This window comes from Bos taurus, chromosome 29, assembly GCF_002263795.3.
Source record: "Bos taurus isolate L1 Dominette 01449 registration number 42190680 breed Hereford chromosome 29, ARS-UCD2.0, whole genome shotgun sequence".
NCBI lineage: Eukaryota > Metazoa > Chordata > Mammalia > Artiodactyla > Bovidae > Bos > Bos taurus.
The window spans coordinates 28327933-28397357 of record NC_037356.1 but is presented as its reverse complement, the minus strand read 5'-3'; the positions used below and the strand labels follow the sequence as shown (position 1 = coordinate 28397357).

Genomic DNA, 69425 nt, shown 5'->3' with positions numbered 1-69425 from the left:
GGCTGGGGGAGGGCATGGAATGGTTTTCAGTCTGGGAACAGGCAGGGCCAGGAGGCGTTGGAGCAAAACTGGAGGCAAGATAGGAAAGGAAGCCTGTATCCATTTGGTAGAACCACAAACTGGATGACTTCAACAACAGAAGCGTTGTGTTTCACAGTTCCAGAGGGTAAAATTTCAAGATCAAGGTGGCGGGAAGGCTGTACGCCCTCCGAAGGTGCTAGGCAGGGTTCTACTCTAGGCCTCTCTGCTGTCTTTGGATAGTTCCTTGGCTGTGACAGGTTAACTTTAATCTTTACATGGCATTCTCCCTGTGCTTGTGTGTATATACGTATTTCTTCTTTTTATAAGAACGCCAGTCATCTTGGATTGGGCTTCCCTGGTAGCTCAGACAGTAAAGAATCTGCCTGCAGTGCAGGAGACCTGGGTTCAATCCCTGGGTCGGGAAGATCTCTTAGAGAAGGAAATGGCCTTCCACTCCAGTATTCTTGCCTGGAAAATTCCATTGACAGAGGAGCCTGATGAACTACAGTCCATGGGGTTGCAAAGAGTCAGACACAACTTTCGCTTTCATCTTAGATTGGGGGCCCACTCCCTCCAGTATTAGCTTGTTACCTTGACAATGACCCCAGTGCCAAATAAGGTCACATTCTGAGATAGGGCTTCCCAAGTGGCTCAGTGGTAAAGAATTCACTTGCCAATGCAGAAGACATAAGAGATGTTGGTTTGATCCCTGAGTCGGGAAGATCCCCTGGAGCAGAAAATGGCAACCCACTCCAGTATTCTTGCCTGAAGAATCCCATGGACAGAGCAGCCTGGCAGGCTACAGTCCACAGGGTCGCAAAGAGTCAGAAACATTTGAAGTGACTGAGCACACACACACTGAAATACTTGGGATTAGGACTTCAAGACATAAATTATAGGGGGCACAAGTCAACCCATAACGAGGCTACTGCAATAGTTCAGGAGAGAAATGAACCAGGCTGGAATTAGAATAAAGAGGGAGGGAGGGAAGGATATTGAGATAATATTTTGGAGGGAAAATCAGGACCTAGTAATTGATAGGAAGTTAAAGAATCTAGGGAAGGAGGTAGGGTTTCTGTGTGAAACATTAAGTTAAAAAATGGGGCAAGATTGGGAGATATAATGATTAGTGTTACTCATGTTGAGGTTGAAATGGCTGTAAGACATTTGTGGGGAAATGTTGAACCTAAAACTGGCGGGTTAGGAAGAGGTATTTGGAAGCTGTCAGCTAAGAGGTGAGACTTAAAACAGTGAGAATAAAGAAATAAATGAGCTGAAAATGGAACACTGAGGAACCCCAAGACTTTTTTTAAAACCAATGAAAACTTTTTAAAATTTTTTACCTTTTTGTGTTGGAGTATACCCAGTTAACAATGTTGTGATAGCTTTCAGTGAAGGGATTCAGCCATACATATACATGTATCCATTCTCCCACAAACTCCCCTTCCGTCCAGGCTACCACATATCATTGAGCAGAATTTCCTGTGCTATGCAGTAGATCCTTGTTGGTTACCCATTTTGAATATAGCAGTGTGTACATGTCAATCAAACTCCCTAACTATCCCTTCCCCCCAGCAAGCATAAGTTCATTCTCTAAGTCTGTGTGAATCTGAGGAATCCCAAGATTTGCAGAGGAAAACAGAGAACAAAAGCCCATTGAGGAGGTGCATAACAATCAGAGAGACAGAGGGAGATCTTGAAGACTGTGGTGTCCAGAAAGTGAAGGGAGCTGGGCTATTCTCAGAGAGTCGACATCAAAGGTATCAAGGAACCTGGTGTAATAAGGACCTAAAAGAGCCCATCTGATGTGGCCATAAAGAAGTTACCATTAGCCTTAGTGACAGCAGTGTCAGTGGAAATTACAATGAATGGAGGAAATGAGAGCTAGCGGTATGGAGGCAGCGAACCGGGACTAGGAAATGTACAATGACATGTAGAAATCAGGGGTGTCCCTAAGCTCTTTCAGGTCATATATGGTAAAGAAAAAATTATGGAAGGATCTTGTCAGTCACTGTGATTAGGTAGAAACAAAAGGAACTTCTGTGAGAGACAATGGAACTGAGTATTATTTAACAAGGGGCTTCCCTGGTGGTTCAATGGTTAAGACTCCGTGCTTCTGCTGCAGGGGGCACAGGTTCAATCCCAGGTCCACAAACTAAAATCCCACATGCTGCATGGTCAAAAAAAAAAAAGTATAACAAAAAATTCTAAATATAAACTATGCTAATATTAGTTACAAACTAAGATAGGTAAGAGGTAAGTGTGGGGTCAGGCCATTGGACTGCTGTGGATTCAAAAGCAATAAAGGCTGAGATTCTATGAGGAATTTCCGCCATCCTCAATCTATTAGGAAAATGTCAGCTTCTGTGACAAATAAATTCCAACATTTAAGTTCTCCTGGCATTAACCCTGGAGTAGTCAGTACCATTTCAAGCAAGGCCTGATATGAACAAAGACTGCTCCATGAGGTTTTCCATAGACCAAGCTCATGGAGCGCTATCAACTTTCACATGTGTTTCCAATGGTCAGCCTGAGATTTATCTGTTTCTTTTAGGTAGAGGATTAAGGAGGGAAAAAAAAGGAAGGAGTACACCAGCCTATAAGTGGAATCTACCACTTTTACTAGTACTATTGGGTAGAAATCAGTAGTGACACAGCCATAATTAACTGCAAGGGAGGCTGGGAGATATAGCTTTAAGGCTGGCACTAAAAGGGTGGCCTAGACCATATGACTCTGGCTCCCAGAGATCTGCCTTAATCCCTTGCCATTAAGGAAATCAATCCTAAATATTCATAGGAAGGACTGATGCTGAAGTTGAAACTCCGATACTTTGCCTGATGCAAAGAGCCAACTCATTGGAAAAGACCCTGATGCTGGGAAAAATCGAGAGCAGGATAAGGGGGGCAACAGAGGATGGGATGGTTGGACAGCATCATCAATTCAGTGGACATGAGTTTGAGCAAGCTCCAAGAGTTGGTGATGGACAGGGAAGCCTGGCCTGCTGCAGACCATGGGGTCGCAGAGAGTCTGACAAGACTGAGCGACTGAACAGCAACAATACTCCCGTGTGGCAGCAGCCACCTTACTTGCCTCAGACAAGTAGCACTTAGTCCTTGGTGCTCTGACCTAATATGAGCTAAAGAGGCTTCCCTAAATCCATCACAGCCCTATTCCTGGAACATTCAAACACAGCTTTTCTAGAGGCTAGGATACTAATTTACAATCATAAACACAACATGCCATACATCTAGATAATCTGATGTGCAAGATGTTACTCTCTGGGATCCTAGAGCCAGTCTGTCCTCTACACTCCCATTAGGAAGAAGTCCCTTGGCTAGGTTCCACCCTCTGAGTTCTAAGATCACCTTCCATATTGTAGGTGCTGTATTTTTTTTAAATTGCAATTGAAAATTATATACAGGAACATGCAATTTTGCATAAGGATACAGTTTTATGGAACCTTAAAAAGTGAATAAATCCATTTAATTATCCCCCAAGGTCATGGAAAAGAATATTTCAGTACTGAGAAGCAATATAGTACCTCCACACTATATTGTTATTATTGCCTTCCCCCCAGGGTCACAGTGGTGTACTAATTTCTAATACAGATTAATTTTGTGTGTCTTTGAACTTCATAAAAGTGGAATTGTATCTATGCATTCTTTTAAGCCTGGTTTCTTTCACAGAACACCAAATTTGTAAGATTCATGCATGTTGTTGTTGAAATTGTAACTTGTTTGATCTCAGTGCTATATAGTATTCCATCATATAAATATACCAAAATTTGTTTACCTATTCAATTTTGATAGACACTTTGGTTGTTAACAGTTTGGGCCTTTATGAACAGAGTTGTTAAAAACATTCTAGTAGATGTCTTTTGATGAACAGATATACCCAGGAGTAGAATTTGTCAAGTTATATATATGCGCTTAGGCTTAGTAGATATAGCCAGAGTTTTTAGAAGTGGTTGTATCAAGCTACATTCCCACCAGCCCTGACTGAGAGTCCCAGATGTTCGTTCCATATATTCACCAATAACTGAATCTTCTCTTTTTTCATTTTAGCTATCCTAGTATGAGGTGGCATTAAATTATGGTTTTAAATTGCAAATCTATGGTGATGAATGCAGTTGTGTCTTTTTCATATACTTATTAGCTATTTGAAAATCCTTTTATGTGAAATACCTGATCCAAATCTTTTGCCTATTTTCTTTTGAGTTTCCTGGATTTTTTTTTAAAGTGGTAATTTGTAGGAGTTTAAAATAGATATATCAGATACGAGTCACTTATAGGAGATATGTATTACAACTATCTCCCACTGTGCGTGTGTGTGTGTGCCAAATCGCTTCAGTCATGTCAACTCTGTGCGACCCTATGGACTGTAGCCCACCAATCTCCTCTGTCCATGGGATTCTCCAGGCAAGAACACTGAACTGGGTTGCTATACCCTCCTCCAGGGGATCTTCCCGACCCAGGGATCAAACCCATATCTCTTTTGTCTCCTGCACTGGCGGGCAGATTCTTTACAGCTAGCGCCACCTGGGAAGGCCATCTCCCACTGTACGGCTTGCCTTTCACTCTCTTAATGGTGTCTCTTGATGAACAGAAGCTCGTAATTTTATTGTCCGCTGTATCATTTTCATCTTTTACGGGTACCACCTTTGTGTCCTCAAGTCACAAAGATATTCTTCTATGTTTTCTTTTTAAAACCTTGTTTTACCTTTCACATTTAGATCTACAATCTACCTAGAATTGGTATTTGTGTGAGATGTGAGGTAAGGACCAAAATTCATTTTTATTCCAACGTGGTCCAGCACTATCTATTTAAAAAAATCCTTTCTGTACTTGACTGCATGTCACCTGTGGTTCAGTGGTTAGGACTCCAGGTTTCCACTGCAGGTATCATGGGTTCAGTCTCCGGTTGGGGAACTAAGATCTCAACCCTCACACCAAAAATAAAAAGTCAGGCTATCATGTTTAAGTCTGTTTTTGGACTCTTCATTCTGTTCTGTTGATAACACTTGTCTATTGTAGTGCCAAGGATAAATCTCTTGGGATTTTGATCAGTATTGTATTAAATTTATAAGCCAGCTTTGGAGAATTGACAGCTTAACATTAATGATTACTCCTATCCAAAGCACAGTGTATCTCTGTGTGCTATCTTTATACTTTTTAGCTAGATACACGTTACTGAACATTTGCTTTCTTTACAGGGTAGGAAGAAAGCTACCCTTCTCTTCCTGGATCCCAAGGGCCTTCTTCACAATTTCTGTGTCCTGATTTTGCCTTATATTCCTGAGTGATTGACACTTAAAATGAGTTCACACTCTTGTAGGCCTCAATGTAGTAACAAGAGAAAACTCTTAACACAGTCACCCCAACAGTGAAGCTCCTCTACAATAGGGCCAGAGGAGGGGTGCTATTTTCTCAGAGCATTTAATATTCATTATTATTAATTCATTCAGAATAATAAAAATGAAGAGCAGAAAGTAATATTTTTTGCTTTTAGAAAACTATGGCACATAGGACTTTCCCCAGCAGTCCAGTGGTTAAGACTCTGCCTTCCAATGCAGGGGATGTGGATTCAGTTCCTGGCTGGGGAACTAAGGCCCCATGTACTGTGGAGTGCAGCCAAAAAGAAAAAGAAAACCATGCTGTGTGCTGCCTTTGGGTTATTGTATGCAGTTCTGGTCACCACACCTCAAAAAAGAAATAATAGAATTGGAGAAAGCCCAAATAAGGGTATCTATGCTAGCCCAAGGGAAGGAGGGACTTCCTATAGAGACAGATCCAAACAAAACAAAAAGCCTTTCAGTTAAAAAGGGACATACCTGCAGTCCGGGGTATCAGAGTGTGTGGATTATGTGTAATATGTTTCACAGTATCTCATGAATGCTTTTGAGATGGTTAGACAGCATCACTGACTCAATGGACATGAGTCTGAGTAAACTCTGGGAGATAGTGAAGGGCAGGGAAGGACACGGACTGGCTTGCAGCAGTCCATGGGGTCACAAAGAGTCGGACACAACTTGGTGACTGAACAACATTTGGCTGCACATGAAATCTTTAGTTGCCACCTGCAGACTCTTAGCTGTGACATGCGAACTCTTCGTTGCATGCAAACTCTTAGCTGTGGCGTGGGACCTAGTTCCCTGTGCTGTGCTTAGTCGCTAAGTCATGTCTGACTCTTTGCAACTGTAGCCCGCCAGGCTCCTTTGTCCATGGGATTCTCCAGGCAAGGATACTGGAGTGGGTTACCATGCCTTCCTCCAGGCGATCTTCCTGACCCAGGGATCAAAGCCAGGCCCCCTGTATTGGGAGAGAGGAGTCCTAGCCACTGGACCACCAGGGCAACCCCTCTCACTGATATGTTTAAAAGGTAAATTTAAGGCAAATACTGGTAATAGAAAACCTTTGCCAACCAAAAAGGGCACATAAAAATGAACAGATGATGGTTTAAGAAAGTGGCTATTAAGGGTCCCCAAGGCTTTTGGCAGGTACATTCTTATACATTAAAGCTTGACATTGTTTGATGTCACAGTAGTTTAAATCCTAGTTGACGAGGGCCACCTCCCTGATCCAGTGTGACCATTTCAGTTGGCAGGGACATCTTGCAGCGAGGTCAATTTCCTTCTGTTCAGCCTCCAGCAGGAACGGAGACTTTTCTACCTAACGATGCTTTCGAGACTTGAGGACGATGATTAAGTTAATCGTTCCTCAAGGTTGAAGAGTTTTAGTTCCTTTTATTTGCACCATTAGCCATTTCCTCGCTTCTATGTCCTTCCTTGGCTCCTGTCCTAGTTCTCCGTGTCCCTTGAAAGTTGTGGGACCCTGTCCTTAAAATCAACTCCAATCTTGGCTAGATTTTGGGAAACAGTGTTTGCTCAGCAGAAAATGCTCTTTGTCAGCTTCTGGGAAAGACTGCTCCCTCCACTTCTGAACATGCCTACATACACCCCTATGACTCAGGGGCACGACTCGTGCACAGACACGGGGAAGGCACCCACCAAGAGGAGGGTGAGGCCCAGGGTGATCCACATGCAGTAACTTCTCCAATGGTTTTATCCAGAAGAATCAAGTTTATTTTTTGTTTTTTAAATATTTATTTATTTCACTGTGCCAGATCTTAGTTGGCAGGCAGGATCTAGTTCCTCGACCAGGGCTGGAACCCAGGCCTCCTGCATTGGGAGTGGGAGATCTTAGCCCCTGGACCACCAGGGAAGTCCCCAGAAGGACCAAATTTACACTGGTAGAAAGAGGGACTTCCCTGGCAGTTCAGGGTTGGGACTCCGTGCTTCCACTGCAGCGGACCCTGGTTCGATCCCTGGTCAGGGAACTAAGATCCCACATGTTGCATGATGCAGCAAAAATAAATAAACAAATTGGTAGAAAGAGCAAACTTGAAGGGAGCAAGACATCCCAAAAGCACTACCAGGACCTTATATGTGATAAGACAGAGTAGACACAGGGGAAACTCAAGGGAGAGTCCAAGAAGAGAGAAGCAGGGAGGGGAATCCATTCCACTTTTCCTTGGGGCTGGGACTGTCATAGACCAGCCTCCTGGAAAGAAGAAATGAGAACCAAGGAGCTTGGGGTTGCTAAACCCCAGGGTGGCTCTGCATACATCACCCTCATGTGCTGACCCCACTGCTTCAGACTGGGTCCTGAGAAGGGGAGTAGATGTTCCCATCCTGGCCCTTAGTGAAGCTCACTGATTTTTTTCAGAGCCACTTCAAGTCACCTACACCAAACCCTGTTTGCCTGTTCAGGGAAGTATGAAAGCTTGTGTTTCTAAGTCAAACCAAGCCTGGGACCTAGCACCTTTAGGCAGGAAATCCCATCTATATAATCCCAGAAACCACGAGCTGGAGGAATCTTAAGGATCATGAGGTCAATCAGATTTCAGTCTGATGCACAGAGCCATAGAAGATTCACTAGCAGCACCCCGAGATCCTGGAAAGGACAGGACTCAGGTCCCCACCACCTCTTTGACTAAATCAAGTGAGCTAGAACTAAATTTCATTCCTTTTCAATTTATATAGGGTTTTGTGGGAACAAAAATACCTTTAATAAGAAAATTTGAAAATACTTGGTTTTGTCCATTCTAACTCCCCCCACTGTTGAGACTCCCCTCAATGACAAGTATATAAAGTCATGAATATGGTGGCTTTCATCATTGCAATAGTGTCTTCTACACCTAAGGTTTTTTTTATTATAACATTCTTGACAGATGATGATAGAATGTCAGGATTGAAATGTCAGGTTGCAGATTATCTGGTCCTGCTACTGCTGCTGCTGCTAAGTCGCTTCAGTCGTGTCCGACTCTGTGCGACCCCATAGACGGCAGCCCACTAGGCTCCTCTGTCCCTGGGATTCTCCAGGCAAGAATACTGGAGTGGGTTGCCATTTCCTTCTCCAATGCATGAAACTGAAAAGTGAAAGTGAAGTCACTCAGTTGTGCCCAACTCTTAGCGACCCCATGGACTGCAGCCCACCAGGCTCCTCTGTCCATGGGATACCTCATTATTCAGAGGAGAAAACGAAAGCACAGGGAGGGGAATGAACATTCAATTGGCCTTTCCTTGATTACTTCTAAAGACGAGGAGCTCACTACGTAACAAAGCACTTGTTCCCAAAATGGGTTGGATATGTTTAATAAATTAAATTTGCTTCCATCTGCACAACTAACATTTTAGTTTCATTGCCTTTTGGCTTGGAAAAAGGAAGAACTGTTAGGAAGTGAAGAGCCCAGAGTGGTGAGGCATGGAGAGACCAGAGGACTCAGAAATGAGAATGGAGTAAGAAGCCAGGGCCTGACATTGCCCTCTCTCTGTGGGCTTCTGTTCACAGAGCCCCTGGAAGGCGTGAACATCACCAGCCCGGTGCGCCTGATCCATGGCACGGTGGGGAAGGCCGCCCTGCTCTCCGTGCAGTATAGCAGCACCAGCAGTGACAAGCCCGTGGTCAAGTGGCAGCTGAAACGGGACAAGCCAGTGACCGTGGTTCAGTCCATCGGCACAGAGGTCATTGGCACCCTGCGGCCTGACTATCGAGACCGCATCCGCCTCTTCGAAAACGGCTCCCTGCTTCTCAGCGACCTGCAACTGGCCGACGAGGGCACCTACGAGGTCGAGATTTCCATCACTGATGACACTTTCACCGGGGAGAAGACCATCAACCTCACTGTAGATGGTAAGGTCTCGGGCAGGGAAGGAGAGGGGGTACCAGCAGCTGGGCTGGGGGGCAAGGTCCACCCAGTAGCCTAGCTAGACCCAGGAAAACCCATACAAGAGCCACTGGGGAGCAGAGAGTGAGCCAACTGGACCTTAGAGACTGGCAGATAGACCACAGCTAACATGTGGTTACTATGAGCCAGAAATGATTGTAAGTTTTTGCCTATATTGACTCATTTAATGCTTATAATAATCTAGGGATAGTTAACATCATTGGCCCTGTTTCAAGAGATGAGAAAACTGAGGCACAATGAGGTTGAATAATTTGACCAACTCTACTCAACTAGTAAGTGAGAGTCAATATCGGAACCTATTTGGGGCTTCCCCTGTGTCTCAGCAGTAAAGGATCCACCTGCAATGCAGGAGCCTCAGGAGACCTGGGTTCAATCCCTGGGTCAGGAAGATCTCTTGGAGAAGGAAATGGCAACCCACTCCAGTACTCTTGCCTGGAGAATCCCACGGAGAGAGGAGCCTGGCAGGCTAGAGTCCATGGGGTTGCAAGGAGTCAGACACAACTTAGCAACTTAGAATGCACAGACCTGAACCTAGCCCATTGAAAATATTTTCCAGGCTGATCAGCTTAAGACATCTCAGAAAGGTATTTGGGAAGAAAGGAAGGGAAGGTCCAGAAGGGCAGGGACCATGGCTGTCTTGTTCTGCATTGTACCCCCTGTGCTCAATTAGGTCCTCAATAAATAGTGGGTAAATAAATGAATAAATGGATGGATGGATGTATAGGTGGGTGGGTGGGTGGTGGTAAAGAGCTATACTGAGACCTCTGAAGACCACAGATCAGCTGGAAGGTGGGCAGTTAAGGGGAGGGGAGATGCTTTTTGGCCCCTGGCTCACAGGCTCCCCCACCCCCGGGCTCAGTGCCCATTTCAAGGCCGCAGGTGTTAGTAGCATCAACCACGGTGCTGGAGCTCAGCGAGGCCTTCACCCTGAACTGCTCGCACGAGAACGGCACCAAACCCAGCTACACCTGGCTGAAGGACGGCAAGCCCCTCCTCAACGACTCTCGGATGCTCCTGTCTCCAGACCAAAAGGTGCTCACCATCACGCGCGTGCTCATGGAGGACGACGACCTGTACAGCTGTGTGGTGGAAAACCCCATCAGCCAGGGCCGCAGCCCGCCCGTCAAGATCACCGTGTACCGTGAGTCTCCCGCCACCCTCCCTTGGGACTCACAACCCTGAAAGGCAGGTGTCCACGAGAGGCTGAGGACATCCCAGACAGAGTGCCACTGGAGTGGGAGAGAGGCGGACTGGGCCAGGTCTCCCTGGAGGACAGCCATCGGTGGGAGTGAGCTCCAGGGAAAGTCCACCACTGGCCAGCCCTGCTGCCTGGGGCTCCTTTTGTCTTCTTTTGGCCCCAGGGAGCTCTCTCCCCACACCCACTGCTCACCTTGAAGTCTCTCCCACCTCTCTGCCTCCCTCTCTCCCTAGGAAGAAGCTCCCTCTACATCATCTTGTCCACAGGAGGCATCTTCCTCCTTGTGACCTTGGTGACTGTCTGCGCCTGCTGGAAACCCTCCAAAAAGTCTGGGTAACTCTCCAAGGTCCCCCCTCCCTGAGTATCCGAATCCTTCCACCCACCCCAGCCCCGAGCTCCGTTCTTTCCTTAGTCTCTCTCTCTCTTTTTAAAATTATTTATTTTTGGCTGTGCTGGGTCTTCATTGCTGCACATGGGCTTTCCCTAGTTGCAGTGAGTCGGGGGATACTCTCCAGTTTCAGTGGGTGGGCTTCTCTTTGTGGTGGCTTCTCTTTGTGCTCTGCTTGCAGAGCATGGGCTCTAGGGTGCAGGGGCTTCGGTAGTTGCAGCACATTGACTCAGTAGTTGTGGCACACGGGCTTAGTTGCCCCAAGGCATGTGGGATCTTCCCAGACCAGGGTTCGAAATCGTGTCCCCCGCATTGCAAGGAGGATTCTTAACCATTTACTGGACCATCACTAAGCTCCTCTTGGTCTCTTTATTTATTTAAAAACAAAAAAAAAAAACTTTTTTTTTTAATGTGAACCATTTTTAAAGTCTTTTTTGAACTTGTTACAATATTGCTTCTGTTTTATGTTTTGGTTTTTTGGCTGTAAGGCATGTGGGATCTTAGCTCTCCGACCAGGGATCAAACCTACACCCTCTGCATTGGAAGGCAAAGTCTTAGCCATCAGACCACCAAGGAAGTCCCCTCTTCTTAGTCTCTTTAAATGCCTTTCCTCCCAGGCCAAAGCTCTTCCCAGGAGATCCATTTTACCATTGCATGCGTTGTATATGGAATTACATCCTGTGCTCAAAACCCCAACAATCCCAGCATTGTTAATAATAGTTTCACTTGCACATCACCTGTGAGCCAGGCACTGTGTTTGTGGTTAGCACACTACCTTTCAGTGTGATTATCTTAGTGTGATTCTCTGCAGTTTACAGATACTGACTCGGGACTCAGATGAGTTAAATGACTTGCCAGGGCCAGACTCAGGCTGCAAACCTAGATGGGATATACCCCATCCCACCACACCCAGCCCGTCTTCCTATTACACAGCCTCATTTATGGCCATCAGATACTGCCCCACTGTGTCCCCACGCCCAGAACTTCTGCTCACACTCAGCAGCTGTGTTCACCAGGTGCTGGGTTGATTTGCAGGAAGAAGAGGAAGCTGGAGAAGCAAAACTCCATGGAGTATATGGATCAGAGTGATGATCGCCTGAAACCAGAAGGTGAGCTCCCAGCCGCCCACTCACCCATCCCATCGTCACTCAGAGCAGTGGGCTGCTGGGAAAAGGCAGATCTGGGCGACAAGGAAGCCAGCTCTGCAGGGCCCCTTCCTCCACCAACTGCACGAAGACTGCAGAGCAGGGAGAGGAGCAGCCAAGGTAGGACCCCAGGGGATGACGGATCCTTTGGTAGAGGTTGTGGCGGGACCCTGACTGGCCGCTGGGAAGCAAGGAGTATAGTTGCTGGCTGGTGGAGAGGGTTCTGGACCTGCGCCAGCCGCCCCCTTCTTTGCCCCGTGCAGCAGACACCCTCCCCCGAAGCGGAGAGCAGGAACGGAAGAACCCCATGGCACTCTACATCCTGAAAGACAAGGTAAGCAGCTCCGGGCTAAGTGCCCCACGAACACCTCATCAGTCCCTGCCACATTCTGGTGCTACCGTAGCCCCGCTATGCTGACATCCCTTTCTAGGACTCAGAATAATCCTGAGAAATATTTCTGTCATCCCCACTTTAGAGATGAGAAAAATAGGGTAAAAATCATTTTACCTTATTTTATTATTTTCGTCTAATAAAACAGGGTAAAATGACTTGTTCAGAATCAAACAAGTGAATCGGTGGCAGTGTCTGTCTGTGTGTTAGTTGCTCAGTTGTGTTCTTTGCAACTTTATGGACTGTAGCCTGCCAGGCTCCTCTGTCCATGGAATTCTCCAGGCAAGAATACTGGAGTGGGTTACCATTTCCTTCTCCAATTGGTGGCAGTACCCAGATCTCTGGACATGGGCTTTGGGTGACTTTCCAGCTATTCAACAACCAACTCTGTCCCACACTGTCCAAGCCAGGTGGAAAGCAGAAAATAAGTGGTCAAAGCCCTCAGTTTAATGCATTTCAACGTTTAATGAGCACCTATTATGTGCCAGGCACCATGCTAAGTGTCCTTCAGTTCAGTTCAGTCACTCAGTCATGCCTGACTCTTTGCAACCCCATGGACTGCAGCACGCCAGGCTTCCCTGGCCATCACCAACTCCTGGAGCTTGCTCAATCTCATGTCCATCGAGTCGATGATGCCATCCAACCATCTCATCCTCTGGCATCCCCTTCTCCTCCTGCCTTCAATCTTTCCCAGCATCAGGGTCTTTCCCAATGAGTCAATTCTTTGCATCAGGTGGCCAAAGTATTGGAGTTTCAGCTTCAGCATCAGTTCTTCCAATGAATATTCAGGACTGATTTCCTTTAGGATAGACTGGTTGGATCTCCTTGCAGTCCAAGTGACTCTCAAGAGTCTTCTCCAACACCACAATTCAAAAGCATCAATTCTTCAGCGCTCAGCTTTCTTTATAGTCCAACTCTTGCAACCATACATGACTACTGGAAAAACCACTGCTTTGTGCCCTATGTTGCAAGAGAAACCAGACCTAGGTCTTCAGCCTTCCGGGAGATGAGAGTGTGAAGGGGACTGTGTCTCTTTCACCTCCGTATTCCTAGGGCCCTGGAACACCGGGCGTGCTCCCAGCCCTGGCCAGCTGTCCCCTGACCCCTCCTGGCAACTGTCCTTGCAGGACTCCCCGGAGCCGGAGGAGAACCCCGCCTCAGAGCCTCGGAGCGCGGCGGAGCCCGGCCCGCCGGGGTACTCCGTGTCCCCGGCCGTGCCGGGCCGGTCGCCCGGGCTACCCATTCGCTCCGCCCGTCGCTACCCGCGCTCCCCAGCGCGCTCCCCCGCCACCGGCCGGACGCACTCGTCGCCGCCCCGGGCCCCCGGCTCGCCTGGCCGCTCGCGCAGCGCCTCGCGCACACTGCGGACTGCGGGCGTGCACCTGATCCGCGAGCAAGACGAGGCGGGGCCGGTGGAGATCAGCGCTTGAGCCTCCTTGCGTCCTCCGGAGGCGCCCGCACACCGAGGCCCGCGTCCAGGGGAGGGCGGGGCAGCGGGACTGCGGCCCGCGAGGGGCGAGGGATTAGGAGAGGTCCCGCCGGGCGAGAGGATAGGGCGCGGGGACCACTGTGAGCCTGCGGAGTCCGGGGACGAGGCGGGAATGGCGGAGGGTGGACCGGATTGTGAAATCGGGGTGCGTTTGCTCCCTGATCACTGGCTGTGTTATCAGTGGGTGTGGGTTGTGCCCTCTTAGGACCACATAGATTATTAAATTTACGGCCCAATCCCCAGAGAGGCTTATGGAAACTAACATCAGTAACCTAACCCCAATGACTATCCTGCGTCCTTCCTAGGGCGCATTTATGCTTCCCACCCACCCTCTCCCCTTGCTCTCCAGGAACGAACTCCTGGTTCCTGGGGAACTTTCTCGGCAAACCCAGATTAGAGAGGCCACTTGCCTCAAAGGTACAACTGTCCTGAACTAAGGGGGAGGCCAGAAATTCACTGTGAAGACAGGACCTTGGGGCACCCTTCTCAGGCATCTGGGACCTGGGTACCTACCAGTTGGCCAGGGAGGAGTTCAAGGGTATTTCTTTGCCACTCTCCCCCCCACAACCCGGGTCTAGCCAGAGCAAAGGATTCAAGCCTCCCAGGCTTGGCTTCCTCCCAAAGGCCCCCTCAGCAGCGTGCCCAGCATTCTTTTCATCTCTAGTCCCTAGAGAAGGGGCTCCTCACTCATTCCCAGACCCAGAAAGCTAAATCAAGTGAGGATCTGTCTTTTGACCCCTCCTATCTACTGGTTCTCCCTGGCTTTGCATGAAATAAGCCTTTCAAACAATCACTGTCCCTGGGAAAGGTTGTCGAGCTTCCTGTAGGTTTAAGAAGATGAAGTTCGACTCTCCCCAGAAATAGTGGAAGGAGGAAGACGCTCATTGATCTCCCCGCCCACCACTGCGTCTTAGAGGCCGTATGGAACCCTTGGTCTCCGGCCTCTCACCTGCCTTGCTCCCAGGTGTGCAGGGCCCAGGAGACAGGCCAGGGCAAGCGCCCTAATTACACAAACCTGCAGAGTATGGAGAGATTGGTCCACTGTGTAGCTAGGCCATGCCCGTGCTGCCACCACTTCTTGCACAGTTTGGAGGAAAGACAGTCATCTACCTTGTGAAGAGAGAGGGCGATTAAAATGATGCAAAAGAAAAAAGCCCTCTGTGTGTGCTGACCTGTCTTCCCTGATGCCTCTAGTGCATCTCTGGTCTCTCCTCAGCTTCCTGAGCTCCAGCTCGGACCCTGCACCATCCCACAGAGCAACTCCCTCCCGAGGTCCCAATTCCCCACCACTCCACATGGAACAAGTTTTGTCCCAGCCCAAGGGCAGCAGCATTTCTAGTTGACTCCCCCCCATAACTTGCAGGTCGTGGTCCTCCCAGCTCCCTGCCCCGATGCATTTCTCCAGGCTCATCTGCGCAGGTGTGCCTTTGCAGCTCTGCTTCCTCACCCCAAAACTGCTCCCCTCACTTCCCCAGGTACCTGATCTAGGAGATGATGCATGTGGGGCAGGGGCAGGGCGGGGAACACCCACACACCCCCACCCAAGTTGCTCAGGCAGGTGGAAGATGCAAGATGCGGTCTCAGACAGGTACATCCCAGTCAACCTGGAGAGGCAAGGGTGAAGATTAAGGTGAGATTAGGGCAAACTGTACTCTAATCCCCAATGCTGCATCCCTGAGGGGCTGGCTTCCCAGGCTCAAGTCAAATCTGCCTTAATTGGGGGGAGGGGGTGGAGCAAGGAAGTGGTTTTGTTTTTGTTTTGTTTTGATCTTCATCTTTGTATTACTGGCATCTAGCAGAGTGCCTAGCACATTCTGGATGCTCAATAAACTTTTGATGAAATGAAGTGAAAACTTTGTTTCACTTAATCAAGGAGAACAAACAAATTGCCTAAAAATACCAGTCGTTTCCCTTTTCTCTTTTCTTCTCATCTTCCTTCATCATCCTTCACCTTCTCTGGAAATCCCAAATTGTTGATTCCAAAATCATCACACACTCATTCATTCATTCTGATGTTCTTTCTTTTATTCAGTAAACATGTCTTCATGGACCATGAAGTGTGCTAGAAGCTGGGAGACAGTGTTACTATGCCATGACATACCAAAGAGACAGTCTCATGAAGGAACACAGATAATAAACAGATTAGCATAATACAGTGTGGAAAATGCAACGATAGAAGTATATACAACGTGCTCTAGAAGCATGTAAAAGCAGCATCTAACCCAGATTAGGGGTGTTCAGCAAAGGTATCTTGGAGGAGAACAAGCCTGAACTTAGTCTTAGAAAGACAGGTTAATCGGGTGGAGGAAAGAAAAGGATGGAAGGACACATATTCCAGACAGGAGCAGCATGTGCAAAAATGCTTAGTAAGTAGAATCCTTACTTCTTAGCACTCATAAAATGTGGATCAACCAAGGGCAAATGTTTCAACTGGGCTTCCCTGGTGGCTCAGATGGTAAAGAATCCACCTACAATGCCGGAGACCTGGGTTCAATCCCTGGGTTGGGAAGATCCCCTAGAGGAGGGCACGGCAACCCATTCCAGTATTCTTGCCTGGAGAATTCCATGGACAGAGGAGCCTGGCAGGCTACAGTCCATGTGGTCACAAAGAGTCAGACACAACTGAGCCACTAAGCACAGCACACATTTATATTAGCACTGACAAAGACCAGACTTGTGCCAGTGGCCAAGTGCGGGAGCTGAACCTGAGACTCCTGGATTACATTGGTATTGGCCTCCAGTTGGTAGCATCCCAGGCTCCCAAAATAAAAACGAAAATCCTCTCTGAAGAAAACCATCTCCTTAAATGTTCAGAGACTAAGACCAATCAAAGATGAGTTGACAAGGAAAGGACATCAAACACGGAAGGAAACAAGTCACCAAGAATGAAAGTCAGCAAATGCAAGAAGCAATGTATTTAGACCGCCCAGGTCTTCGAATATTGAAATTATCAGACATAAAACATAAAATAATCATGAAATGCTTGAAGGAATAAAAGACACTGTTATAAAAAATGAATAAGCAACAAGATACTATCAAAAGTGATCAAGTTTGAAAAGGAACAAATAGAACTTTTATAAACAAAAATATGACTTATTAAAATAAAAATGTAAACAAAAGAGGTTAAATACATTAAATACAGCTGAAGAGAGTTAGTTTATCTGAAAAAATTATCCAGAATAGGACACAGACGGACAAGGAAATGAAATACATGAGAAAAAGAGATTAAGGCTCAGGTCATGTAGAACAAGGGCTTCCCTGGTGGCTCAGACAGTAAAGCGTCTGCCTGCAGTGCAGGAGACCTGGGTTCAATCCTGGGTTGGGAAGATCTCCTGGAGAAAGAAATGGCAACCCACTCCAGTACTGTTGTCTGAAAAATTCCATGGATGGAGGATCCTGGCAGGCTGCAGTCCATGGGGTCACAAAGAGTCAGACACGATTGAGCGACTTCACTTTCACTTTTCTTTCATGTAGAATGAAAAGGTCTAACATTTCATCAAGAGTTCAAAGGGGAGAATAGAGAGATGGAGCAGAGGCAGTATTTTGAGAGTTCAGTTCAGTTCAGTTTAGTCACTCAGTCATGTCCGACTCTTTGCAACCCCATGAACCCCAGCACGCCAGGCCTCCCTGTCCATCACCAACCGCCGGAGTCCACCCAAACTCGTGTCCATTGAGTTGGTGATGCCATCCCACTATCTCATCCTCTGTCATTCCCTTCTCCTCCTGCCCTCCATCTTTCCCAGCATCAGGGTCTTTTCAAATGAGTCAGGTAATGACTGAAATTTTTGTAGAACTCATGACAAACATAAATATACACATTCAAGAAGGTTAACACACAAGATACTTGTAAAGGTTTCCACACCTACCTAAAATGTAGTAAAACTAGAGTATATCAAAGAAAAAGAGACAATCTTGTTGATGGGAAAAAATGTACAGCGTGAGAGTTGTGAGTTAAGTTTTATTTGGGGCAAAATGACTATAGCCTAGGAGACAGCATTCAGATAGCCCTGAGAATGCTGCAGAGGCAATGGGGAAGGTGAGTGTAATATGATTTTAGTGAAGGGGGGATACCTGCAGTCAGGCATACATTTTGGTGGAGGCTTGCTGCTAGTCATGAAGAGCAGATGCCCCTGTTAATGATTTTAATGCTTTTCTAGAAGATACGAGGAGATGCGAGGATTGGGCTCATAGGGACTTCCCTAGTGGTCCAGTGGTTAAAGATCCACGTTGCAAAGCAGGGGAGAGGCTCAGTCTCTGGTCTGGGATCTAAGATCCCACATGCAGTGGAGCAACTAGAGCCACAGCTACCAAATCCTGGACACTCTAGAGCCCACATGCCGCCGCTAGGGAGTCCATGAGCTGCAGAGACCCCTGTGCCACAACGAAGACCCGACCCAGCCAAATAAATAAATAATTTTTTTAAGATAAAGAATTAGGCTCATAAAATCTTCTCCTGAAAATATATATTGGAAGACCTGTTCTGCCAGATTTTTCCCAGAACACAGAGTGCCTCATTCCTGATCTTCACCCTGAACTCCTCTCAGAGGAGTGTTGGTTTAGCAGCCGCAGTGGCTCATGACTGCATCCTTGTAGAGGCAGACGGCAAGTGCCAATTTATAGTTGGCAATCTTAATGGCTGTCAGAGGGAAAAAGGTCTTACACATTCAGACAATAATAAAAGAAATCATTAGAAAGTGAACAATATCTTCAAAATGACGGTTAAAAATAGCTATTAACCTAGAATATTGTACCTACCACCGCAGTCTTCCAAATATGAGGGTAAAATATATTATCAGATGGACAAAAACTACAGTTTACCATCAACACCAAAAGAACTCCTAATGACACATCTTAGGAAAAAAGAAAATTATTCCAAAAGACAGGCTTGAGATGAAGAAAGAATAGTGACCAAAGAAATTAGTAAAAATGTTGACAAATTAAATAATATCTTATAAAATGAAAATAATATCTATTTGTGGCTTTCAAAACCTTATAAATAATATACAGGAAAATAATAGGATGTAAATCAGAAAGAGAGTTATCAGAATTAAATTATTCCAAAATCTTTAAATTATTTTTGGAGGAGAAGGTGGTTAAAATATTAATTTCAGATTTTATTGAGTATTCAAGGGAACATTATCAGAGTAACTGCAAAAAGAAGAAAATAAGAGAATTGGTATAAGTTCCATAATGATAGATTGTAAACAAACACAAAATCAATTTCTTTTAAAGCAAAGAGAAGGAAAAAAAAAGAAGCATAGAAAAATGGGAGAATAGACAGTGAAAAAAAAAATAAGACGATAGAAACACAGCTAAATTATAGATTATAAATAAATTATAAATGGCCTGAATTAGTTAAAATGCAACCTGATGGACAGCATTTTTTAATCCAGCTATAATGTTGACTTCCCTGGTGGCTCAGATGGTAAAATTGTCTGCTTACAACGCAGGAGACCCGGGTTTAATCCCTGTTTGGGAAGATCCCCTGGAGAAGGAAATGGCAACCCACTCCAGTACTCTTGCCTGGAAAATCCCATGGACAGAGGAGCCTTGTAGGCTACAGTCCTTGGGGTCGCAAAGAGTCTGACACGACTGAGTGACTTCACTAGTCATAATGTTGTTTAAATGATACACATCCCAAAAGAAAAGTTGAAAGTGCAGTGCTGCAAAAAGATGTGCCAGGCAGATAGTAAGCCAAAGGAAGCAGGGATAGCTAGTAATAAAAGATAAATGGACTTAGGACCAAAAGTCTCATTATAGTAGGATGTCCCCACATCGTGTTTGCTAAGACAGTCCTGGCTTACTCCTGTTAAACAGATGTCTCCTTTGTTATTAGGAATAAATGGGGTACTTTGAATTTGAGTGCAAATAGTTTACTTCAGGAGACTTCAGTAGAGGAGTAAAGAAATGGATCGGCAAAGAGATCAAAACCAATAAGGGATATGTTATCAAACCAGTTAATACTGTGGAGCTCAATGCTGCTGGGAGCCCTGGGAGATGGCGTTAAAACAGATTTGAGGATAGTCCCCACTGAGAGACAAGGAAACTGGGGTGTCAATCCAGTGAATCCCTATCCATCATTAGTTTAGGGCTTCTTCTATGACCTTAATTCCTGGTACTCCCAGCCTGACTTTCATGTATCCCAATATGTTCCCCAAACAGAATTGCAGGTATGCACACAAAATAGCTTTCAGTGTAGAGGGAAACTCTGGTGAATTATAAGTGAAGCCTCAATAGTATTTGTAGCTGCATAATATCAAAAGGTTTGTTTTCACCAAAAACAAACACTAAAATTGAGTTATGTGCATCTAATTAATTAATTTCAAACCATATGAAATAAGAGACTTCCCTGGTGGTCCAGTGGTTAAGACTCTGTTCTTCCAATGCAGGGGGCCTGGGTTTGATCCCTGGTAAGGGAACTAGATCCCACATGCTGCATGGCCAAATATATATATATATATGAAGTAAAAATTGATACTGTTACAGAGAGAAATTTACCAATCTATTTTTGCAGTGGAAGATCTCAAAGCATCTCTTCAATTAGCAATTGGTAAAACAGACTTGAAAAGATAGTAAAGATTTGCAAGATTTCCGTAGTTTAATACACGTTTGTTTTGAAAATATATAAAGATCTATGCCAATTAAAGAATGTATAGTCTTCTGAAGAATAAACAAAATGTTCTCCAAATATTGACCATGTGCATTGACTAGGGCATAAATCTGAATAAATTTTGGAGGGTTGTTATCACATAGATAACAAAAGAACACTTCTTGATAACTCATGTGTTAAAGAAGAAATTATTATAGAAATTTTAAAACTTAAATCTGCATCAAACTTTGAAACTCCTAGAAGAGGGAGGGGAGGAGGGGGGAGGAAAAAAAAAAAGAAACTCCTAGAAGAGACCTCTTTGGCAGTCCAATGACTATGACTTCTCACTTCCACTGCAAGTTTCAGTCCCTGGTCGAAGAACTAAGATCCTGCATGCTGGATGGAGTGGCAAAAAATAAATAAATAAATAACCTCTTAGAAGATAACAAAACACCTACCTAGATGACCCTGGATACAGCAATGCTTAAGATATACCACCAAAGGCACAATCCATGGAAGACATGATTATAAGCTGGAATTCACTAAAATGAAAAACTCCTGCTTTCTGAAAGATAATGTCAACCAAACGAGAAGATAAGCCACAGACTGGAAGAAAATATTTGCAAAAGACATCTCTGATGAAATATAAGAAACAAAATGCTGTAACCCAGTATATACAAAGTTAATACATACAATAATATACCCAAAATATACAAAATTAAAATTCAACAATAAGAAAACAGACAACCTGATTAAAAAATGGACAAAAGATCTGAACAGATACCTCACCAAAGAAGGTATACAGATAGCTAGTAAAGACATGAAAAGATGCTCCATCTCATGTGTTGTCAGGGAAATGCAATTTAAAACAACAATTATTTTTAAAAAAACAACACTGCACAACTATTAGAGTGGCCAAAATCCAAACCACTGACAACACCAAATGTGATAAGGATACAGAACAATAATTCTGATTTATTGTTGGTGGGAATACAAAATGGTACACACACTTTGAAAAAAGTGTGGCAGTTTTAAACAAAAGTAAATATATTCTTACCATGTGCTTAGTCACTCAGTCATGTCCAACTCTTTGTGACCCCATGGACTGTAGCTCTCCAGGCTCCTCTGTCCATGGGATTTCCCAAGCAAGAATACTGGAGTGGGTTGCCATTTCCTTCTCCAGGGGATCTTTTAAACACAGGGTTAGAACTAGTGTCTCTGGTGTCTCCTGCATTGCAGGTGAATTCTTTACCCACTGAGCCATCAGGAAAGCCCTATTCTTACCATATCATCAAGCAAGTGCACTCCTTGGTATTTACCCAAATGAGCTGAAAACATGTCCACACAAAAACCTGCACACAGATGCTTATAGCAGCTGTATTCATGGTTGCTAAGACTTGGAAGCAACCAAGATGTCCTTTAGAAGGTGACTAGATAAAGAAACGGTGGTACTCAGTTCAGTTTTAAAATATTAAAGAAAAAATTTCATATCATCTCAAAACAAAACAACAACAAAACACTAGCAAGCTTAAGAAACCATCACAGGCAAGAAGAACCTAAAGAGACAGATGACTAAGTGTAATGTGGTATCTTAGATAAGATCCTGGAATACAAAAAGGACATTAGGTAAAAACTAAGGAAATCCGAATAAAGTATGGACTTAGTTAATAAAAAATAAAGAAAAAAGCTATGGTACTAATCATCTAGGAATGCAAATCAAAACCACAATAAGATATCACCTCATATCAATGAGAAGGACTACCAGCAAAAGAAAAAAAATAGAAGACGTAAGTGTTGATGAGAGAGCGGAGAACAAGGAGAACCCCAGTGCACCATCGTTGGGAATGCAAATTGGCACAACCACTCTGAAAATATGTGTGGAACTTCTTTTAAAAATTAAAAATAGAATTATCATATGATCTAGCAATCCCACTTCTGGGTATATATCCAAAAGAATTGAAATCTAGATGTCTAGAGATATCTGCACCCCCATGTTCATTTCAGTCTTCTTCACAATAGCCAAGATATGGAAACACCTAGGTTTCCATATTCATGCATCAGGGGATAAATGGATAAAGAAAATATGGTATACACATGCCCTGGAATATTATCCAGCAATGAAAAAGAAGGAAATTTTCCTGTTTGTGACAACTTGGATGGACCTTGAAGGCATTATGCTAAGTGAAATACATCAGACGTAGAAAGATGAACGTCGTACAATATTACTTATATATAGAACTTTTAAAAGGCAAACTCAGAGAAACAGAAAGTAGAGTAATATTTACCAGGGGTTGAGGGATAGGGGAATGGGAGATATTGGTCAAAGAGTACAAACTTCCGCTTGTAAGATCAACAAGTTTGGGGATCCTATATACAACAGAATTTGAATCAGAAAAAAGAAATTAAAATCTTCCTACAAAGCAAACATTAGCTCAAATGCTCTTATAAGTAGGTCCTCCCAGTTGTTCAAGGAACAGATAATTTCTAAATTATACAAACTCTTCCAGAAAATAAACACAGAGTGAATACTCTTTAACTCATTATATGATACTGGTGAAACCCTGATAACAAAATGAGACAAGGAAAGTATGAGAGAAAAAATTATGAGCCAGTCTCATAAACATACATACAAAATACCCTAAACAAATGTAATCTAGGAATGTGTAAAAAGGAATGTATGTATCATGACCAAACTATATTTATGCCAGGAATGCAAGAATAATTTAAAATTAGAAAGTTACTAAATGATACCCACCACATTAATAGATTAAAGGAGACAAACTAGATACCTGAAAAAAACATTTGGAGAACTTAATAATGATAAAAGCATTACCAAACTAGAAATAAAAAACTTCTAAAACCTGATAAATAATGCCTAAAAAAAAAACAACAGCAAATCTCATTCTTAATTGTGAAACACTAGATATATTCCTTTTAAAATGAAGAGGTTAAACAAAGATACTCATATTCACTCCTGGTTTCAACATTGTACTGGTAAAACAAGAAAAAGAAACCAAAATGCATAAAGATGAGAAATTTAAAAACCAAAAATTGATTTAGATTACAAAATTTTCTATATAGAAATTTGAAAGGAATCTACAAACTACTAGACGTAATGTCACAGTGTCCCATTTCTTTACTGCTCTGTAGCAAGCCACTCCAACATGGAATGACCTAAAAGAATAACCACTTTATTCTATCCCAGTTCTTGGTGTCAGCGGGTAGGGCTGGACCCAGCTCGGCAATTCACTTGCAGGTGCCGCGTGACGTCATTTATGTGTCTGTATCCTCTGGCATCTTGAACTGCAGCTGGAGCCTAAGATGGCCTCGCTCACAAGTCCAGTGATTTATACTTACAGCTGGCTAGCAGGTTTAGGCATCAGCTAGAAGAGTTCATTTTTACTCTGTGGGGGTAAATTGAGCTTCTTCATATGATTGTCTCAGGGCAATGTTTCAAGAACAGAATCTGCAAGACGTTTTGAGGCTTAGAGCTGGAAGTTCCACATATCACTTCCACTATACTCTATTGGTCAAAGTGACTCACAAGGTCAGCCTAACTCCAAGGTGTTGGGGAAAAGATTCCGCTTCCTTATGGGAGGGACAACTAGTATTGCAAAGGGACAAGCATACAGGTTGGTAGAGATTCTTGCATCTATCTTTGCTAATAATCTCAACAGGAGATCTAACAATTTGGCTAAGAATACTTTGAACAAAATATGTGCAATACCTATATAGAGCAAGTTGTGAAGCTTTATTAAAAGACATTAAAGAAAAGCCAAGCAGGGACTTCCCTGATGATCCAGTGGTTAAGAACCTGCCCGCAATGCAGGGGATGCAGGTTCAATCCCTGGTCAGGGAACTAAGATCCCACAAGCAGTGGAGCCAGTAAGCCAGCGCCACAGCTAGAGGGTCTGAGGGCCACAGCAGCAAATCCGTGTGTCACAACTAAGACCTGATGCAGCAAAAATAAATAAATATTTTTAAAAATAATTTAAAAAAATAAAGAAAAACCAAATAAATTAACAGGTGTACAGGTCCATCTAGTCAAGGCTATGGTTTTTCCAGTAGTCATGTATGGATGTGAGAGTTGGACTGTGAAGAAAGCTGAGCGCCGAAGAATTGATGCTTTTGAACTGTGGTGTTGGAGAAGACTCTTGAGTCCCTTGGACTGCAAGGAGATCCAACCAGTCCATTCTAAAGGAGATCAGTCCTGGGTGTTCTTTGGAAGGAATGATGCTAAAGCTGAAACTCCAGTAATTTGGCCACCTCATGCGAAGAGTTGACTCATTGGAAAAGACTCTGATGCTGGGAGGGATTGGGGGCAGGAGGAGAAGGGGACGACAGAGGATGAGATGGCTGGATGGCATCACCGACTTGATGGAAGTGAGTTTGAGTGAACTCCGGGAGTTGGTGATGGACAGGGAGGCCTGGCGTGCTGCGATTCATGAGGTCGCAAAGAGTCGGACACGACTGAGCCACTGAACTAAACTGAAGTTCATGAATAGGAAGACTTAATGTTATAAAATGTCAGTTTTTTCCTGACAATTCAGTTTAAATTCCACAAAGTTTTCAAGGACTTGATAAGCTAAAGGTGCAAGGTTAGACAAGACAGCTTTGAAAAGTAACTGGGGAGGATTCACTCTGCTGCTGCTGCTGCTGCTGCTAAGTCACTTCAGTCATGTCTGACTCTGTGGGACCCCATAGACGGCAGCCCACCAGGCTCCCCCATCGCTGGGGTTCTCCAGGCAAGAATACTGGAGTGGGTTGCCATTTCCTTCTCCAATGTGTGAAAGTGAAAAGTGAAAGTGAAGTCTACCAGATAGCAAAACATTATACACCTCTAGTAACTGAGATAGCATGGGATTCATGCAGAATTAGACAAATAGACCAATGAAACAAGCTATACATGTATATATGGGTATTTGATGTGTGATCAAGGAATAATTGCAGGTCACTGGGACTAAGCAATAAGTCATGCTGGGATAATTGGTTACCACCTGGAAAACAAACAAAAAAAAATATCCCTACCTCAAGCCCTAAAAAATAATCAATTCATGATAGATCCAAGACTTAAAAGTAAAATTTGAATATGTTTAGAAGAACCAATGGGAGAATATTTCCTTATTTTAGTATAGAGAAGAATTTCTTCAAAAATAGAAAAAATGCACTAAACATAAAAACAAATATTAATAAATATATCTATGAAAAATTAAGAACATTTATTACAGCATAAAGAAAGAGAAAATATGAGGCCAAACTTGTTCTCTCAACATCTCTAATTCACAGAGAATTATTTTCCAGGCTATATAAAACTCTTGAAAGTTATTGAGAAAAAGAAAAATAAGCCTCCGAAAAATGAGCAATAGATAGAAATAAATACTTTTCAGGTGAAAAACACAAATGGTGGATAACACTTGAAAAGATGCTTAGCTTCATTATTTAATCGGGAAAATACAAATTAAGACAATAATAAAACATTATTTTGCATCCTAGATTGTCAAAAACTAAGAAATCCACCAACTATTATGAAGATGTGACTTTAAGGACATTGGGGCAATCAATTGATTTGGAAAACAATTTGTCATTAGCATCTGAAATTGAAATTTGTATGCCCTAAGACAGACCCAGAAATTCGACAACTAGGTTTAGGTATTCTGTAAAGAAAATCTTAATGATACTGGGGGACATACAAAATAAAGATTCAGAGCAGTAATGTTTATAATAGAAGAGGAAGAAAAAGAACCATTTGATATAATAAGTGAAAGTGAAGTCGCTCAGTCCTGTCGGACTCTTTGCGACCCCATGGACTGTAACCTACCAGGCTCCTCTGTCCATGGGATTTCCCAGGCAAGAGTACTGGAGTAGGTTGCCATTTCTTTCTCCAGGGGATCTTCCTGACCCAGGGATTGAACCCAGGTCTTCTGCCTTGCAGGCAGATGCTTTACCGTCTGAGCCACCAGGGAAGTTCCTTACTACATAGTAAGGAAATTATTAAAGACATTCTGCTGCAAAGAATCATTGAATTGTCCTAGATCCCCAAAAGCAACCAATTTAGACCAAAGCTCCGCTTCCTATTACCCAGTCAAAACCCAAATCTTATAATAGGTTCTGACAACTTCTTACTAGAGCTTCCAAGGTGGCCCAGTGGTAAAGAATCTGCCTGCCAAGCAGGAGTCCCAGGTTCAATCTCTGGGTTGGGCAGATCCCCTGAAGAAAGAACCGGCAACCCACTCCAATATTCTTGCCTGGGAAATCCCATGGACAGAGGAGCCTGGTGGGCTACAGTCCTTGGGGTCACAGAATCAGACTTGACTTAGCACAGATGCACCTTCTTACTGAGGGACCCCATGATATGAATGCCCTTAGCTGCAAAGAGTAAGAATCCCGACATGTTAACAACGAGTGTGTTCCTGGTGGTCGTTTCTTTAGCTGGGTTGGTGGCGGGGGTAGGGGTGCGGAGTTAGGCATTGACAAGCTGAACACAAAGTACAATAACTGGTCTGGTCTCTTTTTCTTCCTGGACACACGAGCAGACAAATAGTGACATCAACAGCCTTTGAAATCTCCACTTGGTCCAATCTCCAGTGTGTGATCTAGATGTGACTCACAGACATTGGTGCTAAGGAAGTCAAGAAACTGTGGAGTTGAGAGTATTAGACATGATTCCACATGGACACTGAAATTGCCCAGGAATGAGGGGACAGAAGCTCAGCCAGTGAAATGATGTCTGGGCAACTTCCCCTTCAGCTAAGAGGAGATCATTCCTGTCTTCTCTTTTGTCTCAACTTCCCTCCAACCTTTGGCATCTTGAAACAGAGGAAGATTTGGAAATTGGGACCAAACTCACACAAAGAGGGAAACAAACTAAAAACAAGAAGGCAGAAAGGGTAGGATCTCACGGCCAAAGAGAGTGTCCTGGGTGGTGGGGGCTGTGGTTCTAGTGGTCAGCGAGGGGCTGTACCATTTCCAGAACACTCAAGGGCTGGTTTACACACAGACCTAGTGTCTTCATAGCACCGCTGTCCTCCAACCTCATACAGAAAATTTACAGATGAAAGTGGGGCTCAGAGATGTTATATGACTTTTTCAAGGTCCCTCTGCCAGTAAGAGCTGGAACCAAGACTGCAACATCCAATCCCACCTGAATTAGTATCATTTACCCCACCAGCCTGGTCAGCAGGAGCCCTGGCTTCATTTCCAGAAAACACAGAAGAAGCCAGAGAAGCCAGGAGCCAGAGGTAGGAAGAAATGTCCTCTGGAGGGTGCTTATAAAGAGCACCTTACAATCTCTCTCCTCTTTCTTCCCTCTTACAAGCAGTCAAAGAGTTACAAAAACACAAAACTCTAAGACCAGGGGGTAAGGAAGATACTGTTTAATGTGGTCACTGGTCAGCACATCACCAGGGTCCCAAAGCAGAGCCTCCTCGAAATAGCTGGAGGCAGCTCCCATCCACCAACGTCATTCCCATGACTCACACAGTCAGCTCTTCCTTAGTGTGTGGGAATGAGACAATCAGGATGCCGTGGGGGTGGGGGGCAGGTTGCTGGAAATGAGCATCACGGCCTCTGAGAGCCATCCAGACATGCCTTGCTTTTGGGAAGTCCCCTTGGCCTTCACTCCACGGATCCCTGAGGGCCCTGGATGCTTGAACTGAGAGAGGAGAAAGCCTTAATATCCAAAGGAACAGCTCAGAGTGAAGGGACCCTTCAATCCCCATCAGTTCTTAGCACTTGGGTCTGCAGAGTCTGGGAATGGAAAGAGGCTGTGTTGACAGCATCTCTAGGGAGGGATCATGTGACTGTGGGGCAGAGAGTCCTCCCCCAGCTGCAGAGCCTCCAGGCACTGAGTCACCTGCCCATTCCTACCCACCTGAGGACCACCTAGACATGAATCTGAATTCCTTTGAGACTTGTCCTTTTCCCCAAGAGAAACACACCATCTTTCTAGAGTGTAGAGATTTGAGTCAAATCAAGCTGCCATTAAATCATTAGGAGACAACTTGGTTAGTCTCCCCAAGTCCAATGTATAAGCCAAAGAGACCAGAGAGGACTGCTAACAGCAGCATTCGTGCAGGGCAGGCAGTCATGCAGTCAGACAGGCTTGGGGGGCTCTGGACCTGGGAAATCCCAAATTGGCTGGATGTGCAGTAAATCTCCAATGGCACCCCACTCCAGTACTCTTGCCTGGAAAATCCCATGGACGGAGGAGCCTGGTGGGCTGCAGTCCAGGGGGTCGCTAAGAGTCGGACACAACTGAGCAACTTCACTTTCACTTTTCACTTTAATGCACTGGAGAAGGAAACGGCAACCCACTCCAGTGTTCATGCCTGGAGAATCCCAGGGACGATGGAGCCTGGTGGACTCCGTTCTATGGGGTCTCAGAGAGTCAGACACGACTGAAGCGACTTAGCAGCAGCAGCAGCAGCAGTAAATCCATCCTTCCTCGTCGTTTTGCCGAAAGTTTTCACTTTCGTCTCAGGTTCAAAGGTTATGTTAACAAAATAAACCACTTGTTATACACAAATAAACAATACCAATATTTATTAGAGAATTACCTAGCTTACTTTCAGTATAGTAACATTAAAAGAAAGGTGAAATAGAAACAGCAGAGGATACTTCACCAAATTGGGTTTTGACCAACATCCAGACTCAAATAGTGCTGGGAAGTCCTATGTCACGGCACATCTGGAATCCCACTTGGGAAAAGGTCCTAGGCAGCTCATCTGCTCAGTGTGTGAGACTTAAAGATTGCTTTTTCAGGTTCCCATTTATAATTCCAGGATGCAAACAGATATCATCATCAATCTGAGCAAATTGCATCTCTGGCTTCTGGTTAATGCTGTTTGTTTTGTCTTGTAAAACTTGGAATGTTGTTAAGCCTGGGGCTTGGTTGACCACCCCCACTCCAAGGACTCAAAAATTTCAAGATTTGTCTCCTATCTTGTCTATGGTGCCACAAGTCTTGCCCTCGCATCGGGCAGTTAGGGCGCTCACAGTCAGGGCAGTGTTCAGGCAGGTTAGAGGCAAGGTGAAAGGCCTGCTCTGCTTTGTCTCTGAAGCCCAGACAAAACTATTTAATTTTCCTAATACTTGCTCATCCTTGGCGGACTTCAGTCTCCATCTGAATACCCCCTTCATCATGCTGGCCCCACAGATCCTTGACCCCATAAATTCTACTCTGCTCTGCCTGCATGCATATACCCTGCACGCCCCATGGAATTATCACTTCCCTTGTGCTCCTCCACTTCTGCAATACCAAACTCTATTTTCTGACACCAATTTCTATTCTTCCAGCTCTGACCCTCTGTTACTTTCACTCTGTCTGTTCTTTACCCCTTGGAAATGCCCAGTTTATAGAGAACACAGTGTTCTCTTGCCCTGATTGTCTTAATCAGACTTGTTCTGCATTTGAGGGGAGAAGAAGGCGTGAAGGAGGCCTTCCTCTTTCAGGCTATGAAGGCTGGGGCTGGGGCTGAGACTGGGGCTGGCATGGAGGCCAGGCTGGGACGGGGGAGGAAGGGAGGCAGTCAGCTGGGTTAGGGGCCCCACAAAGGAGCTGGCCAGGAACAATGGGGAACAAAGGCTGGACATTCTTCCGCTGAGCCCCCAGAGCCTGGCCTTGGTCTTCCGGGAACAGCTCCAGGAAATATCTGAGATTCCAGATTTGGAAGGAAGAGACCTGTAAACAGGAGCTGGGCTCTGAAAGGGGAGAGCAGCGGATCTCTAGGGAGGGGGTGGGGAGAAGCGGGGTGTGCGCTGACATTGCAGGCTCAGAAGCTACAGGTCTGTCTGCTCTAAACACAATATTTCAGGACTGGGAAAACGATTTATTTTTATTTTATTTTTTTGCCACACTCATGTGGGACCTTAGTTCCTTAACCAGGGATTGAACCCTCACCCCCTGCATTGGAAGGTGGATTCCTAACCACTGGACCACCTGGGAAGTCCCAGGGCTGGAAAAAAATCTTAAAGGTCATTTACTCCAGCTATCTTTCCAGGGCCTGAAAAATATCCCAGCCAAGGATGCTCAAATAGTTTCAGTGATGGGGTGTGCATAAAAATAAATAAATCACAGTACTGGCTAAGCTTTACTGATCACTTACGAAGCAAGTGGACTTCCTGGTGGTTCAGACGGTAAAGTGTCTGCCTATAATGCAGGAGACCTGGGTTCGATCCCTGGGTCGGGAAGAGCTCCTGGAGAGGGAAATGGCAACCAACTCCAGTACTCTTGCCTGGAAAATTCCATGGATGGAGGAGCCTGGTAGGCTACAGTCCATGGGATTGCAAACAGTTGGACACGACTGAGCGACTTCAATGTCAATGTCAATATCAATACGAAGCATCAGGCACTGTTTTGGTTGATTTTATGCTTCATCTCTTCTCTTACTCCATCTCTCAAAGTAGGAACTATTATTGTTGTTATTATTATTATTCCCTCTTTACAAATAAGGAAACTGACTTTCAAGGGTTAAGTACTTGCTCAAGGTCTCCCAGAAGTTTATGTCTGTCTCTGGGCTGACTACGTGAACTATAGGCATCTCCCAGACTGTCCCAGAGTCTCTTATCTTCCTTATCTTCTGGATTACCACCCCACCTCTCCCTGGGAAATGGACATGAGACACTGCCCCCCATGAAGTTATCTTCCTTGTCGCTTTTCTCTACCTTTAGCCTCAGAATGCCTGTGCCCTGAGATCTCAGCCCTGGATTTCTAATCCACTCTAGCAGTGGGGTAGGGGTGAGGGGTGTCATCTGGAAACAAAGGAATTGGGATTGGGATTGAATGGTTCACTAGAGGCTTGGAATTAAAGGAACGAAACTCCTGGAGTTACAGTTAGGATTACCTCTAAGAAATCCCAGACTAGGGTTTGAGGTTAGAGTCAGAGGTTATGACTAACGGGTCAAGGTCATAGAGTCTCTCTCCTCTGGTCTCCTCCCAGTTCTCCAAGGCCCTGAAGGCCGGGCAGGAAGCATCGGTTTCCTCAAAGCTGCTTCCCTCCTGGGGCAGAGTCTCGGTCACAAACAACCACCACCAGCCCGCCCCGCCCCTCCTTCCCCCGCCGCTGTGAGCTCAGAGCAGTAGGGCCAAGTGCTGCGGACCAGGTCAGAGCCCTGCGAGCAGCCATGGGCGCTGGAGGAGCACGCCTCCTCGGGGTCCACTGGGCCCTGCCTCTCCTGCTCCTCACGGGTGAGTACCGCCGGGCCTCCCCGCTCCTAACCCGCGCACCCCTGATCCAAGGCCTGGCCGAGGCAGGGGAGGCCCTTACGCCTCTGTTTCCCTTGGGCAGTGGGGGTAGCAGAGACAATGGTGATGATGATGGTGGTGCTGTTAAGTGCGAGACAGAGAGACAAACAGACTGAGAGCTCCATGGACCCTCACTGCGTGCCACGTGTGCACACTGGCCCTCTCGCCTCCCTCCCAGCATGTTATCTAGGAGCTTATTTGGAGGTGCCAGCAGGACAGCACAGCTTATACTCTTGACCGAAGACCGGTCCTTCTCTATCATGGACGGTCGTCCTCTTTGACTGATGGCATAGCTTCGGGAGGGACACACACAGAGTGGTGAGGGAAGAAGGGGACACCAGCCTAGCCAGCCAGATCAGCTGAATCAACCCTGGGGTGACAGATGTCATAAGCAGATCACCCTCATGTCCCCAGTATGTTATTTGGGAACTCATTTTCAGACACGAGGAGGCAGATGAGACATGCAGGGGTTTGGGGGCCCTACTGGTAGTCGGACTGGGCCCCACCTCCTTTCCTGTCCCTAGGAAGCATGGCCCAGGATTTCCCACCCCAGATTCTAGTCCATCCTGAGGATCAGCTGTTCCAGGGCCCTGACCCAGCCAAGATGAGCTGCCGGGCCTCAGGTCAGCCACCTCCCACCATCCGCTGGTTGCTGGACGGGCACCCCCTGAGCATGGTGCCCCCAGACGTTCACCACCTCCTCCCTGACGGAACCCTCCTGCTGCTGCGGCCCCCTCCCCGAGGACGTGCCCACGACGACCACACCCGATCCACGGACCTGGGAGTCTACACCTGTGAGGCCAGCAACCGGCTGGGCACGGCAGTCAGCCGGGGCGCGCGGCTGTCCATGGCTGGTGAGGCCTGGGTGGGGAGACTTGGGAGGGGATGGCTGGGTGCGGGGCGGTCCTAGGTGGGAGACCTGGGAGGTGGGGCTCTGAAGAGTTCAGCACAAGGCAGAGCCCAAAGGTAGGTGATATAAAGCAGGTCAGAAGTGCCAAGGTGGGGCCCGGATGGAAGGGCTGGGGCCTGTTGCGTGCCAACGCTCTGTCCTCCCCACAGTCCTCCAGGAGGATTTCCAGGTCCAGCCTCGGGACACAGTGGCTGCAGTGGGCGAGCAGGTGCTTCTGCAGTGCGAGCCGCCCTGGGGCCACCCAGAGCCCACTGTCTCATGGTGGAAGGATGAGAAACCCCTGGCCCTGCAGTCAGGGCGGCACTCGGTGAGTGTAGCCCCTTCCCAAACCTCATCCTGTCCGGGCCACAGCTGTGCACACCCGAGGTCCTGACCCACTCCCCCCGCCCCGGCCCCATGTCTCCTGCAGTATTTGAGGAAGGGGCGGCCGTGAGGCCTTAGGCCTTCCTCCGCACGTGGGAGACTTCTCAAGACACCTGGTCCTGACAGGTGTCCCAGGGCTCCCTGCTGATGGCAAGAGCAGAGAAGAGTGACGCGGGGACCTACATGTGTATGGCCACCAACAGCGCAGGACAACGGAAGAGCCGGGTGGCTAGGGTGTCCATCCAGGGTAAGGGGAAGGCGGTCAGCTAACGCCAGGGCCAAGGTGGGGGGCACCAGTCAGCATGGTGCCCTCTGGTTTGGGCTGGGGTTAGGCGATGTGGGGGTTCGACCCAGGATCAGGGTCAGAGTGGTGGGGACCTCATCTAGAGGCAGTTCCTCCATCCGAGGGCTTCCCTCATAGCTCAGTTGGTAAAGAATCTCCCTGCAGTGCAGGAGACCCAGGTTTGATCCCTGGGTCGGGAAGATCTCCTGGAGAAGGGAATGGCAACCCACTCCAGTGTTCTTGCCTGGAGAAACCCATGGACAGAGGAGCCCGGTGGGCTACAGTCCATGGAGTCGCAAGAGTCAGACACGACTGAGCTGCTAAATCATCATCATCCTCCATCTGAGGATAGACATTGGAGAGCTCACGACGGGGGCAGTCTGGGAGTTCTGGCTCCTCTGTGGCTGAGGGATGCTCCACTCTTCAATTTCTTCCCTCCGACCTTTGAGCCCATCCCCACCCTGTGTGCTCCCAGAGCCCCGGGACTACAAGGAGCCCCTGGAGCTTCTGGCTGTGCACATTCAGCTGGAAAACGTGACCCTGTTGAACCCAGACCCCAAGAAGGGCACCAAGCCTGGGCCAGCTGGATGGCTCAGCTGGAAGGTGAGGCCCGGGACCTAGGGGTGAAACAGTCACAGCTCCAGAAAGGGCTGCTCACAAGAGCCCTGAGTCCTCCCTGCCCTCCGTCTTCCAGGTGAGTGGCCCCGCTGCACCTGCTCAGTCCTACACCGGCCCTGTTCAGGACCCAGGCCGCCCCTGGGGGCCAGGGAGCCCCGTGGGCAGAGGTCCTGCTGGCTGGCTGGCAGAGCGCAGAGCTTGGGGGCCTCCACTGGGGCCAGGACTACGAGTTCAAAGTGAGACCGTCCTCCGGCCGCGCTCAGGGCCCCGACAGCAACGTGCTGCTCCTGAGGCTGCCTGAACAAGGTCAGGAATGGATGCTTCCAGAACCCAGTGGTATACCCCCAGCCCCTTTCTATCCCTCTGTAGTCAGGAGGAAGAGGAATAGTGGCTTCCACTCCTGGGCCCCCTCTTGTCCTGGCTCTGAAAGCAGAGCTGAGAGAAGCTCTTGTTCTTGTCAGTATGGCTGGAACCTTATGTCCCCAGTCCTGCTCTTTTCCCTAGAAAGAGATTCCTGAGGATTCCTTCAGCATTCCTGACAGTTTGTCTCCCTGCCCTCCAGTGCCCAGTGCTCCTCCCCAGGAGGTGACCCTAAAACCTGGCAACGGCACTATCCTTGTGAGCTGGATCCCACCACCTGCTGAAAACCACAATGGCATCATCCGTGGCTACCAGGTACCCCCCACAAGCTGACGCACCCCTCCATGGTGTTGCCAAGACTTCCCTCTTCCCTGGCTCTGGGCACTAAGAAATGGCACCTGCAGAGCAGGGACTCTCCTGTTTGCCAGACACTGCCAAGCGCTTACCCACATGACCTCATCTCATCTCACAGTCTCTCCTGGGTTGTTATCCCCAGTCTACAGACGTGGAAAGTGAGACCAGGGTCACAAGTGCGGGAAAACAGAACAGGACGAAACCAGGCTGTGACTGACTCTGTTTCTAAGGCAGTGGTGCCAGCGTGTGATTCCTGGACCGGCAACATCAGCATTGTCTGAGAACTTGTTAGAACGCAGATCCTTTGGTCCGTTGACAGGCTTTGTGGGTCAGAATGTCAGAGATGGGTCTGGCAATCTGGATTTTAACAAACCCTCCAAGCGATCCCAAATCATACTGATCTGTGTGAACCACTGGTCTAACACCTACTTCGGAAGATTGCTTTTGTCCCTCCTCTGTCAGTCTAGAGAGAAGTCTCACCCGCTTTGTAGGGGAGAAGGAAATAGGAAGGGTGGGTGCATGTGGGGGTGTCTCCAGGTGAATGCTAGGACAGGGTGGCCACATACCCAGAATCTGATCTGCAGGTGAAAGGGCTTAACTGCTGTGATGGTTTTGGAGGGGGGCAAGCTCACCTCTGTTTGTGTCTCAGGTCTGGAGCCTGGGCAACACCTCATTGCCCCCAGCCAACTGGACTGTGGTGGGTGAGCAGACCCAGCTGGAGATTGCCACGCGCATGTCAGGTTCCTACTGCATACAAGTGGCTGCAGTCACTGGCGCAGGCGCTGGGCAGCCCAGCAGCCCTGTCTGCCTCCTATTAGGTGAGGACAGTGCCCTCTGGCCCCACCCAGACCCATCCAGGCCCCCTTTCCACCATTCTGTCTCCCCACTCATGCTTCCAGCTCCTTCCCCCTTGTCTGCCCACCTTCATTGCCTTGTCCTGAGCTCAAATTCCCCTACAGAGCAGGCCATGGAGCGAGCTGCCCAGCAACCCAGTGCGCACAGCCCATGGACCCTGGAGCAGCTGTGGGCAGCCTTGAAGCGGCCAGAGGTCATTGCCAGCGGGGGTGTCGTGCTGTGGCTGCTGTTGCTGGGCATTGCCGTGTGCATCCACCGCCGGCGTCGAGCTGGGGTGCGCCTGGGCCCAGGTGAGCAGGTGACGAGCACTCGCAGGTGGACTGGCTGGCCTTTCCTGGGTCCCGCCAGAATGCAACAGAGCTTTGGGCCAGGTGCTGGAGACTCTGGGCTGACCCTTCCTCCTGCCCTCTCCCAGGTCTGTACAGGTACACCAGTGAGGATGCCATCTTAAAACACAGGTGAGACAGGAAAGGGGCAGAGGTGAGGGAGGGGCCGAGGGACAGTGGAGCTGGGACAGAGAACTCGCTGAAGCATTCGTCTCCCCTGCATGCTGTGTCTGACTCCTTGCGACTCCACAGACTGTAGCCCACCAGGCACCTCTGTCCGTGGGATTCTCCAGGCAAGAATACTGCAGTGGGTTGCCCAGCCCTCCTCCAGGGGACCTTCCCAACCCAGGGATTGAACCCACGATTCTTACATCTCCTGCATTGGCAGGCGGGTTCTCTACCATTAGCGCAACCTGGGAAGCCCCGTCTCCCCTACTGCCAGGCAATTTGTCATCCTAACACCTGAATCTCCCCTGAACTTCAAGTGAGAATTAATTTCTCTTTCATTAATGTCACTATCACACCATCTGACAGGTAAGTAACTGGCCCCACCCAGACAAGGTTACATGGCCAGTACCTGCCTTCCGAAGCCCTAATCTGGTGCTCTTGTTACTGAGATCTCATTAATACTTACTGCACTCTCCTGCTGGATGGAGAATAACTAGCACGGGAGGACCAGTCTGATTTCTAATTCTCTCTGTACATCCAGCATCTACCTAGCAGTACCTTTGAGTTCAGCAATCACCTACCGCCATTGAGGCATCTTTCTTTCACACTGATCCACCCACAGTTCCAGCAGAGGGCACTCTGTCCCTATGTGATGCTTCTTATCCTTGTTCTCAATAACCCTGCCCGCCTGCAGGTATCCATCCATCTGCTCTGAGTGCGTTTGGCTGCCAGAGCAAGTCTCCAGTTATGAGACAAGACGCTAAGAAACAAAACATCCTTTTTTTTCTCCTATTGGCTGAGTTTTGCACTAAACCATTTCACCTCTGCCCACCTTCTCCTGCTCCTTACCTCATTAGAGTTCATCTGAGAGATTTCACATTCCAGATCTGCGTCTTTCCACAGGAGTGTATCAAGCACCTATTATGGGCCAGCTCTCAGGCTCCCATTTTGCTGTCAGTTTCTCAGCCCAGAGCAAGGTTCCATGCTGGCTGATAACTGTGTTCCTGTGTTGCTCTGTGCTCCCTGGTCTTTCTCTTCCAGCTACTTCCTGGGCTTAGTCTGCGCCTTCCTGAACTTTCCCTGTCTCCCCTGGAACATCATCCTTTTCCTCAAGGGAGATTCCATTCTGATCACCTTGTTCATTCATTTCTTTAGACGAGTCACTGTCTGCCAGGAGAACACTCAGTCTAGCCGAGACAGGCACACGCGTAAATGCAATCCCGAGCTGGGAGTGCAGAAACAGAAACATGTACAAGGAGTACAAGTACAAGGAGTACAAGGAGGGGGCTGGGTGGGGAACCACGGGAGGAAGATTTCACATTTCCCCTGACTGCAAATGTAAAATAGCGAGCTGGTGGGAAGCTACTATAAAGCACAGGGAGCTCAATTCAGGGCTCTGTGGTGATCTAGAGGGTGGGATGGGGGTGCGGGGGAGGGAGGTCCAAGAGGGAGAGGATATATGTAAGTATATGGCTGATTCACTTCATTGTACAGCAGTAACTAAGACAACATTGTAAAGCAATTATATTTTTTAAAAACACACAAAAAAGTTAAAGCTGAAATAAAGAGGGAAGGCAAAGGGAATAGCAAGAAATAGCCTGCTATTTATAGGGAAAGACAAGCCTTTGGGCTGGGCTAGGGCCTCTGGTATAGGATGGGTCAAAGCAAAAGATAAAGCTGAGGAGCTGGAAGCTAGGCCAACAAGGGCCCTGTTAGCCACACTAGGCAGCTGTGTTCCGTCTTTGTACATGGGGAGCCACTGAGGGTTTTAGGCAGAGAAGGGCTTTGGTCTGATCCCCGCCGGCATGGCGCCCCATCCAAAGGGAACCAGGCTAGAGACAGAGAAGCCAATATTCAGGTAGCAAACTCCTGCACTGCTGGCTGAGTGATCTCTCACTTCTTCATCTCAGCTTACAGCATCAGCCTTGTAAGGAAGGTCTTACTGTTGGAGGAACCAGGGCTTAGAGAGGCTAATAGACTGAGCTGGCCCAGCGTTGCACAGCTAGGTGGCACCAGATCTGGCTCCCGATGTGTATTCTTTCCATCTCAGCACACAGCCATCTGTCTGTGATACCTCCCAGCTCTGGGGCAACTTGGACATCCTCTGATCTCAGGATAAGAAAGGGGCGCTGCGTTTGGGACAGCAGATCAGAGATCTTAAGGAGTCTGTGGGGGCCTGAAAAGCAGTGAGAATAAAGCTGGTACCACCATCTACTCTACCGTTTCTGCTACCTGCTGAGCTCAGGTCTTGACCAATCACGTTTTCCCTCCACCTGCTTCTCTGCCCCGCCCCCATTGTCCAGGATGGATCACAGCGACTCCCCCTGGCTGGCGGACACATGGCGCTCCACCTCCGGCTCTCGAGACCTCAGCAGCAGCAGCAGCCTCAGCAGTCGGCTGGGAGTGGACCCCCGGGACCCGCTAGACGGTCGCCGCTCTTGTGAGCATGCCCTCCCCCAGGGGTGGGGGTAGGGGGCCTAGCAGCTGAGCGGGGCTGCTGGAGAAAGGGGGCCATGGGTGGGCTGCATTCACCATAATCCCTCCTGTCATTTTTTACCGCAGTGATCTCCTGGGATCCCCGAAGCCCTGGGGTGCCCCTGCTTCCTGACACCAGCACTTTCTATGGCTCCCTCATCGCTGAGGGGCCTTCCAGCCCCCCAGCCCGGCCAAGCCCCCAGGCCCCAGCTGCCAGGCGGCTCACACCCCAGCTGGCCCAGCTCTCCAGCCCCTGGCCCAGTTCAGACAGCCTCTGTGGCCGCCGGGGCCTCTCTTCCCCGCGCTTGTCTCTGGCCCCTGCAGAGGCCTGGAAGGCCAGAAAGAAGCAGGGTAAGGATGGGGGGATGCACGCAGCCTGAATCAGGGTTTACGGGGCACGGGAGCCTCGGTGCTAGTCGTGGGCTGCCCTCCACCCGCAGTCTGTCCTAATGGGCCACCTATTACCGCGCACCCAGACAGGAGTATGCTGGCCTCAGTTTTCCTTTCTTTCTTTCTTTGGGTCTTTGTTGAGCCATGCAGGATCTTCTTTCATTCATGCGTCATCTTTGTTGCTGTGCACGGACTCTCTGTCTCTAGCTGTGGAGTGGGAGCTTCAGTAATTGTGGCCAGTAGGCTTGGTTGCTACGAGGCATGTGGGATCCTACCTCCCCGACCAGGGATCAAACCCATGGCCCCTGCATTGCCAACAGATTCTTAACCACCTGACCACCAGGGAAGCCCTAGGCCTCAGATTTTCTTTACACGGGGCTCTTGCTTGGGTTTTGCACACCAGCAGTGAGTCCTGTTTCTGCAGTCAGCTCAATTCAGCGAATACTGAATAAGCATCACTAGGGGTGGGATAGGGCTTAGGGGAACACAGTGATACTAAACAGAATCCTTGCTCTCTACCAGCTCCAAGTCTAATGAAAGTGCCTGACCAGCACACGGGTAATTCTAGAACCTGGAGCAGTGTGACCAGTGCTAGCACGAAACCTCAGGCTTGCATGACCTCTGTACTATGTAATGTGTACATACGTGCTATGCACCATGTACGGGTCCTGCCCAGGTACTGACTCCCAGCTTGCTTCCCAGAGAATGAGCATTTCCTTTCTGTCCAACTTTCTCCTGACTTCTAGCTATCTGCTTTGACTTTCCAGAGAGAAATAAGTACAGTCTCTATTTCTTCAGCAACTACTCTATGTTAGGTGCGTTACTCATATTTGTTATCTCATTGAATCCTCACAACATATTGGCAAGGTGTTATTTCTCTAATTTTACAGATAAGAGGATCAGAATGGGGTAGCTTGTTTTAAACCCTACGTCGGTAAGCTGCAGATCTCAAATTTGAAACCAGAATCATCTGCTTCCAAAAGTTACTTTGAATCTCTCTGGGAGCACCCTTGGGGAAACTGTCCTCTCACTGACTCTGTTTCTCCATTTCTGAACCCTGACTTCACTCTCCGCCATCTCCATGAGCCTCCTGTACTGATTAGTAAGATTTATAAACATTCAGCAGCCAGTTTTGTTAAGAGGATATAATCCAACTTTTATCAAGATAAAGATAGATTTAGAGTAATTAAGGGCTTGGCCAATATCCAGAATTTTATGACTCTAAATATTAGCAAAGCTGGCATCCTTTCCAGCTTTGCCTCAGAGCTATTGCATTAGAAATCCTCTGTGATCATGAAATACCAGCTAAAAAGAGGTTGCATAAATCTCATTTTTAAAGTAGCTTTTTCATGGATAACCACACTGATTTGAATATAATGTATGTCCTACTTGAAAACATTAATGCTAGCCCCAAAAGAGGAGCAATTTCCTATAGTCAGTTGTTAAGAAAGGTTCCCATTCTGAGACGAAGTTTCCTAATCTCACTTAGAGATTTAGGTCCTCATCACACCCCTTTTCTCCATCTTCCGGCTCCACGCCATCACTGCTCCAGGATGGGGTCAGCATAGTAACTCCCTTGCGCTCGTGGGCAACAGCAACAGCCACAAGGTCTCATCCAGAGGGACTTCCTTTGTGGTCCAGCAGTTAAGACTCCGCACTTCCATTGCAGGGGTCACAGGTTCAATCCCTGGTTAGAAAGCTAAGACCTCACAGGCCACGCAGTACAGCCTGATGGTGGGGGAAAAAAAAATCTCATCCAGAGGCATGGAGCTCCTCTACTGCTGTCATCTAGTCCAAAAGTCTGCTGATTCTTTGTCTTCAAACGCTGACAGTCTCTCTCAGTGCCCCTCCTTGAGCTGCTTATTCCTTTTTCTTATTATCTGACCTTAGTTGGGTTTTTTTGCCTCTGTACTAATAGTCTGAAAACAGCTGTCTCATCCATTATGTCAGATTCTTACTTCACTTTGCCAATACATATTTGAATATCCTCGTTAAATAATTCACTCAAATATCTATCGCAATTCAGGTATACCCAACAAGATTCCACCTCACTTTGATAACATTAGTGTATAGTTTAATTCAAATAATATTGACACTGCTGCTGCTGCTAAGTCGCTTCAGTCATGTCCGACTCTGTGCAACCCCATAGACGGCAGCCCACCAGGCTCCCCTGTCCCTGGGATTCTCCAGGCAAGAACACTGGAGTGGGTTGCCATTTCCTTCTCCAATGCATGAAAGTGAAAAGTGAAAGGGAAGTCGCTCAGTCGTGTCCGACTCTTAGCGACCCCATGGACTGTAGCCCACCAGGCTCCTCCATCCATGGGATTTTCCAGGCAAGAGTACTGGAGTGGGGTGCCATTGCCTTCTCCAATATTGACACTAAATTCAAGTACTTCCAAGCAAGGTGGAAAGCAGGTTTTTTTTTGGGGGGAGGGGGTGGTTACCAAAAATCCTTTAGAAGAAATAAAATGAGCTGGGATAAATACAGCCTTTTCCTTCACCTTCCACACAAATCAACACCAACAGCATGTGCCACCACTTGTGAGCTTAGGCAAGAAGCCAGGCCCAAGACAAGACAAAGCTGGTGAGAGTGGGGGTTGGAGCACTCAAAGCTGGCCTCCAGGACTCCCTGGGTCATACAACAATTAAAGGAAATGAGTAAAAGCTAAACCAGCCAAAGTACAAGAGGAAACTCTGGTGGAGGAAGTCTAGCCATTGTGTGAGTTTTCGGCCACTGTACATGGGTTTCTAGGGCCCAGGTGGATCCCTGATGAATGCCTTGTCCCACTCTGAACCTGCCCATCGTGGCCCCCACATCTTTTATATTAGATTGACGAGACAGCTCTGTGTCGAGAGTCCTGCTGGTCTCTGCTCCCCTTTCCTAACTGGGCTTTTGATCATGTGGCATTAACCTGAAGGCTATTTCTTTTCTTCTTTGACTGATGTTCTAGTCCAGGTCTTGGGGAAATCCCTTCCTTTTATCACTCTTTCTCTTCTGGCTTAAACTTAGATCATTTTGATTTTGGCCCAATGAAGTCATTGCACACAGTCGGGGCTATTGTACTGCCACGATTTACTCAGAGCCCGGTCTCCTAAGTGGCCATGTGGGCCTGATGGTAGCTGCCATCTCATACGTGATTCTTCTCACCTTGTGTTTACACCTGCACCTCTAATATCATCCGTCCATTCACCCATTCACTCAACACGTATTGAACGTCCACAGGCAAGGCATTGCCCACCTGGGTGAGAATAACACACTGTCCTACTCTAAAGTTCCTCTTCCCACCAGCTGACTCTCTCCCATCACACCTGGCTGGTCTGGGGCTCCCATCTTTTGTCTTCCTCATTCAACTCAACTTGAGAGCTCAACTCATCTCTCCAAGTGAGAGACACCAGGTTTATCAGGACAAGACTATCCAGAGCCAAGTGAAATATATACCATGTGAGAAGTGGAAATGAACAGATCCTCTTCAAGGAAAGAAAGAGGATTTGCCTTTACAGAGTCAAAATTCATGAAAGTAGGAGGTAGTGATGAGAGGGTACAGAGATCAGGAAATTGTCATGTACACAGTAGAGAGGTTTTTTTTTTTTTTTAATTTTTAAAAAATTTAAAAAAATTATTTATTTGGCACCAGGTCCTAGCTGCAACACGTGGGATCTTTTATTATAGTTGCAGCCAGCTCTTAGTTGCAGCATGTGGGATCTAGTTCCCTGACCAGGGATCAAACACGGGCCCCCTGCATAGGGAGTGCAGAGTCTTAGCCACTGGACCACCAGGGAAATCCCCAGACATTGTTTTTAAAACTATCAGATGCCAGCAACTTTCCGATCTGTTTTCAACTGCTTGGTAAAACCATCCTTTGGAGTGGCTGCTTACAAACAAAACAGGCTCAGGAAGGTTGATGCATTTATTTGAGGTCACACAGCTAATACTCGGCTGAGCCAGGCTATGAGTCAGGTGATTTAACTCCAAGCCTTGTGCTCCTTCCATTATTATATCACAGCTGCCTGGATGGAGGGAGATTATTCTCTCTTGTTTCTAGATTCAGAGAAAAGCTTAAGTGGATGATCAGGCTGAAGACAGAGCCTATGGCTGGGATCTGAAAGGCCCACCTTGATTGGCCACCAGCTCCCCAACTCTTTGTTTTGCAGAGTTGCACCAGGCCAACAGCTCCCCACTGCTCCGGGCCAGCCACCCTGCGGAGCTCTGGGCCTGCGAGTTGGGCAACAGAGGCTCCAAGAACTTTTCCCAAAGCCCAGGTGAGTGGAGGGCCCTGGGAGGCGAATGAGGGAGTGAGGCGTGGTGTGGGGCCCACCAGCCCCTCCATCTGGCTTCTCCTGTCCCTGAGGAAGCTGGCTCGGTGGGGGTGGGGACAGACAAGCTGCGGCCTGGGGGCAGTGAGGGTTCTGCAATCTCACGCCCAGGCTCTTGTTCCCCAGGAGCTGTGCCCCGTGCTCTAGTGGCCTGGCGGGCGCTGGGACCACAGCTCCTCAGCTCCTCCAGTGAGCTGATGACTCGCCCTTTGCCCCCAGTACCCCTCGCTCCCCGTGGACCCCCCACTCAGAGTCAACAGACCCAGTAAGAGGGCCTGGGGTCAGGAAGCAGGGCGGGGCACTGGGGATGTGGGAGGTGTTTGCTGAGGGGGCTGGGGGAGGGGTGGCAGGGACCGGAAGAACTGCACTAACCATCCTGCTGTCTTACCCCAAACAGGCACTCGGGGGAGCCCCCAGCCCCCACCTCCCCTCCACCGCCAGCAGCCCCCGTCCCCGCCCTTATTCCCTCTGGTACCCTCCACGTCTCCAGCCCCCAGGCCTCTTCCCTCTCTGGTCCCAGTCCAGCATCCAGCCGCCTGTCTAGCTCGTCGCTGTCATCCCTGGGGGAGGATCAGGACAGCGTGCTGACCCCTGAGGAGGTGGCCCTGTGCCTGGAGCTCAGTGATGGTGAGGAGACCCCCAGGTGAGTGGCCGGAGGGGAGCCAGAGGATACAGATAAGCTGGAGACAGGAGTGTGCCTTCCACTTTCCTCACTGGACTGTTTCTGCCCCTGCCCAACAGCATGCCATCTCCCCTTTGACCTCTCCCTAGGAACAGTGTCTCTCCGATGCCAAGGGCGCCTTCCCCTCCCATCACCTATGGCTACATCAGCGTCCCCACGGCCTCAGACCTAGCGGACATGGGCAGGCCTGGAGGAGGGGTGGGGTCCGAGGTGAGGGGCTTGCTGTGCCCACCTCGGCCCTGCCTCACGCCCACCCCCAGTGAGGGCTCCTTGGCCAATGGCTGGGGCTCAGCCTCAGAGGACAACGGCCCCAGCGCCAGAGCCAGCCTGGTCAGCTCCTCCGATGGCTCCTTCCTCGCTGATGCCCACTTTGCCCGGGCCCTGGCCGTGGCTGCGGACAGCTTTGGCTTTGGTCTGGAGCCAAGGGAGGCAGACTGCGTCTTCACGGGTACGTTAGATCACTGTCCCCGACAAAGAGTCGAAGTATCCTCACCATCGTCACTGTGTCCCAGCCCCCAGGCCAAGTGCCTTACTACATACATTCAGCATTAGCAGCGGCTCTCTGAGGAATATTCTTTATCATTCTTTTCCAAATGAGGGAACTATAAATCCCATACGTTTATTAATTTGCCCAAGATCACCCAGAACAAGGATAAACTGTGCAAGTTAAAAGCCCAGAGGCAGGGACTTCCCTTGGTGGTCCAGTGGCTAAGACTCCATGATCCGTGTGCAGGGGTTCCAGGTTCAAAACCTGGTCAGGGAACTAGATCCCACATTCCTGACCCAACCAAATAAATAAATATTTCTTTTTAAAAAAGGCCCAGAGGCAGCCAATTACATGGTCCATACAGCTACCTCTAGGACCTTCCTCTTACCAAATGCGGGGTGCAGGAAAGGTTGCCCTCCCCAGCCCAGTGACAGATTTGTCCACTGTGGGAAGTTCTGTTCTGTCTCTTACATCCCGCTGAGCTGTCAAAGCCTTCCTCCTCTCCCATCTATGGCTGGGTGAGGTGATGCTGGGCTCCCTGTTTCGTGTGTCTAGCAGGTTGGGACCATCGTTCCCTAGTCAATGGCAGGTAGTGAGGGCTTCTGAGGCCCCTTCGGTGTTCCCTTCCTCAGACATATATCCCCTAGACCTAGCTTTCAAACCCTAACTCTACATTCTTCCCCCTAAAAAAGCAGTCAGGATTGTGGCGAACAGGAGAGCAGGAATTACCTAGGACAGAAAGCCAGGGCCAAGCTGGGAGGAGAGAGTTCAAGCTGTTCTCTCGAAGAAATCAATGACGTTTTCCTTTCCCTGGGGCGGAGTACCCTGGGGATGTGTCCACTGGGGTGATGGACCGAGTGGGGCTGGGTTATGTCTAGGGTCGAGTGTATGCCTTAAGCAGCCCCACATCTTCTGCCCTAAACTAGTCCCCAAGACTGAAGGCCAACCCTCCACAGAAATCTCTACCCTCCCTAACAGATGCTTCGTCACCTCCCTCGCCCCGGGACGACCTCTCTCTGACTTCCACCCTTTCCCTGACCCCGTGGGAGTGGAGGTCAGACTGGTTGGAGGACATTGAGAAAAATCCTACCCAGTGGCTGGGAAGGGGGCTGCCTCCCTGGCTGCCTGAAACTCGGATCTCTTCCCAGAAAAGTCAGCTCAGCTCTCCTGTGCCCAAAGCTGGCGGTAAGTGTCTGGTTGGCTGATGCAGCGATCCATCTTGACTGAGGGGTTTTATTGTGGTTCGGGGGAGTCAAGAGGGGTCTGGAAGGAGCGATAAGGAGCAGGGGGGGATAACTCCACCCTCCTTCAACTTCTCCTAGACTCCTCCTGAGCTGACCGCCCGACTGCCAAGATGAGAACCAGACCTTCCTCTCCCATCAGCCACTGGCCGGGGCTATGGACTGCGGCTCTTGGCCTGTGCTTCGCTGCAGTTGGGGGGTCCACCTTGCCTGGCTTCTGGCATTCTCCCTTCCGGATTGTGGGAACAAATGAAAGCAAAACAAAACAAGAACAAAGCGGACCTGCAGCCTCCAGGAGCAAAATGTCATCTCTACCTGGCTTGCAGCCCTTGCCTTTCCCTCTGCTCCATCCATGCCCACAGTCAGGTCATTTTGGCCTGAGAGGCAGCCCTAAATCCTGTGTGTTCCCCGCTCCACCCCTGCCTGGGTCACAGGAAGTGGGGGAGCCAGACGTCTTCCTGGAGGACAACACTGGCTCACGGGAAAGGACTGTGGAGCAGGGAGCGTCTCAGGGCCTCCTCTCAGCCTTTTCCGGTCCATTCCCGGTCTCGCCCCAACCACACTGTGAAGGGACATAAAGAGGGGCTCCACTGAGGCAGTGAGGCCCGGCCTCGGCACCAAGGCAAAGGGTTCAAGATGAATCGAGGGAGGAAGCTGAAGTGGGACAAGTGTGGGACAAATGCACCCTCCTGACACTGTTGTTACTATGAGTTGTCACTGAGGAATTTGATACCATAAAGCTGCCATGACTTGAGTTCTGTGAGATCGCTCCGTGGAGCACCATATCCTGCAGAGGGTGCCTGGGTTAGAACAGCACCAGGCATTCACTAATCCTCCGGTGTCGCTCCTTCTGTTCTGTTATCCAGGGGAGAATTACCTGCATCTTTCAGATTTTAAGCAGAATCCAGAAAAGGCAGGGATGAGGGTGTTTCCAGGTTCTGCGGGTCTTAGCAACTCATCCCGTGAAGATGACTCCTGCTTTCAGCAATCCCAGCCCCCAAGACCAGTCCCAGATAGTTTCTTAAAATGTACGAAGTAGCTCCATTTCACGAAAGGTAGGAACCACCTGTAATGGTTGGCTGGTGGACACCCTTCAAAGAACAGGACAGAGAAATGGAGGAGGAGCAGTACCTGCAGAGCCTAAGCCACAGAAAACCATCGGAGGGCAGGCAGGGCTTTATCCTCCTCTCTTGGAGGGAAAGGTCAGGGGCAGAATCCACACGCTGCGAGCATGCTATTCAGCACGACCAGGGTCGTGATCTCAGGATGAGGACTCAGTGCCCCGCCGGATACACATCCGTTCCACTGTCTGCTTTTCCTTTTTAGGATTTTGTTTTAGTTTCCTGGTCAAACCCCTTTTGAAAACATGCCAACTTCATATGGCAGAGCACATGAGAAAAAGAGATTTGTATGCACTTCGGTCAAACTGGCAGGAGAGGTCAAAGCTTGGGGTTGGGGGTCAGCGGTCATTCCCTGAGAGCCCCGGGCAGTCACTGAGCAATACCCAGGTCTATGCAGTGAATGGTGCGGACCGTGGGATCAGGAGTGATGGCGACTACAGCATTCGTGGCCAAAATTTTCTTTTTTTTTTTTTTTTTATTTGGTTGCGGCAGGCCTTAGTTGTCACATGTAGGATCTACTTCCCCGAGCTGGGGTCGAACCCCAGCCCCCTGCATTGGGAGAGCGGAGTCTTCGCCACTGGAACACCAGCGAAGTCCTGTGGCCAAATTTTTTTTTTTAATTTCTCTGCCAGCCTAACCAATTACATATGAGCCTAATCTGGCTAATCGGGCTTCCCAGGTGGCACTAGTGGTAAAGAACCCCCCTGCCAATTCAGGAGACATAAGAGACGTGGATTTGATCGCTGGGTCGGGAAGATCCCCTAGAGGAGGCCATGGCAACCCACTCCGGTATTCTTGCCTGGAGAAGCCCCCCGACAGAGGAGGCCGGTGGCCTACAGTCCACAGGGTTGCAAAGAGTCAGACACAACTGAAGCAACTTAGCACACTAATCTGGCTAAGAGGTGGCCGTCTGTACCTCTTTGTGAAAGGGTGAGGATGGGTGTCTGAAAAAGCCTGTTTTTCCTTCTTGGCCAGGACGCCCCCTTGAACTCCTCCTTTCTTTGAATTTTGAAAGATTGCTGTTGTTGTGAAGGGCGTATTTCCGGATTGTGGAGGAGGGCGCCAAGGGAGGGGCTCTGGGATGGTGGGACGAGTTTCTCGAGGTTGCTTATGTGGAAAGTCCCTCTGGTGGTAACTGGGGAGACAGTGGTTCAGCTCCTTCTGGAGGTAGGACAGGTGGCATCTTAGCCCTGCCCTCACCTAGTGCTTTCAGCTGAATGATTTCAAAGGATACACACCCGCTCGCAGCCCCCTTCCTCCCTACATCCTGCACAAAACCACACAAACAGGGCTCAGGGTTCTGATCTGTTCTTTTTATTGTGTTTTTTTTATGAAAGGGTCTCAGATGGCCAGGAAAGATCTGGCTCTCTGGCTTCTAAGCCAATTCCTCAGGGAGCCCCAGGCATCATCATGAGAAGGAGGAGACCCCTCCTCGCTCCTCTCTGCTCAGCCCTCATTCACCAGGGGGAGGGGCTCACGTTCAGATTCCTGGCCCAGGGACAAGCCCTTCCCCATGGAACTTCTAGCTTATTGTCAAAGGTCATCTTGGTTCCTGGAGAGAGACAGAGAGAGGCTGGCTTGCAAGGCCCTGGCCCAGGACCAACAGGCCCCTTTGGGGATGTGCCTCTTCCCTCATCAGCTCCTCTCCTGATCCTGCTCCCCTATGGAGCCCAGGCCCCTCTGTTAGGTCATCTGTGTCCATCCTTTGTCACCTCTGCTCTGGGCTCCTCCCTTCCTCCTTACTCACAGGGTCCCTTCCTTTTGACACTCCCCCAGCCCACCCCAAGCCCTCGATACCTTCCTATTTGTAATCATTCCTTGGCCCAGCCTCCCTAGCCCTCCACTCATTTTTTGGCCAGCCCCAGCCCCCACCTCTCCACGCTTCTGTCCGGGCCTTTGGCTCTGACTCCGGCTCCGGCTCCGACTCCGTCCTGGGCCCCGGGATCCCCGAGAGCTGCCGGAGCCTCTGGAGGAGTTGCTGCCGGCTGTGGAACAGGTGCTGGTGCCCTGGCCCCGGGACAGGAAGCTCGGTCGGCTGTAGGGGAGCCAGGCTTCTTCTGCAGCAGGAGATAGAAGGGCAGCTGGACTCAGGCAGGGGGCCTAACAGGGCTGCTTCCCCCCGCCTCACGCCGCCCTGACCGCCACCCCAGCTCTGGAAGAAGAGTGGAGGGCAGACCATCCTGGGGACTGAGAAGCAGCAGCAGCTGGCCCAGCCCATAGCCCTGATATAACACGTGCTCAGAAGCCTGCAGGGAGCCCCCCACGAAGAGAGGGCCTTGGGAAAGGAGGGACAGAGCGCCCAGCCCCCACTCTGGACCTGGGCTCCAGTCCTGGGGAAGGATATGATTTGGGAACTGGAGGAAATTCTGCCCAGAGAAAGCTAGAGAGACAAGTGTCTTTGGTGTTGATGCATGAACCCAGCTGGAGACCAAGGGTGAGCTGGCTTGAAAATGAGCACACCCTTGGCACCCTCCGTACACTAGGCTGCCCTCCCAAAGCCCACCCTCTCTGTAGCCATGGCCCTCCTTACCATCTGGGTGGGGGCGCCGCTGGGCCCCCAGGGGCGTGGCCTGCACCAGTCTCCTCTCCCCACTGTGCTCCCGCTCCCGTTCCAAGGAGGACATGCTGCCTGCTGCTCTCAGCCCCAAGGCCCAGCTGGCCTCTTCCTCTGGTGGTGGCAGAGGTGGTGGGGGCAGATCTGGGGAGAGACCCGCTGTCAGCAGGGTCCCCTGCTTCTCCTGACCCCAGTCTTTCTCCCACTCCCACTCCCTGGCACTAGGAGGCTGTGAAGGAACAGCCCGAGGTTTGGGTTCACTGGCTCCCTCCTCCAGCCTGAACCCACTCCTGTCACCATCTCCTAGGCTCACGGCCCCCTCACCTCCAGGACTGTGCTCCCGCCTGTAGGGAAAAGCCTTGGGTTTCTTCCGGATTCGGGCACGGGGCCCGTGCAATGGAGGAGTCAGCTCTCCAGGCACCGGCCGGGCTCTCCCTGCAGCATTGGGAGATGGATAAGAGAGGGGGTCAGGAAAGGGGCTTGAGGGTGAAGGGGAAACAAGCTTTTGGGAAGATGCGGAGGTGTGGGGCAAGCTGAGGGATCTACAGACTCACCGGGGGCACTGCCAGCTGTAGCAGGGACGGGGCTGGGGCTGTGATGGGGGCCAGAGGGGCCAGCACCCAGGCCGGCGGGCCTCCCTTCATGGCTACTCAGGGTGGGCTGGGAGACACTAAGAGGGGAGCTGGGCCCGATGGGCACCCTCCTGCAATGACACGAGACTGCATTTGTTTACTCAGCAAACACTAAGTGCCTACTCTGGAGCAGGCAGTGGGCTAATCAGTCAGCCTAATACTCAGATGAATAAGACACAGCACGTCTCCCACAAAGCTCCCACCCTAGTGCAGTATGAGGGAAGCCATCTCTAAAAGGCCCCAGGAAGCTTGCAGGGTGTCTGTGATGGAGAAAGTCTGGAGAGAGTGAGAGGCTTCGTTTGTCTCCACGTTTCTCCTCAAGTCACACTTCCACCCCAATACGGTCATGAGACCTTCCAGACCCCAGATTCACCCATCCATCCATGTGTTCATCCATCCATCCACACACTGAGTAGATATGTACAGAGGGCTATAACATGCAAAGTACTATATACCTCCCTACCTGGGCATCTGGTGGAGATGGGGAAGGTCAGTGGGGGGCTGGGGAGGGTCAGGAGGTGAAGGGGTGAGAGTGGCTGTGGACTGCTGCCCATAGGAAGGTGTGGGAGAGGGGGTTTCTCCTCGGGACGGAGGGACCAAGCAACCCCCACCGGAGCTGGGCTCTGCTGCATGGCTCCTCTCAGGCATTGGTGGGCACCACTCTTCTGGGTCTGAGCTGGGGGCAAAGAGGCAGGAGGGTAAGGATGACTGAGTAGCTTCATACCCTCCCTTTGACCTTCTGTTGCCCCCTCCCTTCTTCTCCCAGCATCTTCTCCCTCCTTGCGTCGGCAGGAGGCCCTGGGCTGGTCCTTTGTGTACATGCATCTGCAGGCAGCGAGCATCCTTACCTGCCCTCCAGCTCCTCCTCAGGCCCCTCTAGGCAGCTCAGTTCACAGGAAGGCGGTGGGGGAGGCAGGGCTTCTGGCCAGTTGAGAGAGGGCATCTGTACAGGCTTTCCCAGAAGCTTCACTTTGCCTCCCCTGGCTCCTGAGAACAGGATGGGGGAGCACAAGACACAGGCAGGAAAGAGGCAGAGGGGAGACACATCAGAAGGAAGTGCTGCTCTAGGTCCCAGAGGGGAAGCGTGGAGGATGCTCTTGGGGAGGTGCTGCTCAGGGCTCAAACGGGGAGTGTTGGGAACTGGAGTCATACCACTGTCCCCCTGGCTCCATTCTGGGGGAGCATACGGGCTCCAGGTGCCTGGATCTCCTGAGGGATGTGGGGGGAACCCCCCGTGGAAGGTCTGCAGCTCCTCTCCGGCCGGGTCAATGGTGCTGTAGACAGGACCCTCAGCAGAGGCGGCTGTGCCCCGGGCCGTCTGAGCCAGGTAAAGGGAGATCCCTGCTTCTGAGAGGGAGAGAGTGGGAGCCCCAGGGGAGCAGGTGGGGCAGAGACAGGAAAATAGATGACAGAAGAATGGAGGGCGAGAGGAGATCCCACTTCTTCCCCCCACCCCAAGCCGGGGTAAAGTTTGGGTGTGTATTAGTTGCTCAGTTGTGTCCAAATCTTTGGGACTCCATGGACTGTAGCCCAAAGGCTCCTCTGTCCGTGGAATTCTCTAGGCAAGAACACTGCAGTGGGTATCTATTCCCTTCTCCAGGGGATCTTCCCGACCCAGGGATCGAACCCGGGTCTCCTGCATTGCAAGCAGATTCTTTACCATCTGAGCCACCAGGGAAGCTGGTGATCTTCTTCCCCAACCCCAAGCTGGGGTAAAGGTTAGGCACAAGAGAGTCTCCCTCAACTCCCAAGAGCCTCCCAAGGATGGAGCAGCCTCAGCAAGACGGGATGCCCTGGTCCCCTTCAGTTTACCCCAGCAGTGGAGAGGAGAGAGGGTGTGGGGCCTCCTGCTGCTGCGCCCCCCTCCCCGGGGGGAAGCAGACCTCCTCACCATTGTAGTATCTGTCATCTGGGTCAGGATTGCTCGGGCAGCAGCTTCCCCTGGGGTCCTGGGCTGAGGGGCTCCGAGATGAGTGAGGCCACGAGTCTGCCAGCCACGGGTAGGGAGCAGGGCCAAGGCCCATTGGTGGCCTGAGGGACAGCGGGTGAAGACTAGGGACAGAGAGCCTGCAGAGGCCAGCGAAGTGAGGGAGACAGGGGCAATGGGCGCTGAGGACTGAGATGGGGAGTGTAGGGGTGGGAGGAGGGAGAAGCTTGGCACCAGGAGGCAGGCAGGGACAGAGGGACTGGTCTCTTGGGGGAGGGGATCATTCTTGGGAGCTGAGCTAAGAGAATTACCTGGAACTGGCCGCCGACAGGCCCTCTGAATGTGGGAACGACACTGGGGAAGGTGAGGGGGAGACTGTGAGAAGCGCCCCTTCCTGGGATTTGAACCCTACTCCCCACCCCGGAGGCAGAGACAGATGTCTTACCTGCAGGTGTGTAGGCAAAGGAGGCTTCCGAAAAGGAACCGGTGGGAGAAAGAAGAGGGGAAATGGGAAGAAAAGTCAGAAATATCCATATTCCTGTCCACTCCCTGGCTCTGGTCCTAATTACGCCACTTGGGCGGTACCTTGGACCAAGTTCATCGGAATTCCTAAGGCTTTGACTCAGGCATCAGTATTTTTCTAAAGCTCCCCAAGTGATTCCTGCGTGTAGCCAAGACAGAACCTTTTATCTAAGAGACCTCAGATCTTTCCAGACAGGCACCATCCCAGGAAGGAGAACTCGAGTATCCTCCTTTCAGCGGGCCCCCCTCCCTTCCATCCAGACCCCGCTTGATAATTTATCACCTGGGATCCTGGCGACACTCCCTCTGCCAAGCCCCCAGGCTCCAGGAAGTGAGTTTCCCTCCCTCCATCAGACTTGCCCCTTCTCTACTGAGAGTATTAGTCAGTCAGTCGTGTCTAACTCTTTATGACCTCATGGACTGTAGCCTGCCAGGCTCCTCTGTCCATGGAATTCTCCAGGCAAAGATACTGGAGTGGGTGGCCATGTCCTCTTCCAAGGCATCTTCCCGACTCTGGGATCGAACTCGAGTCTCTTACATTTCCTGCATTGGTAGGCAGGTTCTTTATACTGGTGTCACCTGGGAAGCCCACTTCTCTACTGGGGCTGACTGCAAAGCTGTTCCTCCACATACACCAGGAGTCTGAAGGACAAAATCTCACCCCTCTTTGCAGACTCCGCCCCCTCTGGAGTTTGCCCTTTTCCCCCTCCGCGCTGTTCCAGACAGCTGGCGATTCCACCGTGGGCACCCTGCCTCTGTCCAAGGGGCTGAGCTCCAGTGCGACCCCTCCCATGACCTCCACCCCCCTACCCCGCCCCCGCCAGCAGCTGAGTCCCTCCTGAAGCACAAGCTGGAATCAAGATTGCTGGGAGAAAAGTCTATAAGCCTGAGATATGCAGATGATACCACTGTTATGGTGAAAAGTGAAGAGGAGCTAAAGAGCCTCCTGATGAAAGTGAAAGAGGAGAGTGAAAAAGTTGGCTTAAAGCTCAACATTCAGAAAACTAAGATCATGGCATCCGGTCTCACCACTTCATGGCAAATAGATGGGGAAACAGTGGAAACAGACTATTTTCTTGGGCTCCAAAATCACTGCAGATGGTGACTGCAGCCATGAACTAAAAAGACGCTCCTTGGAAGAAAAGCTATGAAAAAAAAAAAAAAGAAAGAAAAAAAAGAAAAGCTATGACCAACCTAGACAGCATATGAAAAAGCAGAGACTTGACTTTACCAACAAAGGTCCGTCTAGTCAAAACTATGGTTTTTCCAGTAGTCATGTATAGATGTGAGAGTTGGACTACAAAGAAAGCTGAGCACCGAAGAATTGATGCTTTTGAACTGTGGTGTTGGAGAAGACTCTTGAGAGCCTCTTGAAATGCAAGGAGATCAAACCAGTCAATCCTAAAGGAAATCAGTCCTGAATGTTCATTGGAAGGATTGATGGTGAAGCTGAAACTCCAATACTTTGGCCGCCTGATGCGAAGAACTGACTCATCTGAAAAGACCCTGATGCGGGGAAAGACTGAAGGCAGGAAGAGAAGGGGAGGTTAGAGGATGAGATGATTGGATGGCATCACCGCCTCGATGGACATGAGTTTGAGCAAGCTCTGGGGAGTTGGTGATGGACGGGGAAGCCTGGCGTGCTGCAGTCCATGGGGTCGCAAAGAGTCGGACACGACTGAGCGACTGAACTCTCGAGATTTCCATTCTCCGCGCCTCCCTTCTAGGGGAGCGAGATCTCAAGGCTCCGCCCACCCCTCCATCGAGTCTCCCAGCCGCCCGGGCATCCCCGGGCTGGGTTCTCACCCGTGTAGTGACTGAGCTCCTTGCGCTGCCTCCGGCGCCGGTAGAGGGCGGCGCAGAGCCCGAGGAGCAGCGCCCCGCAGGCGGCGCCGCTGCCCGCGAGGAAGGCTGGCTCCCGCAGCACCCTCGCCAGCCGCTCCGCCAGCCCCGGGCCCGCCTCGAGCCCAGGCTCCAGCTCCGGCGGGGACGCTGCGGGGGTCAGAGTGGTGAGGGGAGTAGAGGCACCCCTACCCCATGACACCCCCCGCCCCACTCCCGAAACCCCAGCTCCTCCCTCCCACCCGCTCCGGACTCACGCAGTTGCACCGACACTGGGGCGCTGGCCACGCCCACGCCCGCGCTGGTGGCCGCCGCGACCTGGGTCCGGTAGAGGAGACCGGGCAGCAGGCCCCGCAGCACCGCCGAGCGCGCCCAGCCCGCCGCGGACCGGTTGAGATGAAAGCGGCTCTCGTTGCCCAGGCACCAGATCTGGGGAGGCCGAGACCCGGGCTTAGAGAGTCAGAAGTGGATCTCTGAATGGTGGGAATGACGTCTCGGCCAGTCGTAATTCACTCGGAGAGAGCACTCTGAAACTTCTCTCCTCTACCCGGACCTCGTCTCCAGTCCCAGAGCCAGTCCTAGGTTCCCTCCTCCCTGATCCTAACCCTCTCCCTCCACTGCCCAGCCTGCCCACCCAGGCCCTTCTCAACCCCTGCACCTGGTATTCCTCGATGACCCCATTTTGCTGCGAGGGGAGCGGAGGTTCCCAGGACACAGTGATACTGCTGTTGCCTTCACCCCCCAAGGCCACGGCCACTCCCTGGGGGGGACCACTGGGGGCTGGGCCAGGGTGGAGCATGGTGAGAAGGACACAGACAGTCATTGCAAGCTGTCCCTCCAGCCCCAACCTTGCTCATCCTCCCAGTGCTAACCTCTTAGAGAACTGAGAGGCGTGTCTCCTCCCCTGATCCCCCACACCTTGCCCTTGGAGGCAAACCTTCCTCCTCCCCTCTCTCTCTTCCCTCCTGTCCACCCATCAGCGCTGTGCCCCACTCCCTTACCCTCCTCAGGAATGCTCCTGGTCACCAAGGGGCTTTCAGCCCCCAGCTCCTCCTGGCCTTGAGCTTGCACCTTGATCTGGACTTGGGTCCCTGGGGGGAGTCCCCTTAGCACTGTACTTTGCTGGCTTGGGTATGGTAGGTCCAGCACCGACCAGCTTCCCCCATCAGGTCCTGCTACCCTCCAAGACACCCGGAAACCTTGCACCAGCTGGATTGGGCCATCTACCTGTGGGAGACAGGACAGAGGATGCCAGAGGAGGGGCTGGAGCCAACAAGTCCTCCTGCCCCAGCCCCTCCTTCACCCAGCAGTCTTCCCCAGCACGCACCTTGCACACTCCCATATGCATTCCCCTATGTCCCCCATCATCATGCCTGCCCTTGCGCTCATCCCTGGGCCACACTCACGGTCCAGGACACCTGCAGAGTCCGAGGCCCAAGGACTACAGGCTCCTCCAGACGCACAGCCACTTCGGCCAGTCCCTGCTGGCCTTTCCATGGGTCCTCCACTGGCCTGGATGGGCTGCTGTCTGCTGACCAAACAGTCCACTCAGCAAGGGCCTCTGGGATGGGGAATCAGGACTGAGGGCATGTGTATGTCCCATCCCTGCCCTTCCCCCACAGACCGCTACTTAGTACTTTGGAGCCCATCCCAGGGTCAGGAGATGGCTGGTCAGGGGAAGAGCTTCCAGAGGTGGGCCAGGGTATCTTGCTTTCTGCATATATTTGTTGTCGTTGTTCAGTTGCTAACTTGTGTCCGACTCTTTGCAACCCCACGGACTGCAGCAGGCCAGGCTTCCCTGTCCTTCACTATCTCCCAGAGTTAGTGCTCAGATTCATGTCCATTGTGTTGGTGATGCTATCTAACCATCTCATCCTCTGCCACCCTCTTCTCCTTTTGCCTTCAGTTTTTCCCAGCATCAGGGTCTTTTCCAATGAGCTGGCTCTTTGCAGATTGATATGTTTTTTTTTTCTTTGCCTAAATGCATGGCATGCAGAATCTTGGTTCCCTGAACAGGGGTTGAACCTGTGCCCCCTGCAGTGGAAGGAAGCACGAAGTCCTAACCGCTGGACCGCCTGGGGATTCCCCATGTGCACCTTTAAAGGCCTTGTTCCTCATCTCTCACGTGAAGATGTCCCTCCAAGTTTCCTTCTAGTCCTGTTATCTATAAGTAAAGGCTCAGAAGGGAGGAGCTACCAAGATGACTGAATCAATCTCTCTCTCTGTTTCTCTCTCTCGCCTCTTTTCTTGTTCCCTCAGTGAAAGGGAAGCATGACTCCCTATTCCAGGCCCGGCCACCAGCACAGAAACTGGAACCAGATAGGTGCCATAACTTGCAGTCAGGGGGTGCTCTGTGGTGTTGCATGCCATGCCTGTGATCCAGAGATCCAGGCTTTACTCACCCTGGGTGCGGACAGGCTCAGAGACAGGGCTGGGCTCACTGAGGCCCCAGGCTCCCACAGCTCGCACGAGAAATAGGTAGATCGTACTGGGCTGCAGACCGCTGACCGTGTGTGTCTCCAGCTGCACACCATCCGCCACTGTCCGCCATGTGTTACCAGAGGCATGGCTACAAGAATGAGGTGACAGGGCTGTGCCAGCCCAAGCTGTCTATTCCTTCTCATCCATTCTCTGTCACCCCCCTCTAACTACGCCTCAGCTCAGGAGACAGAACTGGTAAACCTCTTCCCACCACAGCCAAGACTTTTCAGACACAGTGGAGCCTCCCGGTAGCTTTCCAGGTTTGCATTGGAAACTTCCTCTGTACCTGAAGGCCTCTATCACATATGAGGTGGCTGTGGCCCCAGCTTGTGGGTTGGGCTTCCAGGTCAGAGTAATGCTGTTCTTGGTGATCTCAGTGACCACAGGCTGCGAGGGAGGTCCCGGAGGGGTACTGGGTTCTGCAAGGGGGTCTGGTGTTGCTCCCCAGTCTTCTGCAGTGAGGAGATAATCTTTGAGTAGAACGATGGGGAAAAGATGGCCCCAGTGTCATTTCCTCCTCCCCAGAGGAGCTGTGAGAATGGTGACACTGGAGCCGGGGACAGAGTGAACTGACCCTGCTCACATCTGCTCCCACGGGTACCACTTCTGTCCTCCTCCCCCCGACAGCCAGAGCCATGGCCTTTGGGAGATAAAACCAGTTCTGGGGGTTGGGGTGGAGGTACTGACCACCTTTGAGGCCAATTTGGAGAAGAGTGCTGGCAAAAAATGAGAGAACAAAGGAAAAACTCACCCCGCCTCCTAAGCCAGCCACTCCAGGCGGCCTCCCCTGTGGAGCTCTTGGCCACACAGCTGTAGAATCCCATGTGCCCCTCCTGCAGGAGAGGGTGGAGGAACTGGCACACTGGGAGTGAGCAGGGCAGGGCGAAGGGTGGAGGTGGGCATATAGGAGGATGGGGAGGATGCTGTCCACTCTGCGTCAGCGGTCCCCAGCCCTTTTGGCACCAGGGACCAGTGCCAAAATGGAAGACAATTTTTCCGTGAATGCGGGGGTAGTTTGGGGATGAGTCTCATAAAGAGCACGCCACCTAGATCCCTCCCATATGCAGTTCACAGTAGGGTTCACCCTCCTGTGAGAATCTAATGCCAGCCACCGCTGATCTGATAGGAGGCCGAGAGCAGGCGGTTATGTGAGCAATAAGGATTGGCTGTAAATACAGGCGAAGCTTTGCTCGCTCACCTGCTGCTCACCTCCTGCTGTGGGGCCCGGTTCCTAAAAGGCCCGGTTCCTAAAAGGCCCGGACCAGTACCGGTCCATGGCCTGGGGATCGGGGACCCCTGCTCTAGGTGGTCTGAGAGCAGAGGGGCAGAGATGGAGTTCAAGCCGCAGCAGGCACTAGAGTGGGGCACATGGACCACGCGGCCGTTCTCAGTTACTTGGGCTCCAGGAGTGAGCCTAACCTGCACGCTGGCGATGTACAGGGTACCATTGGCCATTACGCTGAGTTGGACGTCATCCCCTTGCAGCCACTGCCCATCCTTCTTCCACTGGACACTAGGCTGGGGATTCCCGCTCACTCTGCATGGCAGCCACACGGAGGAGCCCAGTGCCAGCGTCTGGTTGGCTGGTCCCTGGAGGATGATGGGAGGCAGTCCTTCCAGGGAAGCTAAGAGAGGAAGAACTTGGGCGTCTCAGGGGAGGGTCCTGGGTTCAGGCACCCAGCCCCTTGTCCTCGTCTCTACCCCTTCACTTTCCCTCCCCTGGATATCGGAGGGATTTCTATAACCATGTGTTCTCTCTGCCTGGGATCAGCCATCCATTCGTGGCTTCTGTACCTGGTTCCCAAACTTCACGGACATGTGCCAGCAACATGCCTCTCCCCGTGAGACATATTACATAGAATTCAAGAAAAACAGACTTCTTTCAGCTATTACCTTCTTCCAGCCCTATCTCCATGGGCACGTACCTCCTTTTACCTCCAGCAGAGCCTTGGCCAGGACACTGCCAGCCACACTGACAGCCTGGCACACGTAGTAGCCTGCATCCCTGCTCTGCACTTCAGTGATGTTGAGCTGGCCTCTGGGAGAGACTGAGAAGCGCCCCGTGGGCTGAAGTGACTGACTGGGGAATAGCAGAGCCTGGGGACAGAGCAAGCAACAGAGCCCAGTGGCAGCTGCCAGGGAGAACTCCGCATTCTCAGCAACCCCAGGATCCAGAGAATTCCTAAGGTTCTAGTTCATAACGCTGTCCCTAGCCAGTTTTGTGACCTGAGGGAAACTAGTTAAGCCTATTCACAATAGTAACGGAGTTTTATTAGATGATTTGGGGGTACACATCCCAGCTCTACTAGTTGGGGAAATCTGAGCAAGCTAGTTGGGGAAACCTGAGCAACCTTCCTGAGACCCAATTTCCCCAAATTTGACTCTTAGAGAGTAGTTATAAGGATTAACAGAGAAGGCAATGGCACCCCACTCCAGTACTCTTGCTGGAAAATCCCATGGACGGAGGAGCCTGGTAGGCTGCGGTCCATGGGGTTGCGAAGAGTTGGACATGACTGAGCGACTTCACTTCCACTTTTCACTTTAATGCACTGGCGAAGGAAATGACAACCCACTCCAGTGTTCTGGCCTGGAGAATCCCAGGGACGGGGGAGCCTGGTGGGCTGCCGTCTACGGGGTCGCACAGAGTCGGACACGACTGACGCGACTTAGCAGCAGCAGTAGCAGCATAAGGATTAAATCAAGTAATTGCATGAAACTCTTTCAATAGATTGAGTGAGAAATATTAAGTATGTTCTGCTTCTTTCTGGTTCTAACATTTTACATTAGATACACAGAAGGTAGGGAAGCAGGTTTGGGTTTCAGGGAAAATGACACCACGCTGAGCCCCTCTCTGATACCTACTCCCACCCTCTACTACCATCAGCATTTAAAAAACATTTATGTATCTGGCTGCGCCGGGTCTTAGTTGCACTGGGTCTTTGTTGCGGCATGTGGGATCTTTACTTGGGGCATGTGAACCCAGTGGAGGCATGAGATCTAGTTACCTGACCGGACAGCAAACCCAGACCCCCCCAACCCCCCCAACCCCCCATCCCCCACCCCCCCCACCCTCCCCCACTCCCAGCATTAGGAGTGCGGAGTCTTCGCAACTGGACCACCAGGGACGTTCCTATTATCAGCATTTTTATTCACTTAAAAATATAATTAAAATGTAGCAGTTTGCAGTGCTAGAAAAGATATTGAAAAATCGGGGGTGTGGATATGCAGTGAGGTGGTGGTGGCCTGGTTTCCTAGTGGGGTGGGTTTAATCAGACTTAAATTTTGTTTTATGGGCTTCCCTGGTAGCTCGGCTGGTAAAGAATCAGCCTGAAATGCGGGAGACCCCGGTTCAATTTTGTTTTATGCTGAGTTCCATACCAAAGCTGCTCAGGGTAGAACCATCACAGGCTCATCTCAGAACTCTGAGATTTGCCTGTGAAGGTTAAAGAGGGGTGGCTGTGAGCTCCCCCTGGTGGAAGTCTTTTGTAAGTAGATGAGCCTGTCACTTTCTACCCTGAGCAGCTTTGGTATGGAACTTGCTTTCCAGAGCAGGATGTTCAAGTCCAGGCCCAGGCGTGGGGAGGAGGAAGGATCTAATTGGATCTGCTACATCCTCAGCACGTGCGTGTGTGCTAAGTCACTCAGTCGTGTCCAACTCTTTGCGACCCCATGGACTGTAGCCCACCAGGCTCCTCTGTCCATGAGGATTCTCCAGGCAAGTATACTGGAGTAGGTAGCTACTCCCTTCTCCAGGGGAATCTTCCTGACCCAGGTATTGAACCCTAGTCTCTTATATCTCCTGCATTGGCTGGCGGGTTCTTTACCACAAGTGCCACCTAGAAAGCCCACATCCTCTGGATAGCCTTGTCCAAAACAGAAAGATTCTCCAAAGAATTCCCATATAGGACTGTTCCCTGCCACCTAACTATATTCTCCTTTGTTCCAGGCCTTTTATATTCATTATCTTATTTAATCCTCCCAAATAACCTGCATGGGTTTCTGGGAGGAAGGGTAAGACTGAAGCCCAGAGAGAAGTTTGCAGAATGTGAGAGGAGGGAGGCTGAGACCCAGAGGAGGAGCTGTGGACAGGCCCTGGGAGCTGGCCACCTACTTGACTTCCCTCCTTCTGCCAGAAGATGGCAGGCGGGGGGTTGCCTTTGGTCTCGCACTGGAAAGCCACGCTGTCTCCAGGAGCTGCCATCTGGTCCTGGGGTTGGGTCACCAGCTGAGGTGGGACTGGGAAGGGGAGGGAGATAAAGGAACAGGGAGTCAGGGGCACTAAGGGAGGAACAGGAGAAAGAAGCCTGAGCTTGGCTTAGGGAGGAGCAGATATCTGTCTCCTGCTCAAGCCTGTTTAGCTTTCTCCTCCTTCCTCTCCTCCTAGAAGTCTCAGGGTATGTGTGCTTAGTCGCTCAGTCATGCCCAAATCTTTGTGACCCCATGGACTGTAGGCTGCCAGGCTCTTCAGGCCACGGGGATTCTCCAGGCAAGAATACTGGAGTCTCAGGGGACCCACTCATATCTCCTGCTCTGTCCTTTCTCCGCCTTCTCCACCTCCACCCATCCTCCATCTGCCCTCGTCCCATGCCCGCCAAGGCCAGCCCAGGGGGGCCCTCACCGTGAACAATGAGGGAGCCAGATGCTTCGGCGCGGCCCACGCTGTTCTCCGCCACACAGGTGTATGTCCCCTCATCTTCAGCACTCACACGCCCAATCTGAAGGCTGTGGTCGCTCTGGATCTCGTACCTGCTCCCCTCCCCACCCCCAGGCTGGGTTGGCCACAACTACAGACCCCATCTAGCATCCCCCAGGACGGACACCAGAATCAGGGCACGTAAGGACAAGGTAGACCTCTGCAGGGACAGAAGCTGGTACTCATGGACTCATGAATGGAGGTAGGGACTGGTTGGGGCAGGGCCACAGGCTCTGGGAACAGACTGCATGGTCCAGTGAGAGGCATCTACCTTCTTTTTCTTTTTCCAGTTTTCTAGGGCTGGGTATGTTCTCGAGCTGATTGGGTCTCCTTACAGGCAGTAGGAGGGGGCTTCTCACCTGCCTGTGGGCAGTTCCCCATCCTCCTTGCGCCAGCGTAGACGAGGAGGGGGATCCCCCTGCACCTCACACGGAAAGTCCACGGGGGCACCAGCCAGGACCACCTGATTGACTGGTCTACGCAGGAAGGAGGGACGCTCTGTTGAGGGGTAGGGGGAGTGAAGAGTCAGTGGGTCTGCACAGCTACTCATTTCCCGGGCTGCCCACTCCCGTAACTCCCAGACCGCACAAGCCTACCCAGGACCACAAGTTTGGCTGCCCCACTCTCCCGTTCTCCTGCCATGTTGGAGGCCACGCACACATACATCCCTGCATCGCTCTTGAAAGTATGTGACATCATCAGCTTCCCTCCACGGATCTGCAGAGTAATCATGGAGACTTCGGTCCTTTATAGCCATGAAAGCACACTTGTTTATTTGATCCTCAAAGCAAGCCAATGAAGACGACTAGTGAAGTTGACCCACTTATAGTAGTAGTAGTCACTCCGTTGTGTACAATTCTTTGTGACCCCATGGAGCCCGCCAGGTTCCTCTGTCATAGGATTCTCCAGGCAAGAATACTGGAGTGCGTTGCCATGCAACCCACTGGAGGATCTCCACAGGATCCTCCTGACTTAGGGATCGAACCCAGGTCTCCTGCCCTGCAGGCAGATTCTTTACTATCTGAGCCACCAGGGAAGCCCTCTAGGGAATCCTTAAGTGATTTGCCCAAGGTAGGGCTCAGGTGTATCTTTGCTCCTATAGCCCAGAGCACCTCCCACCAGTCCATGGGCCATCATACCCCCACCTTCTTACACCAATTCCATCCTACCCATGCTGCTTTATCTCCCATTCAGTAGCTGACTCTCAGCCTCTGGTCAGCTAATGCCCCAATTTAAAAACTCTTATTGCTTCCAGGACATCCCCCCTCACCCCCACCCTTCCAAGACCTTTAGATTCAGACCTTCCTCCTTTGACACTTGTCCCAGATCTCTAGCCTAGGGGCCTGACCTTTGGGATGTTCCTGGTCAGGACCTGGCTTCCAGTGAGATCCCAGCCCTGGTCTCACCCCTCACCGTGATCCTCCCCTCCTCCTCCTTGAGTCTAACACCATCCTTCTTCCAGGACACCGAAGGCTCTGGGTGGCCGCGGGGGGGCATGCATTCCATTACGGCTGGCTCCCCCACTGCCACCACCACATTCCCGGGAGACTGCCGGAAATCATCGCGGAGGACTGGAGAAAGGGAGAAAGAAAGCAAGCCAGAATGAATGACCAGAGGAATAAATAGGGTGTGGGGTGACATAACTGGGTGAGGACTCAGGAAATTGTTTGGGGCAAGAGCCGGATCACCACCGCAGGCCAGAACTCTTCTCCGGCTGCGATAAGGCCAGGCCCGCTTCCTCCTCTGGCCAAGGAGAAGGTTTAAGGGAGGCTGCTGATGGGATGAGATTGGGAGTGGCTTCGGATGGGATTACCCGCTGCCCTCCCACCCCTCCGAAGCTCTGGCAACGACCAGCAGACTCCTACCTGCCACTTCTAAAGAGGCGTTTCTACTAGCCGCTGCCCCCAGGTAGTTACGCGCCACGCAAGTGTAGACACCCTCGTCTGGCCGCGCGCGGCGCCCGTGCACGATGCGCGGGAAGAAGAGGGCGCCGCTGGGCAGCAGCAGGCGGTGGGCGCGCGGGTCTTCGCGCGCCGTGGCCACGCGCGCCCCATTCTTGTACCACTCGATGTTGGGCCGGGGCCGGCCCTCTGCGCGGCAGGGCAGCGTGGCCGGCTCGCCTCGGGAGACCAGCAGGTCTGGCGGCTGCTCCACGATGCGTGGCATCGCGTCCTCCGGCCCGATCCTTGACCCTGAGGTGGGGTGGATGGCACAGAGCATTCAGAACCGGAGATCAGGGGAGAGCGCGAGCCTCCAGAGAGAAAAAGAAGCCGACCCGCCCATCCTCCTCTCTCTGGGTAAGGTCGAGTTTCTCCTCCTAGGCATCTGCCCCGCATGTTCTTAGGCTGGAAAGGAGGTGCCTGAGAACAGATGATCAGTAGAGCACGCAAGCGCCTAGGAAGACTGAAGACTCCTGCCTCCTCTCCTGCCAAGTTCAAGTGCAGAGTAACTGGACCATGGCTTGGCAAGTAGACCACGACTCTAGCCGACTGGTTTTCAGTCCCCCAGCCGCGCTGGTTATACACTCTGATAGTTACACGCGCTGTTATACGCGATAGTTATACGCGCTGATCTGTGAAAAGGTGACACTTGGTTGTCCACTGAAATGGAGAGACTGTGGCCCAGCCCGGGGATCCCCTTAGGAAAGGGAAGAAGCGAATGATGGGCTGTGGCCTGGGGCTGGAAGCGGCCCTTAACTTGGATTCTGTAACTGGGCAGAGTGCCCTTTTCACTGACACCCCTGATAACCACGTTTCCTGGTCTTTTTAAGTCACAAGAATTGAACACAAATGATGATGGAAGAGTGAGTAACGCTTCTTTTCTAAGAAGGCATAGTTTTCAACAGATTATTCTACAGGTTGATGTAGCCAAGAGAGGCTACATTGAGAGAGGAATTCGTCTAACTTTTCTTGGTCACTCAGATTCGTTCACCCGCACTTGGTCTACAGACTTCGGCTCACTTTTCATCTTCAGTTTGGGACCCAGGAGCCAGGAGCCAGTTGAGCTCAGACACCCCACCCCCCAGCTTCGTCAAAAATGGATTTGTACCCCGTAGTGGCCAGTAGGCGTCGCTGCCGCCTCGCCTAACCTGGTGTCCTTAACTAACCAAGGACCACTCCACACTTCGGTTCTCTGCCTGCCCGCCGATCCCCACCCTGGCCCTGTTCCAACACCCACGGGGACCTCTTGCTTCCAGCCACTGAGTGGTGTACTGAGTTTCATTTTCAGCCCCGGCTCTCAGAAGTTATTGAGACAAAGCTGCATGGTTTGCCCCAGCCTGGTGCTATCCTGGGCAGAGTGTATAACCAGTTTGGGACAAGATCAGTTTCCCTCCCACTTAGGGAAGGAAGAAATTTTTCTCGATTTCCTCCATCCTAGATGGAAATCTCTGTTTCTCACTCGTCTCTTCTCCTCTGTCCCATTCCAGTTCCCATTCAGGCAGACCAGACCCTCGGTGGGCAACCCTTTAGTGGTTAATGCTCAAGAAATGTTATAGAACTGACCAGTGTTGGAATCTCAGATGCCAGTACTTCCTAGCTGTAAGAACTAGGGCAAATTATGAACTTCTCTGGGTCGAAGTTTCTTTACCTGTATGTGGGAGTTGTGATGGATTGTCATAAGACCATGGTGTATGTAAAGAACTTGGGAGAAGGCACCAAGAATATGGCTAATCTACCATTAGTTAAGGGCTCTTTCTCTCTGGCCCGCCTTACCTTATCTTGATCTCTACAGTCTCCACCTGAATCAGATTTTTCCAGGCTCCAATATTCCCTTTCCGCCCTTCACATAACCTCAGGGAATTGGATATTGTCAAACTTTACACTGCTTTTGTGACTATTGGGATATTATTCATCCTCTCTGAGTTTGTTTCCTCAGTCGCAAAATGTGACCATCAACGCACCTCCTTACATTTTCGAGTTTAAAGGAGGCAATGTGTGGCGACAACACTCTGTAAGAGCGCTGGGGGAGCAGAGAGGTTTCCAAAGTGTCTGTGGGGAGGGTTCTGTGCTTAACTCCCCTAGGAACCTAGGAGGGTCAAGAGACTAGGGAATCCCAGATCATCCCCCAATTTCTTCCTCCCTGCTCCCTCCATACATACCACGCCCTTCTCATCGGCTCTTTCCCCTTAATTCCTGTAGACACAGCTGTGGGCGCCCTTTCCCTGGAATTTCTTCCCTGCCATTCCCGGTCTCAGGAGATGCTTCGCAGCAGCTAATGAATAGCTAATGGCCATGCTAATGGGGCTCTGGGGCTCCTCCCCCAGCACCTGGAGCACCCCGCTCACAAACACACTCATTGGCCGGGTCTTCTTTCTGGCCACCTTGCAGTCCCCAGCACAGTGCTGATAGATTCGGGTGGGTAGAGGCAGAGGGATGGAGGCTGTGACCTCCAAAGAGGGATCAACCGCAAAGGTGTTCAGGGAAGCGCGAGTTTCCGATGTGGCCGGCAGGGGCGCCATCGGGCTCTCTCTCCCCAAGCCCCCGGCGGTCCCTTCTCGCCGCCGCCCCGCCGCGCTCCGGGATAGCGCGCTGTCTCAGTCATTTATTAATCACCGTAATTAGAGGTAATGACCTCCCCGCCGGCGCTGCCCGCCTGCCGCAGCTCTGCCGGGGTGGGCCTGCAGTGAGTTCTACCTCTGAGGGGCAAACTTGTAAGTTTCCCTGAAATGGTCGCCGCCGCTGTCGTCTTCTGTAGCAAACACATTAAACATTTTGGCGTCATCACCCTCGTCCTAAGTGAGTTCTTGGAAAACTTAGACTCCCGAAGGGAAACCTGCGCCCTGGGTGGGTCAACGAGTGGCCCGGCTTGGCCCAGGCCCTCGGGTGACTGCGCCCCCTCCTCTACCCTCGGCGCAGTGGGTCCGGGCCTCTCATACTCCGGTTCTTCTCACCTGGGGTGGCCGTGGGCGTCGGTTGGGGAGGTGAGAAGTGGTGGGCTCAGTAGCCATCTCCTCCCAAACCCTCGACCTCCCGACGATGTCCTCACTAAGATGCGTTAAGTCCCAAACTACCCATTGGTCCCCAGCACCCGGGAGGCGCTGGGAAGCGCTGGAGGGCGCCGCTAGGTCCCGGACCTTAAGTCAGGAGCGCTTTGGACTACCCCGTCCGCGCCTCCCTCCCACCTTACCCCCATCCCTGGATCTGAAGTCCCGGTGGGGCAGGGTCTTACCGTTGAGAGAAGGATCTCCGGGTGGCAGCAGACTTTGGTTGAGCGCCGCCACCGAGGAGTTGAAGCCGAAGAGGAGGTCGCTGGAGTTGGAGATGTCCCCGCCCAAGGAGTCCGCGAACAAGTTCATCTGTAGCAGCGTTTTGAGCAGGTAGCGCAGCATGGCGCGACCAGATGGGGACCGGGGCTGGGGGCTCGGGGCCCAGCCCCTGGGTCTAAGACCCGCGGGCCGGGAGCCGTAAGCCCCTCCACAGCCTCTACACGCTGCCCCAGCCACGGTGCCGCTCTCCTGCCGGCGCGCCTGGGTACCGTGCGTGCCTCCGCGCGCCCTTCCTCCTTCCTTCTCTCTCCACCCCCCAGAGCCGGGGTCCCCTGGGAGCCGAGCAGCAGAAAGCAGGTGCCACGCCGATCACCGCGTAATTAAGGGATTAATCCGCCTCTCTCCGCCCTCCCACCCCCGCCCCGACGGCCACTAGCAGGGGCAGAGACTAGAGTCGCCTAGCGCGCGAGTTGGAGTCCCCGCCCCGCGGCCTGCGCCCGGCTCCAGGAGTCCCGCGTCGGTTCTGGGCACCGCAGGAGAGTTTCTCTCCTTTCTCAAAGCACCCAAGATGAGGGATGAGACTCTGTCGGAGTTGCCCCTGTGCCTGACTTCAAAGGAGGAGACCCTTATCTCTGTTCCCAGCCCTTAGGAAACTGAGGCAAAGCCCAGATCGCTCCTCTGGCTTTCCAAATACTGGCTGCCACTTCCTCCCACGTCCCTGGGTTTTGCGGCGGGAGTGCGGGCGGCTGGGTGGTTTGGGGCGGGAGTTGGGGCTGGGTGGAGAGTAATTCCGCGATGCGTCCACCTCTTTGCCCAGCAGTCGCTGCTTTGTAGCCTAGAGACCCGGAGATGAGACGCTGCATCTTGACCCCAGAATCCTTACCCCAGACCTCTTAATCTCGTGGTTCTTGGAGGATACTCCACAGGGATAAAACCTGAAGCGAAAGCCCAGGGAAATCCAGGAGCAGCTCACATCTGTTTGCTCTATTCTGACTTATTTTATGCTCTGATTTATTAAGTTGTTTTACTTTTTGGAGGAGACTGACGGGGAACTAGGGTGTCCGGGGCTAAGACAAAGAGCAATATCGTGTTTGTAAAGGCAAGTGCAAGAGAAGAGATGGGGTTGATGGAGAACTCGCAGAAATCTGTTCAAACTTAATAATGATCCTCCTTGGTGGGAAGGAGGTCACAACAATCCCCGCCCACCCCACACACCCGCCCACTCCCAGCATGCTTCCAACTTTCCTGGAGTTCTTAATACCTGAAGACCTCCAAGTCATACCTACCTACCTACACACACACACACACACACAGTTTCTTAGGCTGTAGGTGGTCTTGGGATATCAGGGGAAGAGACCAGAAGCATTCTATTAGTTAATATCTGAGCTAAGGCCCTGCTGATGGTGCAGTTCCGGTTCAGTCAGAGGGCTCTAGGATGAAATAAGCTTTGGGGTGGCTGCTTCCAAAGTGGGAGGAGGCAGGGGAACAGGTCAAGATCGTTAGGGAAGGACTAAGGTAAGTCAAGAGTTGAGTATTTCAGGCAGGCAGCTCTCAAGGGAACCAGAGACTTAGTCAAGGGGTGAGGGCTTGTCCCAAAACACCTCCCTCAATCCTCAGGGCAAATGAACAAATGTTTGGGTGTCTTCTTATTGCTGCCACTTCCCTCCCTCCCCACCCAGCTCTGCCTGCAAGGTAGCAAGGCCAGAAGCAAGAGGTGAGGAGGTGCGGGATGGGGGAGAGAAGGGGGAAGCAGAGGGAGGCTGCACCCTGGGAACTATTCTTTCAGCACCCTGTCTCCCCTAGTTGGACTAGGAATCTGGGGCCCTCCAGATGACTTAAATCCGAGCCGACCTTGAGGTGGGGTAGGTGGGAGAGGCGCTGGTGACACATTCATTCTAAAGCACCGGATCCTAAGAGGCACGATCCGGTCCTTGCTCCAGGGCGAAGTTGCATTCAGATAAGAGAAGTGGTAAGGGGTAGATTTTTCCGTCGGAAATCGACCCCTCCAGGAATGAGAAACCCAGAAGGCCCGATCCTGTATTTGCCCATGAGAAGACTTCACACTCCGGGCCGGTCTGCTGGTTGTTCAGGAGAAATCGGACCACTTGCTCTGCTCTGATGCTTCAGGAGCCCTCTGCTCCCCCTCCTGCGGACCCACCAGGGTCACCTGGGTTCCATCACACCAGAGGCTGAGCCGGGACAGGAATCCAGCCTCCTGGCTGCAGCAGACAGGAATCTGCATCCCGCCATGTGGTTCCTGCCCCATCCTAATCCCCTGATTTGCTCCCGGTCGGCCTCAGCAAACACAGGGCCTGCCAGCGTCTGGGGGCTTGTCACCCTGTTAGCGGATTTGTTCCCAGAGACAGCACAGTTAATTGGCCCTTTATGTGGGGATCAGGGCTATTTGCTCAGGGTTCCCTGAGCGGAGGCTGCGAATCAGCCCATGGGCAAGGCTGCCTCCTAATGCCTGGCATCCTAGGTGTGGAGGCTGGACAAAGTGGGGCCACTCTCTTCCGTTCCCAGACTCTCCTGGGCCAAATCTCCCGGCCCTCTTCTACACCTCACCTCTTCTCCATACCCTTTTGTTCTTGTTTCTCTCTGCTCTTTTCTTCCTTGTACTTCTTTGTATCTCTAGAATACGCTCCCTTTGAATCAGCTCAACTGAATACCAAGAGGGTACAGTACTCAGCTGGGGTGTACTGAAGAATAAATACCTCCCAACTGCAGCCTAAGTCCCAGTCCCTCCAGGCAGGGCCCCTGGAACCCTGGAGTTAGTGGAGGGTGGGGCAGAGGGTGGGCAGAAAAAGCCCAGCCTCCATTCCTTTAGGTCAGATGGACAGCCTTGACAGTAGCCTTACACCATTTTTTCCTTTCTTTTCTTTTCTGGCCACCCTTCATGGTACACGGGATC

The 69425-nt window shown here is 50.6% G+C and overlaps 3 protein-coding genes across 5 annotated transcripts in view; 2 read left to right on the top strand and 1 right to left on the bottom strand.

Moving 5' to 3' along the window:
- Positions 1–15725, top strand: part of HEPACAM (hepatic and glial cell adhesion molecule) — a 17435-nt gene extending 1710 nt beyond the window's left edge. The window contains exons 2-7 of one of the 2 annotated variants that reach the window (XM_005226796.5): positions 8872–9213; positions 10128–10409; positions 10700–10799; positions 11890–12119; positions 12263–12333; positions 13518–15725. In XM_005226796.5, coding sequence (XP_005226853.1) covers positions 8872–9213; positions 10128–10409; positions 10700–10799; positions 11890–12119; positions 12263–12333; positions 13518–13820 — 1328 coding nt within the window. In that variant the 3' untranslated portion in view covers positions 13821–15725. 2 annotated transcript variants of the gene reach the window in all.
- A 15843-nt stretch (positions 15726–31568) lies between these two features.
- ROBO4 (roundabout guidance receptor 4) lies at positions 31569–46290 on the top strand. Its single transcript, NM_001099191.1, is given in 19 exon segments — positions 31569–31653; positions 32235–32564; positions 32770–32927; positions 33110–33230; positions 33742–33869; positions 33961–33995; positions 33997–34190; positions 34447–34559; positions 35248–35416; positions 35558–35743; positions 35869–35911; positions 38251–38387; positions 38510–38773; positions 42965–43072; positions 43253–43391; positions 43524–43769; positions 43898–44256; positions 45274–45480; positions 45618–46290. Coding segments are annotated over 19 exon segments (3012 nt in total). The 5' UTR covers positions 31569–31589; the 3' UTR covers positions 45629–46290.
- Positions 46291–47949: 1659 nt separating this feature from the next.
- ROBO3 (roundabout guidance receptor 3) lies at positions 47950–66667 on the bottom strand. Of its 2 annotated transcripts, XM_059883061.1 has the most exons (28): positions 66478–66667; positions 63174–63500; positions 62722–62879; positions 61905–62025; positions 61668–61806; positions 61234–61361; positions 60727–60851; positions 58541–58712; positions 58035–58240; positions 57367–57448; positions 56902–57067; positions 56537–56703; positions 55541–55662; positions 55136–55361; positions 54793–54914; positions 54392–54563; positions 54099–54284; positions 52216–52239; positions 52082–52124; positions 51735–51874; positions 50996–51190; positions 50692–50830; positions 50307–50519; positions 49766–49914; positions 49536–49646; positions 49188–49355; positions 48530–48714; positions 47950–48209 (listed from the first exon to the last, which is right to left on the bottom strand). In XM_059883061.1, the coding sequence occupies exons 1-28, from the start codon at positions 66635–66637 to the stop codon at positions 48198–48200; spliced, it is 4158 nt and encodes a 1385-aa protein (XP_059739044.1). In that variant the 5' UTR covers positions 66638–66667; the 3' UTR covers positions 47950–48197. The 2 variants fall into 2 exon arrangements, with proteins under 2 accessions (XP_059739044.1, XP_059739043.1); XM_059883060.1 differs by lacking the exons at positions 54392–54563; positions 54793–54914; positions 55136–55361; ... (11 more) ...; positions 63174–63500; positions 66478–66667 and having other exon boundaries at positions 52576–54372.
- Between the last annotated feature and the right edge of the window lie 2758 nt (positions 66668–69425).

Excerpts from the sequence above, each read along its gene's own strand:
- ROBO3 (XM_059883061.1), bottom strand. The coding sequence starts at position 66,637 with ATGCTGCGCTACCTGCTCAAAACGCTGCTACAGATGAACTTGTTCGCG. Across the intron at positions 54,915-55,135 it reads CAGGAGCATTCCTGAGGAGG|CCCCCAGTGGTCCCCCCCAG; the intron begins GTAAGGGAGTGG and ends ACCCTGGCCCAG. Across the intron at positions 54,564-54,792 it reads GGGTCATCGAGGAATACCAG|ATCTGGTGCCTGGGCAACGA; the intron begins GTGCAGGGGTTG and ends CGGCCTCCCCAG.